Source organism: Lygodium microphyllum, chromosome 18 (genome assembly GCF_053477565.2).
Source record: "Lygodium microphyllum isolate KBCC chromosome 18, Lygodium_microphyllum_v1.1.10, whole genome shotgun sequence".
In the NCBI taxonomy this organism is placed as follows: Eukaryota; Viridiplantae; Streptophyta; class Polypodiopsida; order Schizaeales; family Lygodiaceae; genus Lygodium; species Lygodium microphyllum.
Window position 1 is genome coordinate 119,255,723 of NC_141152.1, and position 72,089 is coordinate 119,327,811.

Consider the following 72,089-nt stretch of genomic DNA (forward strand, 5'->3'; position numbering starts at 1 on the left):
CCAAAGCTTTACAAAAAGCTTGAAACTTCTCACAAGGTAAGGCCTTTGGAAATATATATATATATATATATATATATATATATATATATATATATATATATATATATATATATATATATATATATATATATATATATATATATATATATAAGATTTCCTTGTGTTGGTGCATAGGCCAAGCTAACCTCTCTTGACATACAAGAAAATACAACATTCTTGAGCTAACAAACACTATTCCTAGAGGTTGTTATATTTAGCCAATGCAAATATCAATACTATAAAGCAACAAGTTATCGGTAGAGGAATCCCCAATTTTAGAATAAATGCTCTTGAGAAATCATGTAGAGTTCTAGAATAGAATCCCAAAAGAAGACCATAATAAATTGATTGCATTGTTCCTCTTTGATCATGCAATGCTCTTGTAAATCCTTAGATTGTGGTGCTCACATTGATCATCAATGCATGCATGTTTTTCAAAATTGAGATTAGTTGATGCATGTTTCTAGATCCTGGTTGTTTGAGGATTCGAGGTAATGTGTGAGGCAAGGCTTGTTGAAATGTTAAAATGTTTCACATGAATTGGGTAGCCATGCAACACTACAACCATTGATCTTTGAGAGAGAGAGAGAGAGAGAGAGAGAGAGAGAGAGAGAGAGAGAGAGAGAGAGAGAGAGAGAGAGAGAGAGAGAGAGAGAGAGAGAGGCTATGAAAACAAGGACAAATATTGTAACATGCCACCCGAGCTATTCCTCGGCAGTACGCTCTTAGTAGCCCATCAAGAGATGTCCTAGGAAGCATCATTTGGGATTTTGATAAAACCCTCAGAGTTTGCTAACTCGGCTCACTTGAGTCTACTCCGCAGTGGAAGTTCACGCTGCTCCCACAAGGACTGACCTGAGTTTTTTCTGGTCAAATCTATTACTAGTGGCTAATTAGTATTAGTGGATTCTAAAGTGACGTAAGTCAGTCTTTTTGGTTTCTAATGATCCATCAAGTGCGATTTTTATTCCTTCTCAAGCTCTCGGCTTACTACTACCCAACCACCATAGGTCTAGATCCGCATCCTCCCGCTTCCCTCGAGAGAGTAGTTGTAGTTATTTAATTACCTACCACTTTAGGTTCAACATATAAAATCAGCTTCCTTGAATTATCTCCTAATATAAATTCATTATACGCCTTAAATTTATGACACAAAAATAGAGTAAAGCAATTCCTTTTTAATAGTTCCTTTCAGAAAAATGACTTTTACAATGTCTTTTGTTCGAAGTATTATTCTCTCCAAGTTCTGTTCCCCAACCAGTATTGGAACTTCCAAAATACAGTTGGGAAATCGAAGGGTAGTTAGCAGTTCGTAAGAGCCTAAGGAGTTTATGACCAGAGCCCTGTGGTATCCTCACCTCCTCCTGCCAACTAGAGTTCCCTATGACAAGACCTTTCGTGTCATGATTGGTCTAAAGTCACTGATGTGAAACAAAAAAAGAAAAACCCCTTGGAGTAGGTTTTATTCACGTTGGTCTTGGGGAGGTCTAGTGCCATCAAGTGATCTGTACTCAATCATCCATCTTTTAGCCAGATGATTTTAGGAAAGATCAGTACCTAGCTTACAATCACAAACATCTTATTTCGAATACATTATACATAAACTCTTAACAAGTTTATTTCCAAGACAAATCTTTTCTTTCCAAAAATAATAACATCGATGTAATTTAGCATAAGTGGCAAAATAACTTTGAGATAAATCAGTAAAAGTGGTAAAAAAACTTCGAGACAAATCAGCATAAGTGGCAAAATAACTTCGAGACAAATTAGCATAAGTGGCAATACCTTCCAATAGTATTCCTGGATTCCCTCTTCCTTGGGGATTAGTTTGGATTAAATTTAAGCAATAATTTCATACTTGAGGATAACTCCCTTCGAGTTTCATGGGTCTTTGTCCGCAATAAAAAAAAGTATTCATTAGTTTAATTACAAACATTATCATTTGGCAATTGCATCTCATGCATTTGTGATTCAAAGATTTCATTTGATCAACACAAAAATAAAAAATATTAAATCTTTTAGGGACATAGTACCTTCCTTGTACTCGCATAGGTTCATCTTGTACAAACCCAAGTTAACCCTTGAAATTTGCAATTAAAATTTCATTAAAGAAATTATATGCATGAATCGAATAAAATCTGATTTTTCGCATGCAGCTTCTATTGCTTATTCATGGGATAAAGGCATGCTAGCTGCTTTTATTTAAGAAAATTAGTTTCATGAAGATCCATGATGGGTGCTTGGTCAATGGTATTTGTGGCTTTGTTTGTAATCCCCATACTCGCCATTCCGTTTGTAGTAATTGTGTCTGCAAAGTTATTGGCAACTCCTGCCTCCGCGACCTTCATAGCTTTCTTCTTTGGGGCCATGGTTTTTAATCGCAAGACCACAAAAAAAAGGAGAAATTTGGTGAAGGAGCTTGGGGGTAATTAAATTGGCGGGAGGGAAAAGCAATCACTAAAGATTTTGAGAAATCGAGAAGAGTCTTGATTCCACAGGAAGGAATATGATAGAAGGGATGGAGAATTTGAATTTGAGAGCTCGCGGAGTATCCTCCTTGTCTTTTGACGAGAAATTATTGTGCTCGCGCTTCTCTTGCCTCACTCCCTCTTGTTCTATACTTTTGAGAAGGACCTCTCCCCTCTTGCTTGGACTACTCTCAATGGCTCCCCATGCCTATTTTTAATAGCTAAATTAGAGAGAAAGGGTTATGGCTAAGAAGAAGAGTTCTTTATGAAGGGGATCTTGGCAAAATCAGCAATTTGATGCTCAAACCACAAATCTGATGGTTCCATTGGCTCCAAAAGGGGAAGGGGGGGGGGGGGGGGGGGGAGGGTAAAACTTTATGACACTTGGTTAAAATTCTTATAGATCACTCCTTCTTCTTCTCCATGTTCGCAGTGATGTTTGCTACCTGTAAACTGTGATTGCGACGAACACCATTTTGCCAATCCTTCTTTTGCATTAAATCTCTAAAATTGGTTGAAAAAGCCACTTGCTTTTTTTATATGACACCCTGTTCAAGAAAATTCCATAGTTTTTTAGGATATTTACAATAGATAATATCCAAAATATAAAAAATATGCTAGTTTTGTCGAAAAATCTAGTATTTTTGGACCACTAATTACTAATATAACTCATAACTCTTGTTCATGCGGTAACTTCCGTGACGGGTAGCTACAGTCCTTATCAATCCAAAAAATGTCGGGATACGATCCTTAGGTCTTTTTGCTCAAGATCTTCTATATTTAATGATTTTAGAGTTCTTGAAGTCCATTTTGCGAGAAGTTGGGAAATTTTTAAATTAAAGTTGGGATATCACAAACATGTTGAGCTTTCATACGTAGAGATTACTTAAAGGTAGATTACACACAAGGGTTGTAGATGAGAGTTAGTCCCTCTTCACAGCACATGCAAGTCATCCTTGAATTCGTGCATTAGGGTGGAGATGAATGTGATTTGGCCAAGAGCTATGGTTGAGTACCTTGCTTTAGTTTCAATCTTCGATATTGGCTACTTCATTAGCATGGTTAATCCCTTATTGCTCTTCTTTGTGGGATTTTCCCTTTCTTGAAAACCCAATGTACGATTGCAATAAGGGTAGCCATGGATTCTTCAACCATTGCAAGAAGAGTTAGGATTTGAAAGAAATTTCAATTTCACCCCATTTATGATAATTGAATTATTCGAGTTCAAGGAGAAGCATCTAAGGGTTATAATGAAGGTGTCTATGAAGCCCTACAATAGCACATCAATCTACACAAAAGTTTTACGGTCTCATAAGCTCCATTTAGCTTCATTATAAGAGGTATTCTCAACAAATCCTTATTAATTTTTATAGATCCATTTGTTGAGCTTGATCCACTTACTGAAGGGAGATATGTTTCATGCCAATGGATCGTTAGAATCATTCTAATAATCATTTCACACACACACACACACACACACACACACACACACACACACACACACACACACACACACACACACACACACACACACACACACACACACACACACACACACACACACACACACACACACACACACACACACACACACACACACACACACACACACACACACACACACATATATATATATATATATAGAGAGAGAGAGAGAGAGAGAGAGAGAGAGAGAGAGAGAGAGAGAGAGAGAGAGAGAGAGAGAGAGAGAGAGAGAGAGAGAGAGAGAGGATGATGATGATGATGATGATGACAACAATGAAATGATGGTATATTAATGTCTACAAGAGGCCAAAATGACCTATGAGAGTATAAATTACAAACATATGTAGGATGATACAACTGTCTAGTATATCAAGGAGGAAGAGACCAAGGCATCACTAATTAGTAAAATATATTACTCTTAATAGTGGTCCAACCCTTTCTCTAAAGAGATAATGGAGTAGCCTTGAATCTCATAGTATGTTGGGTAATGGGTGGCAAATGTAGTGCTCTTTTGTCTTTGGCTCTAGCTGGCACATTTGGCATGTGTGTTCCTGTGGTGATATGTATCTACATTTGCTAATCTCAATCTTTAACTAATGTGAATAGGTGTGCAGTTGGCCAATAACACATTTAATCCCAATGAACAAATGGCATACTTAACAAAGGGCTAATGAGGATTTGTTTGACAAGACCAATTGACAATAGTGCCACACCTAAGTCACATAATAGACAATTCGCCTCCGAAGCCTAGGTCTCACAGCAACACGCTAGGCAATATCATGTTAGCCTTTGATAAGTAGGCCTCTCTCTCTCTCTCTCTCTCTCTCTCATGCACATGTAGGTTTGCACTAGACATGCCCCTCTCTCGAAAGGGGTAGTACTCTGAGTCAGCTTGACTTCCACATGGCAGTCAAGTTAATAGTCCTTAAAAAAAATAAGAGATGGGCCATGCTTAGGTCCATTTGAACTACACAAGTTGCTACAGTAAAGTCACAGGGAGTGTGGCCAAGTAACTTGACTTGTTTTCCTAAAAAAATGGGACCCAAAGAAGTAAAGCAAGCATCACCAAAAATAGAGGGACTAGCTCTACTTCAAGAAGTTTGTCACACTTGGCAGCATGCAACAATCTCTTTCTCTCTCTCTCTCTCTCTCTCTCTCTCCTCTTTTGAAATGCTTTTTTTAGTGGGCTAAGGTTCGATATCTTCAATAAAAGGCTTAAATATTTTTGTTTTGGCACGACCCCCTGAAGTTTGTTGACCTTGAGTGTGGCCACTCAAAGCCCTGCCACACTAAGTACATAAACTTAGGTGTGGTGGGGCTCTAATGGTGCTTCTATGACCACACACCAGTCTCGAAAAATTTGGGTCCTAGTCAAAGTGCTATTAGTTAACGAGAGGTGTGGGGCGGGTGCCACGTGGCAGCCCTCCACCTCTCCCACAAGAAAAAAAAGAGAACGCGAGGTGGGTGCTCCGCGTCTAGCACCCGCCCCCGTCCCCACCCCCGCCCCCGCCCGCAAAAATCGCACCCGCCGTGGCGCGAGTCTAAACGCAGAGCGCCTAGTTAACATTTAGCTTTGACGAAGGGCCAAGTTAAATATACCCGGGCGTTTCTAGAGGAAACTCATACTCAGGTGTCACTATACCTAGTTCGTTGCCCTCAAAAAGATGCAGGCGCGCTAACACGAAGTCCAAACCATCTCAACTCAAACGTGTCTACCCTTTGGTCTTATTTGGCATGTTCGTCAGAATGTTTGCGAGCAAGGCTCTCATGGCCATGCAGACTCTGAACCCCGTCTCTCAGCGCGCCGTTGTTCCGTTCACCCGCAGGTTTTCACCGTGGAGCAGAAGCATGTGCACCACCAGTGCCAGCGTCAGCCCGGACAGCAAACCTGACAACGGTGAGCTGCTTCTTCAATGACCTTGTGATCGGGCTCACACATGAAGCTTCATTGTTGAGTTGGCCTTGGTCCCGTTTGTCATTTTATGAAGGCCCTTCGTTTTCAAGCGTTTCCTCTCACATCACGATTTTCCTGCCTAGGCCCCAGGCTGTTTGTGTCCCATACCATCTACAAAGGCAAGGCGGCAATGAGCATTTCACCGAGAAGGCCGACTTTTAAAGTTACTGAGGTACAACAGGCACATTTCTCTTCACTGAACATGCAGTGTAAAGTATCAAGGCGCAAAATGCTCAACTATCTGCGTATTTTGAATGATCTTTTCTTTTAACTGGCTTCAATATGTTGAATGATCCGCTTAGAGTTCTGGCTTATGCAACTACAATGATGTCTTAGCATGCTGACCCTTACATTGCATAGCATCGAGGAGAATGGCTGTTCTGAACCATGTATTCTGTGCACTATATCGTGGTTGTACAACATTAAGGAGAATCGATTTGTTTGAACTCAAGCCCTGTAGTTCGGCCTGTCTATTCCAGAGCTTTAGCAGATGAGCTTATAAATAGATGAGTATATCATTGTTGTGCTGTTACTTTTCTTATTGCTCTGCAGATCAATTTGAGGGTTCTTGATCTTTGTGATCCTATGAAAACACCACTCCAATCACCTTATTAAGAATTTTCTCTCTTGCAGTGCAGTCTTCATTTCTGTTGGTTTCAAAGTTGTTGTGTTAGTTATTTTTTGGGGGGTAGTGCTTTAAAATTCCAAATGCATTCTGTCGTTGCAAGTTTAGTTAGGATTTTGGCAAGCATGGTTATTCATGTCGCAAACAGTGAATGTAAGTGGGGTCAGCTTTTGATACCAGGAATGCAAGTGTTTACAGTTGAAGTGTATTCTTTATGTACGGAGCACTTTGTCTTTTTTCATACACGTTCCATTTTATATATGTTGACTGATAACAATTACTTGTTTCTTTTTAACGAATGGATTTCAGGCCTAAGAATTTCTAATTTCTGGTGCAGAATGGGGATGTTGTCATTGATAGAGAGGGTTCTGTGTTCATGGAATTCGCACCTGCAACTGGTCTAAAGCAGTATGATTGGAACCGTAAACAGGTGCTTGTAAAGATTTCAGCTAGAAGAGACCTTAAGCCAATTGTGCAACTTTCATTTGCATAAATGTGACTTCATATTCTTGGCAGCAAATACAATTTCACATTCTTCTTGTATAGTTTTAAAGTTTGCTATTGTGGAACTTAAATTGCTTCAGCGTAAGTAGGATGTGAAATGATAAGGATAATTTTGATTTATTGCAGATAATCGCTCTTTCAGTCTCTGAATTGGGAACACTTATGGGGCTTCTGTCAACTGAGAGTTGTGAATTCTTTCACGATCCTTATGTAAATACCAGGTATATGGAGCTCAAAAGTCATGCTGCATTTATCTCATCTTCTAGTACACTGATTTTCTGTGGTGAGTCTAAGATGCTATTATCCCTCTTCTTTTTACCTGCCTTGTAGGTTAGTGCTTCCTGTATTTGTTCCCTTCTTTTCTGTCCTTGAACGTTTACATCATGGCTCTTTATTCACAGTTTGATTGTGATCAAAGAAAAAAGGGGTGTATATATTCTGCTATGAGTTGGCCTACATCTCCTCTTCCCTTCCCTCTTACTGGACACCCTGAATCAACCCTCAAATCAGCAACTGAGCAGGGTGAAGGAAGCTGCAAAGATAGCAAAAGGGCAAGGAAAAGAGGCACAGCTATTTGTTTCATGCTGAATAGGTCATTCTATGGGGTACTTGATTTTCTTGGGTTTAGTCAAAAAGAAGAGTAGTTCTCACCAACTCTTTTCTTGACTGACCTTGTAGGCCAATGCCTGCTGCCGGTTCCCTCTTCTGGAACTCTGAAGACCCTGGTTTTTTGGTCAGTCCAGTGAGTAAGGACAAAAGATATAGTAGCTTATTGTAGATTTGCTTCTTGACCTATTGGGTGTCGGTGCAGCAGTGGCTGCTCTGTAGTGAAACAGGGCAGGGACTGATGGTTTAGTACGTATCATGGGTTTTAGGCATTGTGTTTAGCCATTAGTTGGATGCTTGATACAGGTAGCTGGGGGGCCTCATGTAGGGATTCTCAGCTGTCTTTTGTCTAGTCCTGAGGCTTTTGTATAATACTCCATTCCACTCTCTCTCTTGTATTATTGCATCATCTTGCATCCCTGGTGAAAGGGAGACCGGAGGCACTAGTTGCTGATCATCATCATGCTAGTACCTTGCTGGTATTGTATTTCACATCTTATGCTTCATCCTATGGATGGCCATGCCTGTTTCGCATGGTATTAGATGACCAGCATTGTTGGTTTGCCGGTCTTGTGTGTTGTAATTCATAGTTTTTGGTTCTGAAATTCTGTGTTTTCTGCTGGAGCCTTCTTGTCTCGTGTTTCAACTTTCTACCTCCTCTCACCTTGGGGACCTGTTCTACTGCTGGGCAACCTGTTTTTGGTGCTGGGCAACCTGTTTTCTCTGCACCTGAAGTTATAAGCCTTGTGTTTGGGCTACTGTATGATGGTGAAGGCTTGATCTGCTGTTGCAAAGGCTGGTTTCTTTCTCGCCTACTATGCTGCACCCTTGTTCACCTAACAATAGAAAAGGTGGAGTGACTCTAAGATATTGAAGATGAATGAAGAATGAATATTACGATGCTCAATACAGTAAAAACACTATGTAGAGTGAATATAAAACCTCAAACTGCCGTGTCTTTGAAAGAATCGGGGTAGAGCTGAGCTGGAGAGTGTGTCGTACTCTGAATGGATCCCAAATTGCAGCAATCAGTGTCCAAACAATGACCAATTGCTGTAAGTGACTGAAAATAGCTATGCAAGCTAATTTGTCCCAAAAATGCAGTGCTGAAGATGTTGTTGATTGATTAGGTAGTGTATGCAGCAGCAAACCGACACTGGACAGCTCTTGGAGATACTGTGGATGCAGGGTGATAGCAGGAGGCTGAAAACATAGTAGTCTAAGATGATGACAATGGCTGGCTGATGATGCAGCAGCTCTACTGCAGCAGTTCGGCAATAAAACACAGGGTTTGCAGCAGTTGCCAGGCTGATGGCTATGCCAAGTTGGCTGCAGATTGGTCGCCAAGCGCAATGGCAGCAGTGGAGGAGGTTGGAAGTGGGTGCTTGCCTGGTAGACAACAGTGCGAACTGAAGTATCTGCTTGAAGAGGGGTGTAGACAGCAGTAGATGTTGAGCTAAATGATTGTTTTCAGCCTTCTCTTTGTTGCTATCAGCCAAGTGACTGTTGCTGATCACTCCACTGATGTCGTACAGCTTGCATGTCAGCCCTGCTGTTGTGTTTGCAAGTTCTAGTTGCTGCCCAGCCATCAGCGTCACTTTCCCAGCTATTGCCATTACTCGAGCTGCTTGCTTTTGCTGTCTTCACTCTCTTGATGACTGCGTTTGCTGCATACTCTCTCTTTTGCTTGTTTGGCATTAGATCTAAACGTCCCAATTGCGTTTGTTGATGTCTGACACCTTTAGAGATTGCTATTTGTGTTTTGGGATTTGTTCAAGAGTACGACACTCTTCAGCTCGGTATCTTTGCCTTGGTTTTTGAGACACAAGAGTTCGAGGTTTAGTATTCATTCCTTGCATGGTTTGTTTGATGCACGAGCATTGTATATTTAGTAGTCATTCACTTCTTTCATTCATTGTGTTCATTGTCTTTGAGCTACCCTAACTCTAACTGTGTTTTGTATTCAGTTTGCTTTGTTGTACGGTTTTCTTGTGTTTTCAATGTTCAAAGCATTTCTTTACAGTCTATAAGACACTAATAATTTGTAAGAAAAAGGATGAAGGTGGAGTGGTGGGTAGCCTTTTATTTGTAGATGTGAATTTTTGTAATATTCCCACCCGTGAATATTGACTTCCCGCACACGACGTAAACCTTGTGCAAAGGTTATCTCTCGTATTGAAATTATCGGCGGTGTAATGTGTGACCTGCACGCGAGAAATGGGGTCCTCCGCATTGGTAAATCAAACCCGAAAGTTCGAAACCGCAAGTCTCACATAAACACCCTCTTGGAAGGGGCAATTTGAATATTCAAGGCAAATTTTTTTATTTTTATCCCTTTTTCCCCAGCCGATGCACGACTGGAGAAAAGGGAGTGTGGGGGGATGGGACTTGAGAATTCGTGGACTGCATGGAGAAGGGAGGGGAAACCCATGCAAGGGGGCCACGTGTGGGGCTCTTCTTTTCCCCCCACCTATATACACTCCCTCTAGGGAGGAAGGAAAGGGGGGCATGCTGCTACGACGCCGTGTGGGTGAAGGGAGGGAGGCGAGGTCTGCTGCCATCACCGTAGGCCAGAGGCCGCGTGAGACTGCCTGTTGCCGTGCTGTTCAAGAGCGAGGTACAAAGGGAGAGAGGGAGGACGCCATACTGCAACCGCAGAGAATCACCGCCCTGCTGCGCCCAGTCCGCCAAGCCACTGCCATAGCGCCGCCGCCATTGTCCTAATCACCCCCCCCTCCCCTTTTCGTTGTCGAATCTTCTTCTCCAATCATTACCCTCTTTCCTTCCACGTCACGTTCTGTGGACAGAGTAAGAAGCTTCCCTAGAATCTTCTAAAAGATAAGGGCCTTGGGCCTTGTTCTTGCATGCCCTTCCTCGGGTTTAAAACCGGGTTCGGGAAACTCCTATTCCTACGCGAGGAGAAGGTATCGACCTCCTAGCCGTCTCGAAGAGCAAGAGTAAAGGCTAGAGGGAATCTGCGGAGTCCGTAATCACGTCTACAATGGCTCCCAAGAAGACGCAAGGCGCACCCACCGGAGGTTCTTCCCCGGACTTACACGTGGATATCACCGCGGATCCACAAATCCAGGTTCCGTAAATATATTTCCACATGAAGAGATGTTTTAAAATACGCTTAACTCCATAGGGAAATTCATTCTGCGTTGTCATTAATTCATCGGTAGTAATAATAGTACATTCGATAAATTATAGATAAAGGATCCGTGCATATCATGCATCTACAAAGTTATGAATGAAAAGCACTTATTCTCCTTGTGAACTTAGTTGCAAACTGTCTCGTTATGCATCTTCAAAGTGGAAGCCACATATGGCCTAGGATTATTGTTAAAGTGCATTGGTCATGTAGGGAAGGAGTATTTTGCATTTAGTCAATAACTCCCTTCGTTATGATTCGCGTGAGGGATTTATTAACTTCTGTTTCACGGCATAATAAAGAACCCCGATCTTATAAATGGCATGGAGGATGATGCTTGCAAATAGATTAAATCGACTTTTGCCTTAGCATTGCATGAACTTCACTCACGATGTTGTTGTATCTAAGGGTCGCACTTTTATCTTCGCAAACTTCGTTTCATCATGTAACATGTAGGAATGATTGCATGGCTTATAAAAGCATGAAATGCAAATACTTAGACACAAGGTTGTAGGTGTTATCCCTTGACCTAAATCCTAGTAAGCCCTATGTAGATTACTCTTCAAATTATCTTGCCTTTTGACTTTAACTAAAAGGAAGGGATAGGTCTATTGCGGATCTTATGGTATGTGAAAGTAATGAATTACAGGTTTACATGTATTGTAACATTTTGCAACTACTTTCTTACTTTAGATAAAGTATATCATCTCTAGCAAAGAATTGTCCTTGTCAAAGACAAGTAGGTCAATTTACCCACGTCATTTGTAGTATCACGACTGCTAGGGTTTCGTATAGGCATAGCTAGCCGATTCAATAAAAACCTCAAGTACTAGCTAGGGCTTGGCACGTTAGAAATGTGGCCAAGTAACGTAATTGGACACCAAGTCGAAGTCCTCAAACCCAAAGGTCCTATCCACCTTCCCGGAGAAATTGAGCCAATGGGACACGCACGCAAATAATGATCTAGGGTTTCTACCCTAAGGACCATTCGACCTAGTGCTAGAACTTGGTTTGAGTTGGAATCCCTAGGACCGAACGTTGTCGGTCTAGTGCAATTAGGATTGGGTGAGTGAGAAGACGCCCTAAAACCCTACTTCGAGTCTAATCATAATTCTTGACCAGAAAACACCATTCAAAAGTGAAATGATCTCTTGGAATGGAGGCGACACTTGTGCAACAAGTTGCAACGTCGCATAGCCTTGTAGGTTGATCACAAGAAAGTTTTGCCAATCCTTGGAATGAGGTTGGCAGGTTCTTCCGCAAGTTTAACTTGCAAGGGGATGGTTAGTCATTTACATCGCCCTCATTAGGGAAAATTTGCCAAGTTAAGGGAAGTTAAGTAATTGCTTGGACGCAAATGATTAATCAATAAATTAAAGCGACATGGCCGCCGGGATTTACTATTAATAAAACCTAAGGTATTGGTTAGGTTGGGTTAACAGGGTATGACCTTAACCCAAGGACGATAGGAATCTTGCCAAGTTGCAATTGAATCCGGATCGAATGCGGGATGCATTCGGAGAGAAGGAATCACTCCTTAACAGTTTGCCAACTAAACGACCACTAGAATTGATTGTGCTTGTAACAGTTTAGAAAGCACTGTTTGCATTGTTTGTTCAAGGAACTAAAGGATGAAAGATATATAAATGCTTCAGGTTGAAGGCCTGAAGGGAGTGGCAGCTCAGTTACCCCCGACTGCTTGCCTGACCCTAACCAAGGGGGTTGTTGACCGCGCCGGGAACGTGGACCGAACCCGCCGCGTGAGGTCTTTCCGTTGAGCTCTACTTGGAGCAGGAGGACGCTCGGGTGCCAGGGGGAGCTCTGGCCGTAAATCCCTCGCCTTCCGGGTCCTGCACAAGAGGCTAACGTGACTCGGGATTGGATCTCGAGGCCCGCATACTAGTCTACGGGCAGAAGCTTGGAATAGTGATCCCTAGCGGATCACTGATAGCCTTCGGGCGGATTATGAACAAGCCTACGGGCGGAACCCTCTGTATTTCAAAGATAAAATGATGATATGATAATAAAGAAGTTGTTTGATATTGTTTTTCTATGTCACGTGATAAGATTACGTGAAGGAACCAGTGCTTAACAGGGCTAATCAAAGAAGCTGTTTGTTATATGTCAAATTAATGTGTTAGGTAATTACATAACTAAAACAAACCGAGGAAAGTGCGGAGGATGGACCATGGGTCCGTCCTATGGATGGGTGGTCCCGGTTAGCCGGGAACTTTTCTCAAAATCACTCGACGAATAGCGGGATGATCATCATCATCAAAGCTAATAATGAGAACGATGACCTAGAGTTACATTCTACCCGATTTACGCTGTTTTAGGGGAACAGAATGGGACTATGCTTTATGGCAGAGAGGTTGAGCCTTGCATCCCTCTCGTTTCCCATTCTCCTTGAACCAAGTGCAGCGTGAATCCGCTTCGGACCTGGCATTTCTGCGTAAAGTAGTTCGCTCGGGTCTGACGCTAGTAGCTGTAGCTAATGACCAAACAGGAAAACCTTAATTCCGGTCGATCCTAAGTGGGAAACGGCCAGGACACTTCCGCTACGTGGCAGACGCGGGAAGACCTAGATTGCAAAGCCCGTAACATTCCGTGGGAGTGCCGGGCGGAGTTTTCTAGACAGCCTTTCCGATGGACTGCCAAGACGTGTCCTAGAGGATTCTAGTAGACACGTTACAGTTGGTATCAGAGCCGACCAACGACAGAATTGTTTTTATAAGATCTCAATAAAATGAAGGGAAAAAAAAATTTGTTGCTCATCGTCAATACTGTCTTGCAGAACTATGAAGCGTGGAACAAGTTTTTGGTGTTCCGGATCATGTTTATGACTGCAATGCATTCTCCGCATTATAGGCAGAGAATTGAAATGATGAACATCCTGGAGCAGATTTATAATCCATCACCTTTATATATAGAACGAAGATGGACTGGGTCTTCAGGAATCTACTACATAGCTGCCCACCGGTTCGCTTATCTACAAACCAACCTAAAGAGGATCAAGTGGTTGGAAGATTTGAAAGTCGTGAAGCTGTTCATTTTTGTGGAAGCTCACGTAAATTCGACTTTGCATATTCAGGGTCGGAGGGTTGAATTGAACTCATATGTATATGAGGAAGTAACCCGTGTAATCCCAGCTGACAGGATTAAGGTGTTGGGCCGCCATGGGAAGTATGGATTCCAGCGGAAAGGATATCCTGAACTTCCGATGAATTATCGATTCCTAAAGATTCATGACCCAAAACCCTACTATTACACAGTTCCTGTAGACAAATCCAATACAATGTTGTTCTCCCCAAACTAAATGTAATGATTGGATTATCATCACACGAGATGTTGTATAAGGCTACGCCCATGTAAATATAAATAAGGACTTCCTTTATCAATATCCGATTGTACATCAGGGTTGTTGCGAAAAGTTAAGTAGCTTCATGATTTACGAGATAGCTGAACTGAAGATAAGCTAATGTCAATTATCATACAATAATGTGAAGAAAACTTTTACCCAGGCACAACCCCAGGTACAGGTTCCAAATTCGCCCCCTACATCAAGTACTACTGTGATCCAGGAGAAGAAGTTCCTCCTCAAACAGATAAAGCCACCCGAGTTTGACGGGAGAGGCAGATTCGTCCAGTCTGATGCTGAGATTTGGATTGAATCTATGGAGGATTACTTCGAAGCAGCTGGTACTGCACCTACCAATCAGGCCATGCTCGCCAAATTAAAACTCACCGGTGAAGCCAGACTATGGTGGAAACAATGGTGCAGGGATCAAGGGACTTCAGAGGGGTCCGTTACCTGGGAGAAGTTAAAGCAAGCCGTGCAGGGGAGATATTTGCCACCTGCATATCGTACACAGAAAATGAATGAGTTCTATGAACTAAAACAGTTAGGACTCACCCTTGACGCATACTACTCTAAATTTGTCTCACTCTTAAAGTATGCGCCACAAATGGACACGACACAGCAGGTGTCCAAATTTTGCGCGGGCTTAAATCCACCTGTAAATACCCGTCTCGAATCTATGCGACCATCAGATCTTCAGGATGCACTCATTCGAGCGGCACCTATAATTCAGGAAGTGCAAGCTAGACCGAGGGGTAACAAAAATTGGTCTTATAGCGACCCGAACAGAGGGGCATTCAGACCCCAAGTTAAGAGAGTTCAAGGCCACAATCAGGGACAAAGGAAGAAAGCAAGGACAAATAACGTCAATAACTTTGTTTCTACTCACAGTAATGGCCGAAACCTCTGATGTTTCCACTGCAATGAACTCGGTCACTTCAAAAGGCAATGTCCCAAGCTCAGCGAGGGACACCGTCAAGGTGCAGGCCGCGGTCAGGGAGCCGCCACCCGTGGAAGAGGAAGAACTGCCTGCATTACCAATAGGCAAAGATGTGAAGCAGAAGAAGAGGAAGATCCGACTATGGAAGCGGAATTCGAAAGAGCGACAGTCCATGCCGCTTTACACAAGAAGGGGCCAAATCGCCAGTTCTCGATGATTCAAACACCGTCGGACTATCAAGGTAAAGGTTTCAAAACCTTGATTGATTGTGGCAGTACACATTCCTTTATCTCACCAGCGTGTGCTAAGAGATTAGGAATAGCCACATTAGAAGCACCTACCCTATTTGTGGAATTGGCAAACAGTCGTGAGGTAACTTGTACCAGGCAAACTGCTAAGGAGGAGTTCTATCTGGGAGGAAAGAAAACCTCAGTCAAATTCAGAGTCATGAATTTAGGAATCCATGAGTGTCTACTCGGGATGGATTGGCTTAAGCCTAATGACGCTCACATCCACTGTGGAAAGGGTCAAGTTTCCTTTCGGAACTCTGAAAAAGAGTTTGTTACGACTCAAGGTGAAGCGGGAGTGCCAAGAATCCAGTTAGCCAAAGTATCGCGGATCATAAAAGGGGCTAGAAAAGGATTACCTGTGTACCTGATCAAACTCAACAAATTAGATCAAAGCCAAAAGTCTCATGAGGGACCCTCTTGGCTAAAGGAATACGCTGACGTATTCCCTGAGGAATTAACTGAACTTCCACCTCCAAGGGAAGTTGATCATGAAATAAGGTTAATGCCTGGAGCTGCGCCAATTGCAAAGAGACCTTATAGAATGTCCATTCCGGAAGCTATTGAGTTGAAGGAACAACTCAAGCAACTGTTAGATCAGGGTTACATCCGGCCTAGCAACTCTCCATGGGGAGCTCCAGTACTATTCCAGAAAAAGAAAGATGGGACACTTCGACTATGTATTGATTACCGTGGGTTGAATCAATCAACAGTCAAGAACAAGTATCCTATTTCTAGAATAGATGAGCTTCTTGATCGCCTTCAAGGTGCAAAGATCTTCTCCAAAATTGATCTCAGGTCAGGTTACTATCAAATCAGGATCAAGGATGAAGATATTCCAAAAACGGCCTTCAATACAAGATATGGGCACTTTGAATTTTTGGTTATGTCATTCGGGCTTACAAATGCACCTGCCACCTTCAATAGATTAATGCAGGATATTTTTAGACCATATCTTGATGATTTCGTGCTTGTCTTCTTCGATGACACTTTAGTCTATTCTAAACAGGAAGAAGATCATGAACCTCAACTTCGGATTGTCCTTGAGACAATGAGGTCTCATAAGCTATATGAAAAAAATGAAGAAGTGTGCATTTTTCAAACGTCAGATTGAATATCTAGGATTCATAGTATCATCAGAAGGAATATCAGTAGATCCAGCCAAAGTCAGAGATGTGCTTGAATGGCCAATACCAGTATCCGTCAAAGAAATACGTAGTTTTCTTGGCTTAACAGGATGGTATAGGGTCTTTATCAAAAACTATGCTTTGATTGCAGCACCCCTTGCCGACTTACTAAAGAAGCAGACTTCTATTACATGGTCAACTCCCGAGCAAAATAGCTTCGATCAATTGAAGCAATGTTTGATATCAACACCTATTTTGAAACTTCCTGACCTCAATAAGGAGTTCGAGGTAGTAACTGATGCCAGCATTCTTGCCTTGGGGTGTGTACTTATGCAGGAAGGTCATCCAGTAGCATATTCTTCAAGGAAATTGAAGAGTCATGAAAAGAATTATGCCACGCATGATCTGGAGTTATTAGCTGTCATCCATGCTCTAAAGCTTTGGAGACACTACCTGTTGGGTAACAAGTTTACTCTAGTAACCGATCATAAGAGTCTCAAATGGATTTTTACCCAGAACGAGCTCAACATGAGGCAACGTCGATGGATTGAAGCATTGGAGGAGTATGACTTTGAAATCAGGTATCGACCGGGGAAAGAGAATGTAGTTGCGGATGCACTCAGTCGCAAGGCATTCCTAAATTCCCTAATCTTGCAGAATCCATCAACGGCCAGATCTCTGGCTACAAAGGTGTCTATGCCAAACAACCCTATACTCGAACTACCTAGAGAGGAAGCATGCCATGACTTGGCCTACCAAGCAATGATAAAAGAAATATCTACCAAGGATCAGAATCTGAAGTTACAGGTCAAGTATCATGAATTTTCCATTGATAATGGACTTATCTACTACAGAACAAGGCTATGTATACCAACAAGCCAGTCACTTAAGCAGAAGATATTATGGGAAGCTCATGATTTCCCTTTCGCAGGACATCCTGGCTATGCAAAAACTCTTAATGCAGTTAGGAAGAGCTACCATTGGGAGAGGCTCAAAGGTGACGTTCTCAAATATGTCACTGAATGTTTGTCTTGCCAACGTATCAAGGCTGAACATGTCATGATGCCAGGAAGATTGCAACCACTTGACATTCCCCAAATGAAATGGGAATTCATCAGTATGGACTTTGTGGTGGGCTTACCCCAAGTCCAAGGAGGATACAACTCCATTATGGTTGTAGTTGACATGCTTACCAAGGTTGCACACCTGATTCCAGTAAAGACAAACTATAAAGCCTCCGACATTGCAAGAGTGTTTATCAAAGAGATATTCAAGCTACATGGGTTACCTAGAAGGATCATTAGCGATCGAGACTCTCTCTTCACTTCACACTTCTGGAGAGCTATCTTTGAAGCTATTGGAACTCAACTCTGTTTTAGCACTGCCTACCATCCCCAAACGGATGGACAAACAGAGCGAGTAAATCAAATCATTGAGGATATGCTTAGGGCTTACTGCTGTCGAGAGCCGAAGAGGTGGATTCAGTACTTGCCGTTAGTAGAATTTGCCTACAATGCTTCTTACCAGCAGAGCATTCAAATGACCCCTTTCCAGGCATTGTATGGTCATGATTGTCGAAGTCCCCTAAATTTTTCTGATCCTACCCTAAGAGTGGAAGTTTCAAGACAAATGTTGGAGGACATGGATGACCAAATAAGGTCAATAAGACAAGACATACAAGCAGCCAAAGATAGACAAAAGGCATATGCGGATTTGAAACGCCAAGAGAGGGTCTTCGGAGAAGGAGACATGGTCTTCATTCGTGTACGCCCAAAAAGGAGTTCTCTATCTCTAGGACAATGCAAGAAGCTAAGTCCAAGGTATTGTGGGCCGTATAAAATCCTCAAATGCCTGGGACCCAATGCTTATAAATTGCAACTTTCGGAGAACCTAAAAGTTCACAATGTATTCCATATTAGTCTCTTAAAAAAATATGTACCCAACCCTAATCATGTACTTGATGACCAACAAATTGTAATGCCTAGTCAAGGAGTCCTTGAACTAAGACCGGATAAGATTTTAGATGTTAGAGAGAGACAGTTAAGATCTAGAACCTTGAAAGAATGCCTCGTCCAGTGGAAGGATTATCCCGAAGAGGATGCTACCTGGATGGATGAAAGCTCTCTCAACCTTCAATATCCCCAATTTATCTCGAGATGAGGACATCTCGATTCTTCTAAGGGGGAGAGAATGTAATATTCCCACCCGTGAATATTGACTTCCCGCACACGATGTAAACCTTGTGCAAAGGTTATCTCTCGTATTGAAATTATCGGCGGTGTAATGTGTGACCTGCACGCGAGAAATGGGGTCCTCCGCATTGGTAAATCAAACCCGAAAGTTCGAAACCGCAAGTCTCACATAAACACCCTCTTGGAAGGGGCAATTTGAATATTCAAGGCAAATTTTTTTATTTTTATCCCTTTTTCCCCAGCCGATGCACGACTGGAGAAAAGGGAGTGTGGGGGGATGGGACTTGAGAATTCGTGGACTGCATGGAGAAGGGAGGGGAAACCCATGCAAGGGGGCCACGTGTGGGGCTCTTCTTTTCCCCCCACCTATATACACTCCCTCTAGGGAGGAAGGAAATGGGGGCATGCTGCTACGACGCCGTGTGGGTGAAGGGAGGGAGGCGAGGTCTGCTGCCATCACCGTAGGCCAGAGGCCGCGTGAGACTGCCTGTTGCCGTGCTGTTCAAGAGCGAGGTACAAAGGGAGAGAGGGAGGACGCCATACTGCAGCCGCAGAGAATCACCGCCCTGCTGCGCCCAGTCCACCAAGCCACTGCCATAGCGCCGCCGCCATTGTCCTAATCACCCCCCCCCCCCCCCCTTTTCGTTGTCGAATCTTCTTCTCCAATCATTACCCTCTTTCCTTCCACGTCACGTTCTGTGGACAGAGTAAGAAGCTTCCCTAGAATCTTCTAAAAGATAAGGGCCTTGGGCCTTGTTCTTGCATGCCCTTCCTCGGGTTTAAAACCGGGTTCGGGAAACTCCTATTCCTACGCGAGGAGAAGGTATCGACCTCCTAGCCGTCTCGAAGAGCAAGAGTAAAGGCTAGAGGGAATCTGCGGAGTCCGTAATCACGTCTACAATGGCTCCCAAGAAGACGCAAGGCGCACCCACCGGAGGTTCTTCCCCGGACTTACATGTGGATATCACTGCGGATCCACAAATCCAGGTTCCGTAAATATATTTCCACATGAAGAGATGTTTTAAAATACGCTTAACTCCATAGGGAAATTCATTCTGCGTTGTCATTAATTCATCGGTAGTGATAATAGTACATTCGATAAATTATAGATAAAGGATCCGTGCATATCATGCATCTACAAAGTTATGAATGAAAAGCACTTATTCTCCTTGTGAACTTAGTTGCAAACTGTCTCGTTATGCATCTTCAAAGTGGAAGCCACATATGGCCTAGGATTATTGTTAAAGTGCATTGGTCATGTAGGGAAGGAGTATTTTGCATTTAGTCAATAACTCCCTTCGTTATGATTCGCGTGAGGGATTTATTAACTTCTGTTTCACGGCATAATAAAGAACCCCGATCTTATAAATGGCATGGAGGATGATGCTTGCAAATAGATTAAATCGACTTTTGCCTTAGCATTGCATGAACTTCACTCACGATGTTGTTGTATCTAAGGGTCGCACTTTTATCTTCGCAAACTTCGTTTCATCATGTAACATGTAGGAATGATTGCATGGCTTATAAAAGCATGAAATGCAAATACTTAGACACAAGGTTGTAGGTGTTATCCCTTGACCTAAATCCTAGTAAGCCCTATGTAGATTACTCTTCAAATTATCTTGCCTTTTGACTTTAACTAAAAGGAAGGGATAGGTCTATTGCGGATCTTATGGTATGTGAAAGTAATGAATTACAGGTTTACATGTATTGTAACATTTTGCAACTACTTTCTTACTTTAGATAAAGTATATCATCTCTAGGAAAGAATTGTCCTTGTCAAAGACAAGTAGGTCAATTTACCCACGTCATTTGTAGTATCACGACTGCTAGGGTTTCGTATAGGCATAGCTAGCCGATTCAATAAAAACCTCAAGTACTAGCTAGGGCTTGGCACGTTAGAAATGTGGCCAAGTAACGTAATTGGACACCAAGTCGAAGTCCTCAAACCCAAAGGTCCTATCCACCTTCCCGGAGAAATTGAGCCAATGGGACACGCACGCAAATAATGATCTAGGGTTTCTACCCTAAGGACCATTCGACCTAGTGCTAGAACTTGGTTTGAGTTGGAATCCCTAGGACCGAACGTTGTCGGTCTAGTGCAATTAGGATTGGGTGAGTGAGAAGACGCCCTAAAACCCTACTTCGAGTCTAATCATAATTCTTGACCAGAAAACACCATTCAAAAGTGAAATGATCTCTTGGAATGGAGGCGACACTTGTGCAACAAGTTGCAACGTCGCATAGCCTTGTAGGTTGATCACAAGAAAGTTTTGCCAATCCTTGGAATGAGGTTGGCAGGTTCTTGCGCAAGTTTAACTTGCAAGGGGATGGTTAGTCATCCTGTTACATCGTCCTCATTAGGGAAAATTTGCCAAGTTAAGGGAAGTTAAGTAATTGCTCGGACGCAAATGATTAATCAATAAATTAAAGCGACATGGCCGCCGGGATTTACTATTAATAAAACTTAAGGTATTGGTTAGGTTGGGTTAACAGGGTATGACCTTAACCCAAGGACGATAGGAATCTTGCCAAGTTGCAATTGAATCCGGATCGAATGCGGGATGCATTCGGAGAGAAGGAATCACTCCTTAACAGTTTGCCAACTAAACGACCACTAGAATTGATTGTGCTTGTAACAGTTTAGAAAGCACTGTTTGCATTGTTTGTTCAAGGAACTAAAGGATGAAAGATATATAAATGCTTCAGGTTGAAGGCCTGAAGGGAGTGGCAGCTCAGTTACCCCCGACTGCCTGCCTGACCCTAACCAAGGGGGTTGTTGACCGCGCCGGGAACGTGGACCGAACCCGCCGCGTGAGGTCTTTCCGTTGAGCTCTACTTGGAGCAAGAGGACGCTCGGGTGCCAGGGGGGGCTCTGGCCGTAAATCCCTCGCCTTCCGGGTCCTGCACAAGAGGCTAACGTGACTCGGGATTGGATCTCGAGGCCCGCATACTAGTCTACGGGCAGAAGCTTGGAATAGTGATCCCTAGCGGATCACTGATAGCCTTCGGGCGGATTATGAACAAGCCTACGGGCGGAACCCTCTGTATTTCAAAGATAAAATGATGATATGATAATAAAGAAGTTGTTTGATATTGTTTTTCTATGTCACGTGATAAGATTACGTGAAGGAACCAGTGCTTAACAGGGCTAATCAAAGAAGCTGTTTGTTATATGTCAAATTAATGTGCTAGGTAATTACATAACTAAAACAAACCGAGGAAAGTGCGGAGGATGGACCATGGGTCCGTCCTATGGATGGGTGGTCCCGGTTAGCCGGGAACTTTTCTCAAAATCACTCGACGAATAGCGGGATGATCATCATCATCAAAGCTAATAATGAGAACGATGACCTAGAGTTACATTCTACCCGATTTACGCTGTTTTAGGGGAACGGAATGGGACTATGCTTTATGGCAGAGAGGTTGAGCCTTGCATCCCTCTCGTTTCCCATTCTCCTTGAACCAAGTGCAGCGTGAATCCGCTTCGGACCTGGCATTTCTGCGTAAAGTAGTTCGCTCGGGTCTGACGCTAGTAGCTGTAGCTAATGACCAAACAGGAAAACCTTAATTCCGGTCGATCCTAAGTGGGAAACGGCCAGGACACTTCCGCTACGTGGCAGACGCGGGAAGACCTAGATTGCAAAGCCCGTAACATTCCGTGGGAGTGCCGGGCGGAGTTTTCTAGACAGCCTTTCCGATGGACTGCCAAGACGTGTCCTAGAGGATTCTAGTAGACACGTTACAATTTTCTCAAATTTAAGGTTTGGCTTATGGAACATAGACACTCTAGCTAAGTTGGGTATTTTAATGAAAGTTTGGTGATTGCATATTTTGGGGCTGTTTTCAAGAGTTAATTGAATGGTTTAAGTTTGTAATGCATTTCTTAGCTCAACACTATTCAATTGGTGACCTATTTTGGGCAATCCATGACCATCCCTCTACTTGCTTTCAAGAGAGAGAATGACCATTGGACGGTCTCTACTCCTTGAACTCCTTGAACTCCTTGAAAGATCTTGGCTTAGACCAATTTATTAACCGTAAGTGCTAATGGTGCTACTAGCAATGCGGCATTGGTTGTTAGAAGTGGATGCCGTGATGAAAGTGTATGGAAAACTACTGTAATAGTCTATTGTACACGAGACAAAGAAAAGAGAGAGACTACAAAAGAAAATAACAGTGCTCAAGGGACTCAGAAGCAAAGAGATACTCGGGAAATGGAATCCATATACCAAGATATTAGACAATATAGAAGCAACATGAGTCACTGGCTATGAAGGCATTGGCACTTGCTTTTCTCCCTTCAACAGAACCAGCTAGGTGATGAAAGATCATAATGATGAATATGGAGGAGAAGCTTGAATAAATAGGTAAAAATAATTCCATAAATCATGTCATGTCGGCTAGTAATAAATGTTAAATTGACCATCATAAAATGCCAACAAAAATGCCTAAACAATTAGGATAATATCTTGGTGTCCTAGCCCCACTGAATTACATGCTCAGACTCAGTCATGAACTGACATATTCGCTAACACTCTCTCTCAGATCATGGGTAATTTGATACAATACAATATACAATGATAATGTTTTATCATATTGCACACAACAACGACCACAAGAGTAGAACCATGGATATCCAAGTAATCGATGCACAAGTCACTACCAAGGTGTCTTGGAGAGAACTTGATATTGATGTCGATTTTATCAGCACCTGAAAATAGAGAAGAATCATAGTAGCTCTTAATATATGTCAACAATGTCTTGCAGTAGCATGTAAGACCATCTTGGCGAAAATGCCTTGGAACATATGTGACCATGGATTCCTTGCCTTTGGCCAAACTGCCAAAGTGTCCCCTCATGTGAGCTCAGACTAAGAGCCAAGCCTGCCCTCTGTCAAATAACCAACGCATCATGAACTTGGATATTAATCCTAGCTTCAAGATTTGAATTTATTAGACTTTGGTCGGTGCGTCAAGGAAATCTCTCTTTGGAACTTGTGCACCTATATACCTATATAGATGAGGTTCATATATTCCATCTCAACATCCTCTCATACTTCCTCTTTGGCACGTGAGAGTTGAGGGATGATCCATCACTTGTACTAGTAGCTTGGAAGGGAGACCTTTGTAGCCATTGTTAGGGCCACATAGATAGAGCCGAAACTTGAACCTAGAGAAGAGGAAGACTCGCCAAGAGTCATCACCTTGCGTCACCATCTGCACTTGCTCTTGTTGTGAAGTTGCGAATGTCTTGCAGTCCTTTTGGAGGTCTCTTATTGCCACAATAATAGCACTGAGATTTCTTTTTCTTTCACAATATGACCTCTCTTTGAAACTGGAAGATCTGAAGTACCAAGAGATAACAGCCTCACAGAAACTTGAAGTTGAACACAACAAGCTTACAACATAACACTTGTAGATGAGTAAAGAATATTTGCATGTTGACCATTAGGAGGAGACGTCAAAGGAGCCATCATGAGGGAGATACAAAGAAGATGAAGAAAGGTAAGGGGTCTTCAGGGAGAAAAGTATGCCAAAAATACAGACTCACAAGGATTGCACAAGTTTCAAGCATAGTTACTCGGAACAGGGAACGGGAACGGGAACGGGAACGGGATCCCCTGGAACGTGGGGAACGTCCAAGGTCGGGGAACGGGAACAGGGGGAACGGCACATGTCTTAAGTGCCCCAAATATGCCTTGCATGACCCAAATTGCCCCAAAGAATGTCCCTCTAATTGCCCTAATACCTGTCAATGAATGAAATTGACCCAAATGTCCCAAAATTGACTCGATTACCCCTATAGCTCCAAATTGCCTTGAATTGCTCCAATTATCCCAAATTTCCTTGAAATTAGACAATATAAATGGATGAATACCTTGGAATTGAGGACCAGTTGAAATTTGATTCTAATTTGCAAGAGTTTATAATGCATCAAATTTGAACTTTGCATGGACTCCTAATTAGCTTGTGGGTTGTTTTGACACTTTGAATCTTCAACGAGAGAGAGAGAGAGAGAGAGAGAGAGAGAGAGAGAGAGAGAGAGAGAGAGCTATATTAACGTCTTCTAAAGACCAAAACTGGCCTATGAGACAAACTGTGATACAACTGATGAGGTCCAGCTATCCAAAATAAAAGTGCTGAATGAAAAGCTAAAAACTGGAAATTGAAAATACGGTGCTGTGAGTGTGATAAGTGTCGTATATGTGTATGTGCGTATGTAGCTCTGGTACTCCAGATAATGGCTACAAAAGGGGAACAAATGTCGGCTGTGATAGGGGAACAACTGTCGGCTGTGATAAAGTGGTGCGATGTGTATATGTAACAGATGCAGGGAGATATACTATCCTGGGATGTAGTAGCAGTAGAGAGAGAGAGAGAGAGAGAGAGAGAGAGAGAGAGAGAGAGAGAGAGAGAGATTAGTGTGTGCACATTAGGCAATGGAGATGGGTGAATATGTGGTAGAAAGACTGTGACCTAAGCAAAAAAAAAGCGGGGAAAAACGTTAATTTTCAGTCAATAGGCTTGGAACGGCCATTCCAAACAGGGAACGGTAGGGAACGTTCCCTGGCCAAATGGATGCTCCTATATCTCAACGCACTAGAAGGGCTGCCAGAAATGCAACAAATGATACAGGGGGGACACATTTGATTGATTTTACGGAAGTAGATGATTGTGATGAGCATGTGTTTATGAGCTCACTATTGGATGATGATGAGCCTACTTCCTTGGATGAAGCTCAGTAAGATGTACCTTGGATACAGGCCATGCATGATGAGTTAGATTGTATTGCCACTAACTCTACATGGGATCTTGTGGATTTACCACTTGGCAAGAAGGCCATTGGTACAAAATGGATTTTTAAACTTAGACGCAAGGCTGATGGTACAGTTAATAGGTACAAGGCACGGTTGGTAGCAAAAGGTTATGCACAAAAGAAGGGCATAAATCATGAAGAAACTTTTGCTTCTACATTCTATATGAGTACGATGAGATTTGTGATTGCTATATGTACCTACATAGAAAAGTGCTGCAAACATTTTCACCGAGGCACTACCATGTGAGAAGTTTGAGGCTTTTCGAAATTCCTTAAACTTTGGTGATTGATCATCCTTGTACTTCATCACATTGGCACTGTAGGGAGATGTTAGAATTTGCCGATTCTATGGGTAGTGCCCAATGTAATTTGTGTGGTGTGGATACTTATTAAAGTGTCAATCTAAGGTGTGTACACCTAGTGTCTTAGAAACTTAAAGTAGTGACACTAGGCTCTAGAGTAAAATAAACCTAACTCTAGTTAGTTGTTGGAAGGTTGGTTAGGTCAACCCTTGATCTAAACATAAGTTGTACTTTCACTCTATCTTTTATTCTAGCAAGTACACTTTTCTCTCTCACTCTCTTGTTGTCATTGTTTCTTTTCTCTCTCCATAGCTAGCTGCCATTATTCAACAATAATTAAATTGGCTTGGCAACTTTCATTTTCGAGTGTCTCTGTGCCATCTTTGACCATTAGATTGGCGTTAAGTACTATTAACCGCTACTTCTTTAGTGTCACCAACTGGCATCACTTTTGCCTTTGACATCTTGTGATTTCCTCAGATCTTGAGCTCGTAAATTTACTCTAATTTCAGTTACATCTCATATGTGCAACATTCACTTAACCGTGTGATTAAAAATTAGTCCATATATTAAGTGAGGTTTCAAAAATACATATCCTCATGATAGCTAACATATCAACAATTAGTAGAATATACAAGAGAAGGTTTGATGCTTCTCTTGTGGAGAAAAAAGACACATGGTTGTTCTAATAAGGCAAAGAAGAAAAACCATCCTTAAAAGGTACCTCAAGCAAATGCTATATCTAAGGACTTCTTGCAATAGGATGAAACTTCGTGAAGGAAAATTAAGCTTTTTATGACTTGGGGTAAGATTCCGAATCAACATGTTCTTATTCATTTTGATACAAGGGCTACATATCATTATATCCATCCTTGGATTGTTGAAGCTCTACATCTATCAAAGGATAGGTTTAGAATACTAGAAATGTCAGGTGTTGCTCTTCAAGGTAGGGGGTTTGAAGTTACTCTGATTCTTGGGAGCCATTGATTGAAATAAAAATAAGTTTAGATTTTCTTTTAAGGGTAAAAATGTGTCTTTTGATGTGAGAGTGGAAGGAATCTTTATTTTCATATTATTTCATGTACAAATTTGTAAAGCAATGAAAAAGTCTATTTTCTCTTATTTGATTTTTGTCAAAGATTCTAATAAAGAGTCTAGAATTGAAGAGTTCATCTCAGATATGAATGAGAACCGAATGAGTTTCTTAAAGGAGTATGAAGATTGTTTTGTAGACACTTTACTCGAGGAGTTATCACCAGAGAGGCGAAAAGATCATCACATTGATCTCATTCCTTGAAGTTTATCTTCAAATAGGTCACTCTATTGTGTGAGTCCAATATAATAAGAGGAGATTATAAAGCAAGTGAATGAACTCTTGGAGAAGGGTCTAATAAGACCAAATTTCTCACCTTTTTACTCTTCGGTCCTCTTAGTGTAGAAGAAAGATGGATCTTGGTGCATGTGTGTCGACTATAAGGCCCTCAACAAAATATAATTCGGAATAGATTTTCCATTTCAAGAATTGATGACATCTTAAATAGATTGGATGGATCCAAAGTATTTAGCTGGATTAACTTGAAGAGTGGCTACCATTAGATAATGATCACTTCTCAAGATATTCATAAAATAGCAATTAGGGCAAGTTTTGGTTTGTATGAGTTTCTTGTGTTACTATTTGATCTTATTGGTGCTCTTGTAATCTTGAATAAAATGATGGGAAGAATCTTTAGAGCACATCGAAAGTTTATAGGTATTTTCTTTGATGATATTTTGGTTCATTTGAAAGATAAAGAAAAGCATAATGTCGCATTGTTCTTAGTGGTATCTAGTGCTAGCTGTTGATTTAGGTCACTTATTTGCCATAAGTATCGGTTGGTGACACTAGAAAAGTGACTTTTAATGGTGCTTAACGCCAAATCTGATGGTCAAAGATGACGCAGAGACACTTGGGAATGATTGCCTAACAATTTAATTATTGGCAAGCTAGATTAATTTTTCAAGGTATCGAAATAATTATTAGATTAATTTTTAGTATTTAAAGGCTGAAAATTAACATTTAATTACGGATAATGTTGGAAAAACCATTTGGAAAGGTTGTCACTTGTCAAAAATGCCCATTCAAGACTGAAAAACGTCTTTAGAGGTTGGAGAGAGGCATTTTTAGTGTATTCAACCTACAAGAGAGAGGGAGGAGATGCTATTGGTCTAATTCGCAGCCATTGGAGGATCTTCTGAGGCAGCAAGGGGCAAGAGAAGACCAATCAATAGCAGGTGACAGCATCTGTAGGTTGTTGAGATAGGGCAATAGCAGTAAATGATTGATTTTCTTCAGTTATTTGTAACTACAAGCTGTTGTGGCAGGGCAACAGCTGCATTTGATTGATTTTCAGTCGTTCTTCGTGACAAAACTTTGAATTTTCTCTTTACAACTTTCTCTCTCATCTCCCAGCCATTTCATAGCCTTGCTTCGAATATCTCAGCATTTGGACCCTTGGAGATTGAGAAATTAGAAATTTATCTGTTGTAAACCTTAATATACAACAGAAATTAGGGTTTAACAACAGCCTCGGGAAGCGTGCCAAAAATTGGAAGCTCCAAGACTTGGAATTTTTAGGGTTGAAGGTAAATTTCAGCAAAATTCAGGTGGAGGACTAGCCGACCATTGAATTTGGGGCATTTCCATCATCTATGAAGTGGGTGAATGCCAATTAAGTGCTCAAATCAAGGGGCAAAATAGATTGAAGACTTATTGGTCACTTTGGAGAGCAAGGGGTGTTTGGATTGCGAAGGGAATTGAGAGAATTTCATTGTAGATCAACTTACTCTTCAATAAAGCTAAAGAAATACTGAAAGGGGCGTCAATTTTGGGGCCAATCAGGTGTGTATTGTTCAAGATTAGTAGATAAATTTGTATTTTCAAATTAACATTTGTTGTCTGCTGTTGTAATTAAGTTGTAATTAGGAAATTACCACCCGTCCACGGAAGAAAGATTGGCTATACTGTCATTCAAGCTTTAAAAGATTGGAGACACTATCTTTTAGGTGTAGAGTTTCTCATCAAGACAAACCATGTTAGCTTGCGAACCAACCAAAGACTTCTGAAAAGCATATTTGATGGGTCTCTTATTTAGCTCGATTTAACTTTCAAATACTGTAAATTCTTGAAAAGCAAAACCAGGTAGTTGATGCCTTGTCAAGAAGATCTCAGATTCATACCATGTTTATGATTCATCATACAGATTTTACTAGTATGAGGGACATGTATGCTTTTGATGAAGATTTTAAAATCATTTGGAAGAGTTTACAACTTGGTAAAAGGGTAAACTCTTATATTATCAAAGATGGATTTCTTTTGATGGAGAATAAGTTATGCATTACTAAAGATTTCAAGCCTAAAGTAATGGGCTCGTTACATGGCTCATTGTGGTATTTTGGCAAAAAGTAAGGTATTTGAAATGTATTTCTTTTGGCTAAGTCTTCGACGAGACATTGAATAATTTATCAAAGAATGACTTGTGTGTCAAAAGATTAAGTTTGATCGCTAAAAGCTTGCAGGGCTTTTGCAACCATTACTAATTTTGAGTCAACCTTGGAAAATCATTGCTATGGATTTAATTCTTGGCTTGCCAAAATTAGTAAATAACAATGATGATATATTGACTATTATTGACATGTTTTTCAAATATGCTTATTTCATTTCAATCAAGAAAACTATCAAGTTTTAACATATGGCTAGAATATTTATTCAACAAATCTTTAAGTGTCATGGGCATAGTTGTCTTTGTACAAAGTATGATATTGTTTGTACTGTATGATCCATACGCTACTGTACGATACGTATTTATACGTTATTTTGGGCCACCTTTCTTGCACGACTCTTGTGCGGGCGTTTGTTTGCGTGGCACTTTTTGGGGGGGGGGGTGGGGAAGCCTTGGATACATCATCCCACTTCCTTTTCCAGCCATGCATTTCCTCCACTCACAAAGTCCTCTTTGGATTCTTTCTAGTTGGTAGCTCTCTCTTTGATTGTTTGAACTTTAACCCTTCTTTCATCTACAAAAGGTGCTCCTTTTCTCCATGCTTCCACACCAATTCAGCAAGCACTTACCATTCTTATCTTCCTCTCTCGGATCTTGATACTTTGAATGGACTTGTGATTTGTTATTATTGCATCTCATCCCCCTTCTCCTCTTTCCCGTACCCTATCAAAGCATTTGCCATTCTCAAATCTCATCTCTCATTCTCTCTAATCCCGCACCCTATCAAAGTATTTGCCATTTTGATCTTCCATTCTCTCTATCTCATTGTTGCTCTTGTAACTTTACCCCAACCCTTGAGTCTCTTCGGTCTCCTTGCCTTTCAACTTTCAAGACTCAAGTTTCAAGAGTCGAGACTCAAGTATCTCTCTCTCTCTCTCTCTCTCTCTCTCTCTCTCAGGCCTCTTTATCCGTCATCAACACCACGACTCGTGAGAAGCATGAGGCCTTCAATTTGCATGCGATCCATGTGGAGAGAGACACAAAGAAATCCAACTTCCACCATTGGACATGCAAGTATTGGGGGAAGTGCTATACAAGTGGTGCAACTTGGCTTCTCCAGTATCTTTTCAAGATGGGAGGGCAAGTTGCTCCATGCAAGGAGATCCCTCAAAACATTGCAGAGGAGATTCTCGCCAAGATGAGAGGGGAATTCACAAGAGAAGAAGGAAGTGGCTAATGAGAAAGCATCAAATGTGGGTGTATCTTCAACCGATGTGGGAGAGGCCTCTACCATTGGTGGTGGGGGCTCCACATCCGTATCTGGCTCCGGTAAAAGACAGAGTGGAGGCTCATACGGCGTCGGAGAGATAATTCTTTCTCTCTCAAGCTTCCGGTCATGTGCGTGGATTGATTGCCTTTCTTAGAGAAAGGCAATGACTTGCGGACATTGAAATTACATGCACGGTGATTGAGTGCAACCTTCATTCAATGTCCTAAAGTAAGAGCAAGGAAAGAGATTGTAAAAGCCATTGCCGATGTGGGTCCATGTGAAGAATGGACCGGTGTTAAATACAATGATATGAGGACGAAAAAATTGATAAAGAGAAGGAGAGGATTGATCCGTCTCTCTTTATTCTTGAATCTTAAAAGTTGAAAGTTGAAACTTGAAAGGCTCAACTCTCTCTCTCTCTCTCTCTCTAACCTCCAAGTATTATTAGTGTACTTGTAATTTGTAAATTGTGGTCGTAGGTGGACTCCTTAAATGTGGTTTTATTGACAAAGCATCGAATTGTCAGCACATGGGCCATTTGCTTGAGGCCGAGTTTTCCACAATTGCGTGGACTCCATGGGCAAGTCATTGTTTGGACTCGCTCATGGAGAACATTGGAAAGCTCAGGTGGGTGAAGAGGGTGGTCCGCAAAGCTACATTAATTGTTATATTTTTCATGGTAAAGGTAAAGGTACTTGCAATGTATTGTGAGCATAGGACACTGGAGTTGAAAAAACCTTCTTCAACTCGCTTTGTTTACATATGGTTATTGTTGGAGTGCCTTTATAAGGTATGGTCCGTGCTAGATAGTGGTGTCCACTCTATGGAATGAGTGGGATGAGCATGAGATAGAGAAGGCCAAAGCCATGCAACGCTTGTGCCTTAATGAGCAGTTTTGGGAAAAAATTCGTGCCGTTGTCATTATTGTGACTCTCTTTTATAGGGTATTACATATGAGTGATTGCGAGGGGTCCACCATGGGCCTTCTCGTTCACTTCTTTAGAGTGGCATTGGTGGAGGTACTTGCTTGTATAGTGATCACAGAGACACATCGTGCACATGTTTTAGAGATAGTATAGAGGAAATGGGCATGGATGCATAAGCCCATCCATGGTTTTACCGTTTTGGTATATCTGACCTACAAGACATGGGCGCATGGATGATAGGGAGTTCCATTCGGTCTAACTTGCTTATTTGACTCGTGTGGTCCCTGTAGATGATCGCAATGTAGTGATGGAGGAGCTAGGATGCTATGCAGATCAGAGAGGGCATATGGCTTTTGCTTCTTCCACTTGTTGGAGGAGAGAGTCAATTGTGAAATCTTTATTTTGATGCAAAACTTTGGATACGTATTGGAGATCTTTCAGCCCTTAGCCATAAGGATCCTTGCTTAGGATTGCTCTTTAGGTGCATGTGAGAGAAACTGGAGTGCCTATTCTCTCATTCACACAAAGATTCACAATTGGCTTAGCACACGATAATTAGAGCGGCTAGTCTATTACCACACTAACTTATGCATGATGAGGGCTATGATGAGCATGGATAGTCCGAAGCATGTAAAGTTTAAACACTTAATCATAATATTTGAACTTGGAAGTTTATACTTTACGATTTAGACTTCAACATTTACAATGATCAATCTTACGTGCATCACTACATTGTGTAGGTGAATGTTGATACATTCAAGTTGACGAGTGATACTCTTTCGAGTATACATCAAGAGATGGATGAGGAGAAGATGATTTTTTGCAGAGCTCTACAGAGAGCTTATTGCAACAGATACTCGTAACACTCCCAGTCAGCGTGCTCGTGGGCGAGGAGTTCAAGTAGGTGGTAGTAGGGGCATGGTCATTCGATGTCCTTCCTCATTGAGGAGGGGTGGTTCGAGTGGCTTGCAGACATATGTAAGGCGAGGCTCTAGTAACTCACATCTTGTGCCTCGTGATGACATCCCTCCCTTGCTTGCACAGCTATCACCTAGGGAGCCATCATTTGATGATGATGGTAATCTCATCAATGAGGATGTGTATGTGTGTCTCATCATTTGATGTCGAGGAGTCATCTTTAGACTCTCTTGATGAGTACTCAAATGGTTTTGATGATGATGATGATGATGATGATAGTGATGCCTCATTATAGATTCATAGGTCGTTCTCTTTTTTGTATTAAATATACTAGACTGTAGTTGTATGATTATTTTCACTTTAGTCATGTATTTTATAATCTATCATTTAACGATTTACGGTTTTTGTTATTAAAAAAGTCATTTGTTTTGGTACTAATATCGTACTGTATCTTATAAATTCATAAGGTATCATTTAGTACTGTATTTTATCGTATCGTATCGTATCGTGCCTTTCGTACTTGACAACTATGATCATGAGTTACCACAATCCATTGTGGTTGATAGAGATCTATGAACCACTAGTCTCTTTTGGTGAGCTCTTTTGAAAATTTAGATACCTTTTTTTCTTCTTATTATCCTAAAATAGACGGTCAAAGTGAGATAGACAATCTCACAATATTGGATATGTTGAAGTGCTATTATTATAAAGCGAACTAACAATGGAAAAAGTATTTGCTTTTGGTAGAATATGCCTATAACAAAACAATTCATACTTTTAGAGATAAAGCACCATTTGAGATCATATATGGAAAACCACTCTTATTATTTATTCTCAAAATCAAGGAGGAGATATTTCATGGCGATGAGTTCATGTGTGATATAGATATAACTTTTGCCTAAGTTAGATGAGCTATTCAAAGATCTCACAATATTGGATATGTTGAAGTGTTATTATTATAAAGCGAACCAACAATGGAAAAAGTATTTGCTTTTGGTAGAATATGCCTATAACAAAACAATTCATACTTTTAGAGGTAAAGCACCATTTGAGATCATATATGGAAAACTACTCTTATTATTTATTCTCAAAATCAAGGAGGAGATATTTCATGGCGATGAGTTCATGTGTGATATAGATATAACTTTTGCCCAAGTTAGATGAGCTATTCAAAGATCTCAAGAAAAACTAAAAAAAGTAGTAGATAAGCATCGAATGTAAATGAATTTACAAGGAGATTAGGTGTGGCTGAAATTTATAAAGCTTGTGTAAGTAACTCTAATAAGCCTTCGTCCCAAGCCATTAAGCTCGCAATAAAAAGTTATGGGCCATTTCAAGTCACTGAAAAGATGATGTTTGTTACAAGTTACAACTTCCAGAGCATTGGAGAATTCACAATACTTTTCATATCCATCTTTTGAAGCCTTATGAAGGACCACCATCATTGGAATGTGTAATAGAGAATCCATCTGAAGTAGATGAACAAGAGGAGATACTTAAACCAAAGTAAATAGTCTTTAATATGATCACAAAATAAGGAAGAAATATTTTTAGAATTTTTTTTTTGAAATTTAAAAATGACTCTCATTTAGATTCTAAATGGATGCTAGAATAATATTTTAAAGACTATCGAGAAATACTTACAACTTATGAAGAAACTGTAGGATCAGAAATACTTCAAGCAACATCTTGAGGACAAGACAGATTTCAAGAGGGAGGGATGTAACGAACCTTTTGTATATCAATTGTTACTAAGACATATTGGCTCAATGATTCCAAATTAATTTGATACTCATGTACTTTGAAAGGCGATTTTTATTATTTAGGTGTTTCAAAATACAAATAAATGTTCGTCTTTCTATTTAAGGGTGGCCGCCGATACTTGTTCTACCTCTCTACCAACATCATTCTCTAAGGGGCAAAGCTCAAGATTGAATGAGTAAAATGCCATGGAAAGAAGAACAAGTCTACTAGAAAGCATTAGAAGTAGCTCACTATTAAGATCTAATCTCCATCCCAACTTTGTGAATAGATGGGCTCTACACTATGCTCCTACCATGATAGGAGCTCTAAGATGCCTTTAAATTGAACTTCAAGGTATAAGCCTAGATATATCTAGAGAGATCATGGACAATCAAGATAAGGTATGACAGAGAGTGCATGGGGCTACACCAATATATATCATGGATAAGCTCAAGTTTAGACCGTATGTCTGCAAGTGGGCATTTCTTATTGAAGTCTTTATCACAGCAATGCTGCCTACTTGATCCTATGAAACCTAGACAAAGTGGTGATAACAAGCACACCCCAAAATGTCATCATGTCTAAACTAGATGGGTAAATGTGTCGCCCAGCCCACAAATACACATGCGCGGACTCACCCATGAATTGACTAAACTGCTAAGAAATTTGAACTTGATATGCTATTGCCCACCATAACATGTGGCCACTCATCGATGGCCAGCTCTATTGCACTATTCTACATATGTTTTAATTACACACACAACAAATTCACTAAGTAGTTAAATATGCAAGAATGCGAGTTCCTTTTCTGTTGTGTTGTGATTAAATATACAAACTCTAAGCCTTCACACTGTTGAGTTGCTAGTGGTTGAGAAGGTCACATTCCAGTGTAGAAACTTTCAAACTGCAAGGTGTTGCCACTTGAAGGGATCCTATATGTGATGCACAATGTTTTTCCAAATCGTGTATAAACGAGTTGAGAAGGCATCCTGGGATTAGAACTTCTTTTCAATGTCCAGTTTGTCTGTAGAACGGCATCAAACAATTATATGTCTGATCATTTAGTTTGTGCTTGTTTGGTTATCCACGGGATAATTCACTTATTGACAGTGTGAGTTTGCATGATTGCCTTATGTTGTAGATTGTCTCTATGTCAAGCTTGGGCATTTTCTTAGGGTCCATTGCATCTTTTATCTGGTTAAAACTGTGGTCTGATGCAAGCTGTGTATGCATTTTTACTTCACTAATATTTCATTCTTGGAAGTTTTCAACCTGAAGAGTTGTTAAATGTCTACTTACAGTTCGTTTCTTTGAGTTGTCAACCATCTACTTACAGCTAAATGGTTGTTGTAGCAATGCTGGAAAAATCAGGAAAGCCTTGAAAGTGGAAGCTATGTCAGACAAGACGGGATTTTTTTTCAACTTTTGTAAGCTCTCTATATTGACAATAATTCATATCAATCTAATTACATGATATCTATCTAACACATAAACAATCCCAATGCTTTTTTGGGATGCTTTGCTGTGTGGCTTGTGACAACACTGGTTTTGACCAATGTAGCTGTTATGAACAAATTGGAGAATGTGGATGAGCGTTACAGTGTGCCAGTGACAAAGGGAGAGTTTGCTCTCATGAGATCTGCATTTAATGTAATTTAAAGTTCAACAGTCTCATTTTTCGATTAAAATCCCAGTGTGATTATGCTAAATGGCTAAAGTTTTTTTTGCTGTAGCAGTTCATTATCCCATACTTGATTGGCTGGCATGCATACGTTACTCCCTTATCTAACCAGCTATTGAATGATGGGAAGCTAGCTGCTGCACTGAATAAAGTGAGTCCAGAGTTGGAGTGGTCAAAGTAGGTAATTGGGCAAGTTTTTGTACAAGCTTGAATCACTGCAACAGGTGGCACTAGTATCAATCTTACACAGACATGGAAGTAGAAAGTTGTATGAGCCATAACATGGCATTTTGTTAGTCTAGCCTTTGAGCTGACTTTGTTCTGCTGTGGCTGGTGTATGCCAGTAAATTTTGTCTACAATGGTGACCTTTGTACATAATACGAGCTTATGGATCTTGGAGCTCATGCTCTGATTGAAGAGAGCAGTGATCTTGTTAAATAGCAAATGTAAGGAACTGCAGTGATCTTGTTAAATAGCAAATCTAAGGGGCCGACCAATGACAGTCTTATTGGAGCTTGGAGCTTTTACCTGTTGTAAGACATATGTAATCATCTTTGACTTCATTTAATATTTTGAAACTCTCTCTCTCTCTCTGGTCTCGTGGTAGCGAGAAGATGAGATTCTCTTGTTTATATTCATAAGTTTCCATGTCTCTTGCCACATGAAAATATGAATTGGTTTTTAATTGCTTAGTAGTTTGGAGCTTAAAGATTGATTACTATGAGCATAAGTGTAAATTTAGATCCACTTTCTAGATTTTACTCAAGCATTAACTTTATGGAGACCCTTATGAACGAATGCTGTTAACTGGGCTGAAGCCTTGAGCTATTGCCAGATTTTAGTTGCCACTGGTTCCTTATTTAGCAATGTAGCCTTGAAATTCCTTGAAATGTTGTCTGATTTTAGTTGCAAATGGATTTCTAATTAGCAACTCAATGCTCTTGGTTTAGTGTCATCTCCTTTCTGATGGAACAGTGGTAAAAGAAAAGGCCAACTCGTCCTGCTTGATACATTATTCACGTTGTGAGCTTGGTGATTGTATAGCACGTGTGCTTGATACAGTTATGGTTTGTTTCTTTGGAGCATAAAATCTACATCATCTTAGTACTTTTCTGCTATTGCACCTGGTGAGACTGGGACTACTTGATGGTATGCCATCAACAGGCCTTAAAAAGTCTGATGAGAATGATGATATGAAGACTTTCAAGTGCTAAGAGTTGGAGTAAATTCACTCCTAAATCTACAACCTCTGCAGCTTGGCAAGTTTGCTTCTCTTTGAATTTCAGCTCGCACAACACATCTCTGTGAAAGACCATTGCAGCTGTGTGCCTTTGAGAAAAAGAAAGAGGGTGGGAGGGGGTTTCAGAAGCTGGAACCAGTACATATCTTGTACCCATCCTTTTAGTCAATGGTTTACTTCAGGAAAATGCTGTCCAGACTGCATCTTCAACTTCTCCACATCGCTTGTGTATGTCTTTCATTCTATCAACTGACTTGCATATGCCACTGCAAGTCCAGTCAAAGGATGCCGCACACACATTGCCTCCTTTTGCTTTCCATTCACAATCTGCATCCAATATGCACATTCGCAAATGAAATCTGATGCCTTTTCCTTTCTTACGAGCCCAGTTAGGAATTTTGATAAAACCAAAAACTGAACCTTAACCTGGAGGAGTCCCACAACACATGCTACGAGCATCCACATGCTCAACTTCTAATCCGATAAGCCATGATCCTAAAGAAACGTCTTCATTTGCAAATTTATGGAGTATAGGCCTGCCAATGATTGTTCGTTGTCAAGAAAAGTCACTGTAGAGGGATTGTGATAACAAAAAAGTAAACTTTTACTCAATGGGATACAGCTTTGTACGATTGATACTGCGGTGAAAGAAGAAACAGAAACAAGCTGCCTGCAAAGTGGGAAAGTTCTTACGAATTATCAGATATATATGCAGCCAGATCCTTTGAAATCGCATATATCTGACCAGTTGCATGCCTGAAGTACTTATTGCCCTCTTCCCCAAACTTCCAATACTCAGGTTCTTGGTATTTGACTCCTCTAGTGAATGTGGTCACAATCATCCTTAGTGTATTGTAATATTGAAAAGTCATCTTTTAGTCTTAAAAACAAATAAGAGTTTGAATGAGCAAATAATATCTTACTTCTGAGAGAGAACTGGGCCTGATTTCATGCAGCCAATGTAAACACGTGCCTTGGTCCTGTGTGCAGCTAGAATTGATGTTAATACACCTGCATTTTTAAGCAAATTCTCATGTCAAATTTTTAGAATAGTGATAGGATCTGTGAGTGGAGAAACTGTAACATTGGACTCAGAATTCAGTTTGTTGCAATTCTCTTGTCAATTACTGAGGCTGTAACCATGGGACTCAGAATTCAGTTTGTTGCTATTCTCTTGTCAAACTCTGAGGCTGTAACCATGGGACTCAGAGACTTTATGCAGATGATTCTGTGAATTGTATCATTTACTCACCATATTATCTTAATTACATGTTGGGTACAGAAAGATGAGAAGCAAAGGTCTACCAAGATTAACATGGACATCGTCATCGACTTTGACATAAAAATCTGCGTCCCACTTGGCCAAGGCAGTTGCAAAATATATCTTAGTCTTTGCTGATAGTTCATGATAGCCCTCGACATGCTCCTGCAGAAAACTTAGACAAGTGTATGAAGGAAATGGTTCATGATAGCCATCAACATGCGCCAACACATATAAAGGCAATGTTCAACTATTTCAGACTGAAAAATCGGGAAATTTAAAGCAATGTTCAACTATTTCAAAGAAGCAAAATCTGAAACAGGTATGAATTTATCAATCTCTATGGCATGCCATGCTTTTCCGGCTTTATGCTCGTGAATATAACATAGTCTGCATAGCATTAGGTTTTTACCAGTGTTAGAAAATCTGCATGTTGCATGTGTTCTGATTCAATTGCGCGGTCCAGAATTCCACCAGATATAGTGCTAATCACAAAAAGGAAGTGCACAAACTGATTATAATTGTCTTAATGGCAACATAAAAACAGATGGCTGCAAAAGGCTTGAATGTTGTGCAGAAGAAAATAAGCTGTGGTAGGTACTGGTTGTCCACCAGGTTTAGAAAAAACCGGTATGCTGAGACTTACCTGCTGCCAATGACGAATCTGATAACAATGCCCTTCTCTTGCTCCAACTGTTTGCGCCTTTCACCTGCAGAAATCCAAAAGGTTTACACTGCCCATGTACTGGCATATGTCTATTGTTGATGGAATTCGGCAAACAATTACCTTGAGGCATCCAAGTCTCACGTATAGATTCTCGTCGCTGCCGACTGCTAAATGCTGTGTTGATTCCAATTACAACAAATGCTTTCTGCCGTGGCTCCATTGCATCTCCATGGTGAAGCTCGATTGCAGGTAAACCATTTGCGTTGCTACTACTGCTACTACTACTGCTGCTGCTGCTGCTGCTGCTGCTACTGCTGCTGCTGCTACTGCTGCTACCGCTGCTCTCTACAGATTTTGTCATTGCCAACTCTGTCTCCAAATTTGAGATTGTCTTGTCAAGAGCCCTGTCAAGCTCAATATACTCCATGATTAGAAGACATAATAATAAACAAGAATTTGATGCAAGGCCATCAGTGGCTAAGTACATTTTTTCTCCAGAAACTATAATAAGTTCATACATCACACCGCTGACTACACTTACTGTATGGATTCGTGTGTTCTCAAAATTTCACCCAAAACATCTTTGTCTCCGTCAACAGCAGTTTTCTGTGGGGGCAGGTTGGATAATAAAAAAGTTAGCTGGAAGTTTGAGGTAGATTGAAAAGAAAAAAGACAGTCTTTGATAGAACAGAGTCATTACTAAGTTGTTACAATCCTCCGGGCTCAACTGGTGCTGTCTACCTTCTAAGGAATGCTCTCCTCTAGCTTCAAGGACTTCTTTTGGTTCAGGTGCAGTCCACATCCTGCATACAATCGTTTAGTGACCACTGCCAGTTAGCACCTATCCCATCTTGCTTGCCTTCGGAAAAGTGCTTTACTGAGGTCTACTGCCTGACATTTTACTTGCTATCATTGATGGGCTAGGTTGAACTTGTACATGTGCAATGTTCAAACGACTGACTGGAGGATTTTTAAAAAAAAGTAAACGAGTGGGCAATGGAGGTGTGAGATGGTATTGCAAACAGCCAGTAACCAATCAAAAATCTGCAGAGATTCGGCTTCAGCTCAGTAGACACATGGATGGTTTACATTAACAACATTTTTAAGCACTGCAAAAGGACAGTTCTTTGACTGGAGAGGGTTTACATTAATAACATTTTTAAAGCCTTTACACTGCTGGGAGCTTTGCCTCTTCATTGGCATTTTCTGGGTTAATTTTGGGTTAAGTTTTGTGCCTTTGTCCCTTGATCTTGGTATCTTGTTTACTTCATCTTTATTGAAAGTTGTGTGTTGCTCATAGTACTTAGATGATTCCTTGGTGCAAGACTTGCAAACAGCCGGTAACCAATCAAAAATCTGCAGAGATTCAGCTTCAGCTCAGTAGACACATGGATGGTTTACATTAACAACATTTTTAAAGCGCTGCAAAAGGACAGTTCTTTGACTGGAGAGGGTCTACATTAAGAACATTTTTAAAGCCTTTACACTGCTGGGAGCTTTGCCTCTTCATTGTCATTTTCTGGGTTAATTTTAGGTTAAGTTTTGTGCCTTTGTCCCTTGTTCTTGGTATCTTATTTGCTTCATCTTTATTGAAAGTTGTGTGTTGCTCATAGTACTTAGATGATTGCTTGGTGCAAGACTGGTCTCTGTCCCTTTGTTAATAAGGAGCAATGGGTAGTACGTCTCTTCCAAGCTGTGTCAATCTGCCAAAATGCATGATGCTAAGGGTGTCTTACCAATTCAAGCTGTCTTCAAATGCATGATTATAACACAGTCTTTACATAATTCATACCGTGTTGGCTTGTCTAAATGCATGATAACAAGTTAAAAATTGTCATCAGTAGTCCAGCTATGATGATATGGTAGTCTTACTATAATTTAAGGTAGTGCCTAATCCCATGCAACAAAGGATGTAAGCTCAAATGCAAACCCATGATTGTATCTCGGTAAAAGGTAAGGCTCTCTCTCATTATGAATTTCAATTTCTGAATACGGATTTGGATAACAGCTACAGCCATGATTGTACAATTACCCAACAGATACATTTGTCATTATACCTGTTGGTGAAGAGCATGCCGATGCAGAAGCTCGCCACACACAAGAGGAGGACGAGTGTTGAAGAGACACCACCAGATTTTGATCGCATGATTCTATAGCCTAGGTCAGTTTCCGAGAACGCCTTAGGTATCCCTCTGGCCTTGTGAGTCTCCAGGTGCGCTGGATTATTGCAAGGTGCAAAACATGTGCAGTTAGATGCCACCAGCCTGCAGTCATTGGCGAGCCTGATGGTAAAATGGATATGGAACAAACTTGTGCTTCTAACCTGGGGTCTTGAGCAATTTGATCACATTTAAAGGTGCAAATAATTTAGCAATGCTGTGACAATCAAAGTTTACCTACTTCCTGCAAAGAGACAAGCAGGATTTGAGATTCATAGTTAAGGTTTTGTGCATCTCCTTCCTCTTCTTCTTGTTCTGTATTGAAGGAAGCTTCATGATGGAAAAGATGAGAAGCCACATAATATGCTGAATACCCTCAAATTCAAAGTGGAAATGACAATTAGTTAGACGACACAGAAGTAGCACACTCCTACCATACCCACTTGTAACAGATGATGTGCAAAGACAACCGGTGGTATTTATCTTCTTGCAAATGGTAACACTATCTTCTCCTTAACATCGCCAAGGCACATGACAACAGGGCTGAGCAGCCCAAACCGATTTCAGTGTATGCTCCAATGTTTCATGTTGAACGTGAAACTAGCTATTGAGTTGACAGCAATCAGTATGTGACATGTATAGTTAGTGAACTTAAGAGCAATTAATGAAGCCGGTTGCAACAGCTACTTCTTAATGGTGAGATAGGTGCCTTCGAAAGAGAGCGTGTCTATGTTTGGAGGGACTCGGTCACTTAAACAAGGCAAAGTCCTGTGTTTTCTTCGGCCTACGAATGTGCGGGTGGGATGCTGTTGTAAAAGCAGGGTTTAGAGGGGAAAGAGAGTTCGGAGCATGTCATGAAAATGGGGTGGCTTCAAATGCGGTGTGCGTGAGGTTGTGTACTGGAGAACAGGGTACCGGATGCGTGGGCCTTGCAACAAGCTCTCACCTACAACACCCGGTCGGGCGCGCTCGTTTTGATACTCTCGTTTTGAAGAGAGAGAGAGAGAGTTGTTAGAACACGTATTTTGATCATGCTTTACGGTATACCTGGCTTTTGAGAGGTGAAAATTTACCTAGTGTTGGTCTTGAATTTTTCAAATAGAAAGCTTCGAGAGAGAGAGAGAGAGAGAGAGAGAGAGAGAGAGAGAGAGGGAGTGTGTGTGTGTGTGTGTTTTGGACCAAAATGAGGTGTAACCTAGAATGCATGGTAACCATATGGTCTTGAGTTCAATTCCCATATTTGCACAGTTACTTAGTAACAAAGAGACATGCATTAAAATTTTAGTTACAATCCATTTTTGGGTACCATTGGCACAAAAAGAAAGCTACATTAGGGTGCTATTACTAAAGCTATTGAAATTATAAATACATCATGACCAAAAAGTAACTTAGAGCTTAGGTTTTTTTAAAGCTCCTCTATGATGGCCTTAGCCACCTTGATAAATTGCCCACTTACCATCCTTTCTAAGTCTTTATCTTGACAATTTCACAAGGTCATGCTTTGAGCTATGTTGATGTAAGCTCATGTGTGATCTACTCTTTGCTTTCTTTCAAACATTTCAAATGCTTAATACATTGTCTTGATCTTCTATGTTTTCAAACTCTAAAGTTGCTTGATTCTTTGCTTCCTTAACGATTTTCCAATGTATCATCTACTAAGCCCTTCTTTTTTCTAGAATTGGCCTTAGTTTGGTCTCTAGCTTATATGTTTTTGAATATTCTTGGTGCTCTTTATCAACTAGTTCTTTTGCTTCTTTATGCCATCTCTTAGGGGAACCTCCTAATATGCATGGAATACAATTTTCTTTTGCAATGTAACTTCAATAATTGTTGAAAAGATAGTGTTTGTTATACCTTGTTTATTTGCCTTTTTCCTTGTTTTAATTTTCTTTTGTACTACCTTTTGCACTTTGGTCATTCTTTCATTGACTTGATATTAAATCTTTTTATGGGCAGTAGTCGCTTTGTTGCCAATTGTTTCTCTAGTTTTGTCAAGTAGGTAAGCACTTTGGCAATTGACCATTTTAAAATCACATTTTTTGCTTCCAAGGTGCATACTTATCAATGCAAATATTCCTTCAATGGGCTTGGCTCTTGATTTGGCTTGGGTGGTGATGCCAAGATTATTGAAAAAGTATTTGAGTACATCTTACTATTAAGCCAAACTCAGATCTACCCCTCATCCATAGGTGCTTAGAGCAGTAAAGAAAAAGTTACATTTTTTGTAAGCAAGTAGAAATTGGTAAATGTTGTTTAGATAAAGAAGGTTGATAATATAATAAGGATGAGAATTATATACGTTAATGGTAGTATCTTTATACTTACATATCCATTATATGCACTAGAGATGAAGAAGAATATCATGAGTTTTTGCACTTGCCAAGCCTTGACTTGATTATCAAGTTTGTTGATCTCTCATGTGATGATATAACTATCATATCTAATTCACTTTGCTACGAGGTATACAAGCCCAATAATTATGGTGAATGTGTTGAAGACTTGGTGTATATAATTATAGATTTGTGGATAGTTTTAGATGTAAAATTTTTGAATGTATTTCGGTTGTTTGAATTATGCTAGTTTGTTGAGCATGTAAAACTTTGCTATATGATGTCTCCACTGCTTACTTTTGAGGTTCATGCAAAATATATTTGTGAGAGTTGCATATTGGATAAATTGTAGTGCACTTTCTTTTCAAAAGATGGTTTAGTTGGAGCTATTTGCAAATTGTAGCTTGTACACAATGGTGTTTGTGGTCCAATGTAAACATCTTCTTTTGGCAACTACTTGTACTTTGTGACTTTCATTTGTTTAAGGAGTATAGTATATATTTGGTTGAATGTGGGATAAAGTATCAATGTATAATGTCACATATATCATAATAATATTGTGTAGCTTAGAAAAAGAATAAATCTCTCATGGAGATGGCACGATGCATGATTAAAAGGCAATGTTATATATATAGCTTATATACTTGACATGTGTTTCACTAAGACATTATAATCTATCACTTTGTATGAGGCTTGGCATGGCAAAAAGCAATGTGTTGCTTACTTCCATGTTTTTGATTAGTTGACTTATACTTTATTATCAATGCAATAATACAAGAAATTAGATGATAAGACTTTGAAATGCATTTATGTAAGTTACAATACTTAAAAAAAAGATTTTAATTTATATAATCCATAAATTAAATGCATTTTGATTAGTCATGATGTTATCTTTGTGAAATATGCTATTTAATCTTTAATTTCATGTACCAAAGAGATAGATGTACCTAGGATACTTTATTGCATGGCTTATACTTTAGTATCAGTGCAATAATATAAGAAATTAGATGATAAGGCTTTGAAATACATCTATGTTGGTTATAATATAAAAAGCAAAGATTATAAGCCATATCATCCACAATTTAAGAGCATTTTGGTTAGTCATGATGTTTCCTTTGTGAAAGATGCTATTGAAGCTTTATTTTCATGTACCAAAGAGATAGATATACTATCACAAGATATCATTGACACTTTGTTCTCTCTTTTTGGTAGTGTGGGTAGTCACATGTAGTATCAAACGAGACAATTTCTTAGTATATATAGATTTTTAATGAATCTATAGATTAACTTATTTTTGATGCATATGTAAAGGATGCAGTTCTTGATGTGAGAGTAGAGATTGAATAATTAAAATCATGTCAAAATAGCTAGTGTAAAGATTGGACGATAATCAATTGGATATACCTTTATTTAGTTATACTTGTTTTGGCTCTCATAGTGCCTTTTATGCAAATTGGATTATTATGTGTTGGTTGTTTCTAGTCAGTGTGATGAGAATGAGCTTGTATCTTTTGAAGAGCCACAAGATCCAAAAATTGGATGGGTGCTATGCATTGTAAGTTTGATGCTATTGTCAAAAATGGTACTTGGATTTTATGTGACTTGCCTCCAAGCAAAAAGACTATTGGTACTAAGTGGGTTTGTAAGTTAAAGTGCAAGCTAGATGGTAGTATTAATGGTTATAAGGTTAGACTTGTTGTAAATGGTTATTCTTGACATAAGGACATGGACTTTGGTAAAACATTTTTTTTCCACTTGCCATATATTAACAACTTGGTACTTGTGTATTAACATCTTATAATAATTAGAATATCCATTAGTTGGAGATCAAAACTATATTTTTGAATGGTGACTTACATGTGGAAATACATGGTTTTCAGTCTCATGGTTTTATTTAAAGAAGTAAGAAAACAAAGTATATAGATTGAAAAAGGCATTGTATGGTTTAAATTAAGCATCTCAAACTTGGTATGAGAAGATTCATACATTCTTGACTACACGTATGGCTTTCAAAATAGTCGAATTGAGATAATCTTATATACTAGACATGAGGGTGATGTGCCTTTAATCATTGTGGTTTATGTATGTTGCTCATTGGTCCTAATGAGATATATATTCTTGATTTTAAGGCTGAGTTGAATTCAACTTTAAACATGTTAGATATGAGTCTATTGCATCATTACTTCAGCATTCAATTTAAGCAGTGTTATGAAGGCATTACTTTGTCCCAAACAAAGTATGTTGGGGCACTATTACAAAGATTTGGTCCTTTTGATTGTAAGCCTATCAATATCCCTATGGAGATAGGTTTGAAGTTAAGACTTCATGATGCTAAAGAGGAGTTTAACTTTAAATTGAGCATGGTAAGAGTGAGCAAAGGTAAAAACCAAGAAATTGTTATTTAGTTCAATGTCATGGAAAACTAGTTTATAGGATTTAAATGCAATATTAGAACAAGTTCACAAAGATAAAGAATAGGTGGGTTGCCAAGTATTATCTGTTGCAAAGATTATTACATATCCAATTCTTTTTGTAATGTAGCATGACACGATATACCTTTCTTTCAAAGTGCACTCATGAAAGGAAGCCTCCTTGCTCTCATCATCTATATACTTTTGGCCTAGCTTGTGCTAACTTCTACATGCCTATTGGACTATGTTATAGCATGCATCAATGCTCATCATGGTCGCAACTATCTTAGCATAGCATGGCAATAACTATGTGAATATTGGCAGAGTTTCCAAGTTAAACCTGATGTAGAGTTGTAAGAAAATTGATTGTTCCAAAAATAACAAGCTTCGATTTGAATGGGGTGCATGCCTCTCAATCCATGAAGAAAAAGTTCCAAAGGTACACAACATAGAAGACCAAAGGTGATTAGAATTAAAAATCAAGGCAATCTTCTTAATCCACTTGAAAACCCAACTGAGATAGATGCAAGACAAGCAACCTTTCTAGATTCTACCAAAATCCTTGTTTCTTATGGAAGATGTGAAATTTCTTCCCATGGTTATATAATCACTGATTACAAAAAAGTAGAGAGAAATATCACAATCATGATCCACATGTGTTAGAGAGCTTGATAGGGGATATATGGTGGTACATATGAGGATGTACAGATTGGTGCTCTTTCTACAAAAGTAAAAGAGAATAGGTTAATCCAAAAGATCAATTTATGACCTTTCACTTGAGTAAATCAAAAGGAAACTTGAGAAGCATACCTTTATCAATACTCTTACATGAAGGAGACTCCATTGAGGGATCAATGAAATCATCATGCACCCTAGCTACGAATTGAAAATGCAACCACAAAGTGATAACCTTGAATCACTATCTAGGGTTGACTCACCTTGCACTGCACATTGGTTGTATACTATTTTGTTGCTCAAATAATTCAAGTACCATTTTCTTATTCTTGATTGTTTCTTTGCTTATTTCTTGTATTTTCATGGTTTTGAGGCATGTTCTCTTATGAGCTTGATAATATAGATGTTTGTGTCATGTTTGATTAGGGAAATATAGATGTAAATTATCATCTTGCAATGTAGAAATGGAAAATTGCCCATATTTTTTGATGTTTCTTAGCCACTTGTATATTTATTAAAGTATAGACTTTGTGCCATCCTTTGTGATCTTATCATGTTGTAGTTTACTTTTTAGCTATTCAATAAAATTGGACTAAAACATAAATTAATCCTAGCTTTAAGTATGTGTGTGTATGTGTATGTGCATACATGCATATGTGCATGCATGCATGTGTATGCATTTATTGAGTGCTCACATATTTGTGATATATGCATGTATGCATGTGTATGCATTTATTGAGTGCTCACATATTTGTGATATAACTACGGATGTGTATATAAATTTACAAAGTGCTTAGCATACACAATATTAGTGTGTTTATGTGTGTGTGTACTTGTGTTGCTCATTGTACATGTGTATACACTTATATATATAGACAATCCACATGACATATATTAATACATATAGCTATGTATATATATAACATCTAATGTATATCATGTTTACAAAGTGCTTAGCATACACAATATTAGTGTGTTTATGTGTGTGTGTACTTGTGTTGCTCATTGTACATGTGTATACACTTATATATATAGACAATCCACATGACATATATTAATACATATAGCTATGTATATATATAACATCTAATGTATATCATGTTCAAGCCATGGAGGATAAGAAAGAAGAAGAGATAGAGTTATATCCATTAATATTGAAAAAATCACAGAAACCCTAAGGGAGCTTCAAATTAGAGTCTATTCCTACAAAAGCAACTTGGACAAATGTAGTCTATTGTTAGAGTCATCAATACTCATCAACTCACACAAACCCTATGGGAGGTTCAAATGGAGTCTACTCCTAAAAGGGAACAACTCATACAAAGTCTATCAATAGATTTTACTCCATTTTACTTTCCGTTTGTAAAGGTCTAGTTGACTCAACACCAACCAAACCTCATCCTCAAAAGATATCCAAGATGGGCAAGCTTATCTAAGATGTTGAAGAAAAGAGCCATGCTACGACTTGCAACATGCCCTTGACAATGAGATCTAGATTTCATCACAACTCAATTAAGAGAATGTGACCCTAACTCATGTAAAGGAGTAGCTAGAATTGTCCACTTCATGAATATATAAGACTCTCAATATTAATAAGAGAAAACTATGAAGCTCTAAGAATCAAACTATCCAAACTCCCTCTTCCTTTTCAAATAGAATGTTATGATCTCTAAGCTATACACAAAAGATTTGGGTAATCACAATCCCATGGCAACATACTATTACATTCTATTTTGTTATCCCTAATTGATAATGTGCCATGGAATATGCATCCCCATTTATGCCAAGTGTTGACTCTTTTGAAAATAGAGAAATAGGAGGCTACTAGCATGGAGGCATGCAATGAAGGTACATTGAAATGGACGGAGTATGTTCCTCTTGCAAAGCATTGGTGCTTTCTGTAGATAAGGGCATAAACTCATCAATCTAAATTGCAACTATGCGGTAGTATACAACATGTGCCATGGAATGTGAAGTGTTGGTGCTTCATAGCATTAAGTACATGTTAATTAATATGAGAGGAACAAACTCTACACAACCTCCAAACTCCATGTTGGGACTTGCCTTATCATGGAGTGTGTTCATTGTGCAATTAAGTATGCCGAGCATTGGTGCTTTTTGTAGATGAGAGCACAAAATCATCAACGACCACAATTGCAACTACGCAATACTATGTAGCACTTTGTATGTGACATGAAATGCAAAGCATTGGTGCTTCACAACAAGGAGCGTGTGCCAATTAACACAAGAGAAACAAACTCCATACAACCTCCAAAATCCATCATGGGACTTGCTTTATCTTGCAAAAGAAGGTTGCTAAGGAAGGACACTATAAGCAGAAGGTGCTTGGCTAGTATGTGGTTGAGAATGCATGCTAGGGTACAATGCACATAAGGTACGATGCACATAAGGTATAGCCCTAGAGATTTTTCCAATGTATTGATGCCAATTTTCCTACCCAAACATGTCAAGCACTAATGCATAATCACAGTCATGCTGAGAGCTAGCGCACCACTACAAACCATTGGCCTAGACATTCCCAAACAATACAAAGTAGTGTGTTTATTGGTGGTTTTAAATCCATTGAAAAATGCCAAGCATTGATGCACCATCATATGGGTCCATCCTCAAATACATAGAGATAGTGGCACACATCAACATGGCTTGGACATGCCCCTTACATGCTCAACATAGTAACTTGATCAACATGCCCTCAAAATGCCAAGTGCTATTGCTTGGATACCATTGTAGACCTGAATATACATGACATAAAAAAGATCAACATGCCTTGAGAATGCCAAGTGTTAGTGCTTGAATACCATTGTAGACTTAAATACATATGATAAAATAAAGGTCAATGTGCGCTAAAATGCCAAGCATTGGCGCATGGACAACATTGTGGAGTTGAACACGCCAAGGATTCGCCAAGCCATTGGTGCTTGGATCCAAGCTCATTCTCTTCATTCAATTACACAAAAGCACTTGATTGCTTGTTGTCAACTCGAGGTCTCTTGATCACACTTGAGGAAGAATCAAGGCAGACTGTGCCATTCCTTTGTGAGTGGTACCAATTGCCCACTCATCAAACCTTGCTCTTGAGTGGCTCCTCAATTTGACCAACCCCCTTTGACTCAACCAACCTTAATTGCACTCAACTTGTCCTACCCATGACTCGACAATCACGGAATCGACACTCTCCACAACTATGGACTTACAAACTTTGGTATATCAACTGTATCATCATGCCCCTCACCACACGACTCGACCTATAAATCCACCATCAATAGGGAGCTAACTTGGTGAACATTACTAACTTGAACATGCTAAGGAACTACCAAGCGTTGGCGCTTGTATATATTTGTTGAGACTATTAAGGAAGGATAGAAGAGTTGGGGACTTGAACATGCCCCAAAACTGCCAAGTGCCAATGCTTGTGCAAGGGACTAGCACAAGTAATGGATGGCACAGAGGTGTGGAGATTATTAAGGAAGCATCGAAGAGTTGGGAACTTGTATATGCCCCAATACGTATTATATCCTTCCTTTTATCCGATCTTGCAAAAGATGGCCCACTGTCGGAAATAAGGTGGAAATCTAGATAGCTTTCATACCTTACTTTCTGTGTGGCGCATTACGTATATTGTAATGCTTGCATTATCAACCATGGTTCATGTCAATCAAGGCATGTATAGCAGATACAAGTTCAGGCACAAACGTGAATAATACAGACCATTGACGAGCTTAAAAAGCAGTAGCTTGGCCTTTTTGCATGTCATATTATTCACGCCGTAATGTTTGAAGCATCGGCCATGCTACGTATCGATCTAACAATAGCATGTAATGCTAAAGCTTAAACCACAAATTTGTTCAATATGGACTGTCCAGCTGAAAAGCTCGGTTTGACAAGGAGCTAGTAAAAGTTTTCTAAAACCACAAAACTGTAGGACTACATTGGCTAGCTTTGTACATGAATTGAAGTAGAATGGAGGAGCTGTCTTTGCAGAATAAAAGAAGTAGAGCAAGGGATGAAAACAAATAAGAGGGAAGAGAGGTGAAGCACCCAAGAGCGCACACACATCAAAAGCAATGGAGACTTGGGAACACAAAGATATAGGGTTGAAATCTTCTTCTTCTTCTTCTTTTTCCACATAAAAGAACTAAGTTTACAACATGTTAAAAGACTCATATGAAAGTACCATAACATATGTACACGTGGTCACTAAAGCGTGAACCTACTAGGAAAGAAGAGGTGGCACAATAAATGTGCCATAACCAAGGATGGACTATGTGGGTGTAGTCGAGCTATAGAATGACTGGCATATCCTCATGTCGATCACCTAACATGCCAGTGAATAATATCGTGTCATATCACCAAGGTACGTAGTGGATGTATCTCATATAGAGCTCGACATCTCCACAAGGGAGTCCGCTTCTTTGGCAACCCAAATGCCACTCTCGAAGTCCTCTTCTTTGGCAACCTAGATGTCTACTCTCGAATCTCGATATTTCCTCCTTTCTTTACCATGTTGTAGTCTTGCCAAAAAACTTCTAGCTTGATCACACCTCCTTTGTCTTATCTCTATCATCTCCATGTTGGTTTGCGATACCCCTATCTCATTCCACCAATCACTCTTGGAGCTAATGAAGTCAAACATACCATGGCATAGTGATTGCTTAACTTGATCAACATGGCCCAAAATGCCAAGTCTTGGCACTTCACTCCATTGTTGCAAATGATCAAGTGATTTACACAATGATCAAATGGCCTGCAAATGCCAAGCACTAGCATTTCACTCCACTATTGTGAATGAGTAAGCAAATTACATAGTGATCAACACCTCTTGGACATGCCAAGTGTTAGCTCTTCCCTTGTTTGCTACTTATGCAGCTTTATGCTTTTTTGGAAAATTGTATGGTTACACATGGTTATGCTTAGGAACATGCAAGAGTTACATCTTCTAGAAGGACATGGCACTCTACCAACACGAGTAATGTGGCATTGCAAGTTACCTCTTCTAAAATAACAAGAACTAGGGTTTATATGACCAGTAGCACTCCAAAAGCAATGATAAAAGAGCTCTTCACATTGCTAAGCATTAGTGCATCCAATCTTAGAATCCCCTTCATTGATGAGCTACTCCTCTACTATTATAAGAATGAAGATTGAACATGTGTCACCTTACTATAAGTAGTCGAAATTTTGCCTAAAATTTGACACTTAATGACAAGATTCTTGAAATGCAAAGCATTATAATTAAGGCATTTGAGCATCAAAGTTTTGAGTTTAGAATAGCCATAGAATCCTTGTCCATCATCATAGTTGGCCCATGTAGAGGAGTGATATATTTTCAACATGTCTACTACTACTAATCTTGGAAGTGAAGTAGATTTGGATATTTGAATTGATTCCGAGAGGCCTACTGGAGTGGTAGTTTGTGCATTTTGATCTTGTTGACTATACTTGTGGGTGGACCACCATGATTGCTCATATTTATCATCTTTATATTAGAGAGTTGCTTGCTAATGTTGTTGCTGAATTCAAGGTTGAAAACTCTAATTCTCAAGTACTTTTTTGGACTTTATTGAATGAATAGATGGTTGAGTGTAGTTTTCCAAGAGCCTGTTTGCCATGTTCATGGGATTGATGAGGCCCAAGAAAATATGTTGGCACTGCATAGGATTTTCAACAAGGAAAAGAGGAATATGATGCACTACAAGGGTGAGGTCATGCTCCTTTCAGTGGGAGGAGAGTATGCCGGAGCATGCAAAACAATGTTCAAAACCACCACGATTCCAAAAGGAATACAAGGGTGATGTTGTCAATGGAGGGATGTGTGCAAGCATTGTATTAGACAATGATAGTCATAGGTCCAACTATGAGAATATCACTATTCAGCATACAAGGCCTAGGGGGGAGGGCCAACATATTGTTTTGTGTTTCATCTATACACTACTAGTGTGTGGATGTGAATTTTGGATTAGTAGGCTAGGATAGTGTCTTCCCAATTTTGGCAAGGATAGTGTCCTCCTATCGTTGCCCAAATATAGCTTGGTGAGTTTGGTTTTGGCATGTGAAAATGCTATTCTTAAGAAAAGCGTAACATGAAAATAGTCAATATTGCATCAAGTCTCATTTATATATACTTATTGGATGTGAATTCTAGCTTTGTAGGCCAAGATAGTCTCTTCCTAATTTGGGCTAGGATAGTGTCCTCCTAATTGTGGCATGAGTTTCCTTTAGTTAGTTTAGGTTAGTATGTTCAGTTTTGGCAGGTATAGGAGACTAAATGCTCTCTTCTTAAAAAAACTATAGTACGAAAGTAGTATATCTTGCATAAACTTATGCACATGCTTGATCCATTCATGCTCGGTTATTCGCATTGCTCACTCTAGATTTGCTGGGTTTATAGCAATCCTCTCGGAGAGTACTTTGATGTCTTTCTCTAGTAGCAGGATGTTGGATGCTTAATTTATCAATGCATTATGAGGCTCAATGTTTAGTTTGTAGTCTCAGAGATAAGCATGTCTGTGCATAGCACATGAACTAAGCATGTTGGTAGCAAAGTGTGTCTTTCGCTACTTGAGTGTTACTTGGTACATTGCATTGTTTTGTCCCAAGAAGGGATCGTTATTGTCATATACACATGCATTTTCAAATTTTGAATGGGCTATTTGTTACGACACTTGTGTATCCATGTGTTTTTTACCTCATACTTAGTAGCTCATGCACATCATGGTTGAGTAAGAAGGATCTCATTGGCCACTTCTAGATTTGAAGCTAAGTATAGGGCATCTTTCACAAATAGAGTTGAGTGTATTTGGCTCAGATGCCTTTTGGTTGTTTTAAGTATGATATGATTAATTGCCATCACTATCTTCATTGATAGTCAGACCGCATTGGGAGTTGCATAGAAAAGTTATGTACACTTAAAATGTTGGTATACATATACACGAGCACATACATGTGTCCAATCAATGGAGAAATTCATGAAGTTGTTCAATATGTGCTTGCCATTTTATGGTTGTATTATCTAAACCTATTGTTCTTCAAAAGATGATGGCTTGTTTTTTGTGGTTTTAGACTATACATGCTTTTGGTGGGTTTGATGAAGCTCTGGTTCTTTGGAGTGCTTTATGCTCTTGGATTATTGTCTATAAAGTGCTAAATTGAGGTTGTTTTTTGGCTCTTTTGACAATGAGTTTAGGTACTTTTAGTTGTTCTTGGGGTGCTTTTGGGATTGTATTTAAAAGGTGCTAATTGAGCAAGACTTTTAAGTGCTAATTAGGTATTACATTTATGTATTTGATGTGCATGACCAATGCAATATGTGTGTGTAACAAATTATCAAATATCACTACACACACACACACACACACACACACACACACACACACACACACACACACACACACACACACACACACACACACACACACACACACACACACACACACACACACACACACACACACACACACACACACACACACACACACACACACACACACACACACACACACACACACACACACACACACACACACACACACACACACACACACACACACACACACACACACACACACACACACACACACACACACACACACACACACACACACACACACACACACACACACACACGCGCGCGCACGCACGCACGCACGCACACAATTCAAAATACACTAAAATGGACTAGATGTAAAAATAGAAAAAGAGTTGAGTATCATGTTTCCATGCATAGAAAGGGAGCTCTATGCATATATTTGAATGCATTAGAACTTGTCTCTTCCCAATGGAGTTCTTTTTATATAGGCAACTCCTGTAAAATGATTTATGTAAATTTTTGAATTCTCTTGAAATTTATTCAATACCTCACTTGTAAAAATACAAATAATCATAAGAGTCCTGCTAGTAGTGTTGTTGCCATATCAAGAAGCCATTGAGGAAGCCCAGTATCTAGAGAGTAATGTCCTAGTTGAGATCTCATGGGATAAGGAAAAAGGGTACATATGTGGTGTCGGGGAAGGGTTGGTGGGTAGTTAAGGATGGGGTCTATTTGGGTTGTAGGGTCTTCCGCCACTTGGCCAAGGGGCTTAATCTCCTGTTGGGGTTCGTCTTCCCACGGGCGCTTTTGGCCTTTTGACTTCAAGAGGGCGAGTTTGGAGGAGAGGCTAGTGGGTTGAGGTGGACTTCTTATGTGAGGAGGTGTTTGGGGTTTCTTGGTGGGAACATGCTTGGGCAGCGGCCTGCTTATCATAGTTGCTTTCTGAGCGGTCCTCCATTTTGAGGACTTGTTCTTTGATGGCAGTTAGGACCTCATCTTTGAGTCATTGTCCTTCCTCACCTTCCATGAGCTCCTAGACTAGGTTGTAGACGGGCTCTGTAGTGGTTGCCATCTCTTGATGAGACAGGGGGGTGTTAGTCATTGCTGGGGAGGCAAGGAGGTGGGTAGGTTCAACTAGAGTAGGCAAGAAAAAAAAAGAGTGAAGTGTTGCCCACACATCACCTTCATGGCCTTGATGGTGGATGCCCAGTAAGCAACACGTTTGACCTCAACAAAGAGGCACTCTCTCGAAGAATATGGGCCCAAAGAAGAAGGGAAAAATAACAAAGAGGCTTCCTTGATATGCTAAAGGCCTTTGCCTACAGGTGGAGTGCCTTGACCAAGAACTTGAGGGTCTCCTACTTTGACTTGTGCAGCATGAAGATATTTCTAAGATAATACTCTTTATTGGTAATGGGGCCGAAGACATCCTCCATCTCATGTGTGGAGAGAGTCATTGGATTGGTCATGTTTTGGTAGGGCTAGATTCTCCTACACAGCGATGGTACTTGTGGCCTTAGATGTGGATGGTGTGGCTTTTGTTGAGCTATTCCAAGATGGGCCGAGTGTCAAGGTGGATTGGGATGATGGCCCATGAAAGGGTGATGAACTGGGTTAGCTATAGTGTATCCAACTAAGGGTAGCAGATGCTACTGATAGCCTTTGTAGTAAGGGGGTACACTTCCTTAGTGTAAAGCTAGAAGTCTACCATAGCCATACACATAGCGATGTTAGATATGCTCAATGTCCTACCCTCATAAGGTGCCACCAATGATCCATGGTGCTCTAAGTTGTAAGGCCCTCATTATGAGGAGAATCCATGTTTGAGCACAAACATTGGGTGGGTCCTAACTTGTATGTCAGATAAGGTCTATGTGATCGGATGGCAAAAGGTGACCTTTGTGGATCTAGCCTTTGGGTTCGATAGATTAGTTATGCTAGTAGCAAATCAAGGTATAATGCATCAGAGTTGCAGGGTGTGGGAGTTATCAACAAGGGCCCCTATTTTGGGATCTGGGGCCACAAAAGTGGCCCCTGTGACTGAGGGGTCTCAAGGGGGCCAATGACCCCCTTTTGTCAGGGATCTATGGATAGTGCCCCCAACCTACTAATGATAAAGAGAATGTTCCATAGAATATTCCTTAGATGACTAGGGAAGGTTCATAATATGGTTGGGTATGCCAATCAGGATTTAAAAGGCACAGTGAAAGCAAATGAAATCGTAGAGACATGCGATACTGTGGGTATAAGTCGAAAAGGTTACCGTGCTATCTCTGGATTATGGTTTAAAAATCTTAAACGCAATAGGGTAACTATATTTCGATTGCCCCGAGCCCTTGCCGTTTCCACTGCAAGAATTTCCATGAATTGCAAGATTCCACATGTTTTTGGAGATTACTTTCACATCGAAAGGTCTATGTCCTATGAAAAACAAAAAAAACAGGCAATTTTTGATTACAATGAGTTTAACAATATATGGGTTGATCTAAAAAAGGTGCAAATTGCAATGGTTCACATGTATAAAATCACAGTAGAAGAAAGTTATGGTGTTCTAAAGTTTGCCTTGAAGTTGGATGAAGCACAGATTCAAAAGGGACAGAAGATGGAAAGAATTAGCATTTGCCTCATGAACATGGCATTGGACCATGGCAATGGCGAGGGCAAAGCTCCATTGCATAAGATCCAATCCGAGATGGAGATTTGGTGGATTGGTGCAACCCAGGTACCAATTGAAAATCATCAAACGTTGAAATGGTTGTTCAACCATACAGGTATTCCAAATATCATTAAGTCTCAAAGTGAAGGCGAAATGTTGGTAGTTGATGGGGTTGGTAAATTTAATGTGGAATGGCATATGAGTGCTGATTTGAAAACTATCAAATGTATGCTTGGAATATGTAATGGTGCAAATGCAAAATATCCTTGCATTTATTGCATGGAAAGTATTGGATCCAAAGATTGGAGTAGTTTGCGACCAGTAAGAAGAGCCCCAAATAGAGACTCTATAGATTTGAGTAAATTTAAAAACATAGAAGACATCTGGGATCCCATTCTTTCCATCTCTCTTAAGAATGTTCATATTTGTACTTTGCATGCAGAGATTAGAATAATCGATAAGCTTCTCAGGTTGCATCTCGACTACGCATATTCCATTAAGCCATTATCTTTATCAGATGAGTGTATTGATAAATGCGAGGCATTGCTATCGAAAATGGGATTTCATGGGGGCCAAGTTCACTTGAGAAAGGATCCAATACTTTCAGGAAAAACAAGAGATATCTTGGCCGATGTCTCTATGGGAGGCTCAAAAGCTAGACGATTCTTAGGAAATCATTCAGGAAAGCAGGTGAATGCGGCTTGGGAGTGTTGGAGAGAGCTATGTGAGATCACAACAAATGTTGCAAGCACGCCGAGGCTTGCGTTTCTTAGAATGGAGGTCTGGATACACCTTGATGTTTTTCTGAAACTCCTCAGGCAACATAAGACAACATATACATATGCGGAAGAGTTCAAAAGATCAATCACAAAGCTTGTTCAGGCGATAAAAGAGGCATGGGGAGAAAAAGATATCACTTTTTATCTGGTAAAGTAATAATTATTTAATATCGGCTTATTTTGACACCAAGCACGCACAAGTTATTTTCGAAGCACAAGGCATGGGGGAGGAGTTACAAAAAGCAATGCTTTGGAGGAGCTATTCAACTGGTTTTTTCGACGACAACTTCAAAGAATGCAAATAAAAGACGGCAATGACACATGAGCAATCGCACTTTTATATATAAGAAAGAATATATACAAAGCTAGTTTTCCAAAACTCTCACATTCTCTTCCTCCTCAGGAATCTTTCCTCTATAACGTAGAAATTTTTTTCTCTTGTAGCCAGCTATAGATTTTACATCAGTTCTGTCTGCAGCTAAGGCGTAGGATGAAAACGCCAAAAAGTATCATGCTCTAGAAGCAGAGTAACCTGGACCGTAGCCAAAAATCCTAATTGCTGCAGTCTTTTCCAAAAACATTATTTTGTGGGCATTATATTGTAATCCTGAGAAACCTAGAAGCCTTGTAAGAGCTTTAATACAAAGTATCGGCCATGCTGCGTCCTCTGAGAAACTACTATGAAGTACAAAAAAGGATTCAGGGTCAATCCTAGCCAAGTAGTGGCCGAGTGCAATGTCTTTGGTGGTGTTACAAGCAGCTCTCGATCCTTTGCCACGCCCCAAGAAGTTATCTGTATCGGCAATCTCCAACTGCAAATAAAAGCCATACTGAATGAGCATGAAATGTAAACCTACCAATGTGTAAAAGCAAATTCAAAATTATCTTACCACTTGATTTTCATCGTACTCCAATTTAAACGGATTCCATAAATTAATTGATGATGCTGTCTCATTGGTGTTAGTCAATTCTTTAACATATTCAGACTCCTCTCTTCCAAAATTGGAAATGCCAAGCTCGCTTTGAATGCGATCGAAGTCCTCATCAGTAATACTCAACTCCTTTTCAGCTTCTTTGGCCTTTTCAAAACAAAGAGAGAATGCCTCACCAGCATCAATAAACTTATCATCTAGAGTTTCTTTATCAAGTTTCAGAATCTCTTCCTTTGATTCATTTTCTGTGTCAATTATCCCATTAGCAGCATCAGATGCCTCTGCAATAATTGCAAGACAATAATCTTCCCTGAGATTAAAAAGTTTTTGAATATCTGATAGTAAAATGTACTCCTTGTCCTTGAAAGGTATACATGGCAGGGAAGGAACAATATGGTGAGAACTCTCATCAGGTTGAGGGTTTGTATCTCCTTGGCTCTCCTCAATGATAGTCTCAGCTTTGAAGTGAGCAACATCCAAATTCTCAGCAATGGAAGCCTCAAAATCTGTATCTACAACCTCCTCTGTTTCCCTTTCATCTGCCAGATCATCCAACATGCAAAAGCTGGCACTCTTTGCTCCTTCCAACTGTTGCTCCTCAGCTTTCATAGGGTATTTGACAAGGATGAATATAATAAAAGCAGCAGATTTTCTCATCATCTTGCAGTTTTTGGAATGAGTGCAACAAAATATGTCTGTTGAATGAAACCTCTCCATAGAGTGGGCCCTGGACTTCCTAGTAAATACTGCCTTTTCATTTCCTGTTGACCCAATGGGAATATGGACATATTCAATTGTGCCAACTTCAACAGAAGGACCTGCAAGAGTTTCAAACTCCAAAAAGTCCTCCACAATATATTTTTCACAAGATTTCAGAACTTTGTCAAGTTCCCAATCAGGATTAAAAATATTTTTCACAACTCCATAGAATGAGAGATCCATTCCATTCTGAAGCATAAAATCAAGTAGCCTCTCTGATGGAGTGATATCAATGAGCTCTGATACTCCTTGACCTCTCACTACTGGCGTTCGCTTCCCTGGAGATGTACTTGGCTTTCTCACACTGGTGGCAGAGGATGGAGAGGAAAAAGAATGCACAGGCTGATCAGCTATTGATGCACTTGAGCCTTTTGAAAGCCTTCTTCTTTTACCAGTTCCTGAAGAAACCTTGGATTGTATGGGTTCAGACATGTTTCCAACTTCTGACGATACGGCGCGATAAGAGAGAAACGATTCAGACGGAAAGGCCCCCTCGCGCCGTATCGGTGATCCCAGTAAGAAGCGCAAGAGCCACAACAAAGGTGGTCACACGAGCTTCAGGAACGCTGAAAAAAGACTAGATCTACAGAACCTCCAAAACGAAGCGAAGAGAGGAAAGCGAAGAAAACCAACAGTCGCCCTCGCGCCGTATCAGTAATAGAAACAAAGGTCAGAAACCGAAAAAAGCCGTACAGATAAGAAACACACCCTTATGTAGGCGCGGATTATGCCACCTGGCAGTATCCGTTAGTCTCATACACGTGGCAGTAGCCGTTGGGCAACACGTGGCCGAAAACCACGTGGCGAACAAGTGGACCGGTCATTACTTGACACGTAGCATACGGACCATAAATGCAGATACATGGCACAATCAGTATCGGACATGTGTCTAACACGTGTCATGATTTACCTGGGTATATAAGTGGTCATTTGTCTGACGTGTACACTTTTCAATTCTCGAGCTCTTCGCTAGCAAAAAGAGGTGTGCCGATACGGAGCGAGGGCGTCCAAACGGTGAGCTCGTTTTCTCCTAATCGTGCCGTATCATCTTCTCATCTCCGATACGGAGCGAGGTCGTCCAAACGGTGTGGTCGTTTTCTCCTAATCGCGCCGTATCGTCTTCTCATCTCCAATACGGAGCGAGGGCGTGCAAACGTTGTGGTCGTTTTCTCCTAATCGCGCCGTATCGGCTTCTCATCTCCAATACGGAGCGAGGGCGTCCAAACGGTGTGGCCGTTTTCTCCTTATCGCGCCGTATCGGCTTCTCATCTCCAATACGGAGCGAGGGCGTCCAAACCGTGTGCTCGTTTTCTCTCTATCGCGCCGTATCGGCTTCTGATCTCCAATACGGAGCGAGGGCGTTGTTCCATTCTGCTCGCTTTGTTCATATCGCGCCGTATCGGAATTGCTCATTTCGTCACTTTCCTCGCCAGTTTGTCTTTCAGTTATTGTCCTTCTGGTTGTTATTTTACCTTTTCTGGATGGCAAGAATAAAGCAAACTGCAAGAAGAGTGTATATAGATGGGAAGGACAGTGGGGGTAGAAGAAAGTTAAAATTTGATGAATCTAAGGGGGTAGAAGAAGTTGGTCCATCACAGGCTCCAGAGCATTTTACAACAGAAATCCCTCCTACACCAGGTGTTGTCCTTACATCTTCCATAAATGTTTCTTCACCTGAAGTTGAGGAAGCAAAGGATGAGGCTAACCCTATGAAAGATTCATTCCCTACAATGGTACCTGAGCCCACATCTGCTGAAGCCACTGAACACCCCAAGCCACAAAAGAGAAAGAGGAAGTCCAGGTTCTTCTATATGCAAAGATGTTTCAGTGAGATCAGGAAAGCCCAGAGAGCTACACAGCATGTCATTCCAAAAGCTGCTTTTATAAGGGTGGTTAAAGAGATCTCTGATAGATTGTCTCAAGTGGCAACTGTCTCTGGTCTAAATAAGAAGTGGCAACTCTCAGCCATTCTTGCCCTGCAAGAGGCCGCAGAAGATTTTGTTATTGATTTCATGAATGACGCTTACATTGCTGCCGCCCATGCTCATAGGATCACCCTTATGAATAAAGATTTCAGCATCATTAGCAGAGTGAGGTATAGGTTTGACAAAGTCCTGAGGCCCTTGCCTTCCAATGATCAAAAAGCCTTTGAAATCCTTAACGTTCCCCCAAAATTGTCCAGGAAAGAGAAAAAGCTAAATGTTGAAGATGTTAGTGACCTTTACCCTACAAGGGGTGCCACCCAGTAGGAGGCTTTCTTGAGTGAAAAAAATCAGGAGGTGTTTGAAACTGAAGACGATGTTTACAAGAGGAAAGCCACATCACTTGCTCCCGTCAACAGCGAGAGGATGGGCAAAGTGTATGGGCAGATTCTTGTGAATGCTGCTGGGGAATCTGAGGAGGAATATCTTAGTATATCTCCCGAGGACAAGCCCATGTTGGAAAAAAGGGATCTCCAACTATCTGACTCCGTGGTATTTTGTTGCATAAGGTAAGGTTTTTTGTTGCATAAGTTAAGTCTTTTTAATTATATTTTGGATGAAATTGGTATTGAATAGCTTTTGCTATTATCTGCAGGGCATTGGTGTCCTCTCTCACTCTCGATATCCGAAGAACCATATATATTGTTGATCCACTTCTCTCTGTGGGACTTTTTGCAAAATCTGGTTCTAATATTTCACCATTTTTTCGTAGCTTCGATAGTGTGAGAAATTACCACATCTTTTTCCCTTATGTAGAAAGGTATTTTTCTTTTACTGTAGAGGAGAATTTATGTTCATTTGCTTTCACCCTTCTACTCACCTCTTTTATGAATTTGCAGAGGGCATTGGAGTCTCATCTACATTAATTGTCTTTCAAGGGAAATTATCTTTATGAATTCTCTCAGCGGTGTTCACGGTCAAGCACGAATGTATGTTGGAAGAAAATTACTTACTTTGATTTCTTTTATAAATAATATTTTGAACTTACAAAGCTTCCTTTTGCAGTGCTGGTAGACTCGTTTCTACATTTTTGGATACAACATACGAGGATCTTGCTGATCCTCAAAGGCCGTATACTTTTCTTCTACAAGAAGTTCCATTGCAAAGCGATGCGCATTCTTGTGGATGGAGAGTTATCTCAAACATTTGCAGAACAGTGGATTCAAAGCTGTTACAAATAGAAGGAGTGAATGTAAGTTTATTTCATTTGATGTTTGTGTAACCCTTATCATGATGTCTTTTCACTAACTTATAACATTTATTCTTACAGTGTAGAGACTATCCTGAATCATATGTTTGGTGGATAAGGGAGAGATGCATCGAGCTGATTCTAGACAAAGCAATCACACCGTATGATCCTGACTCCCCTCTTCCTCCCAAAACTTCAATGGCAAAGGGCACAAGCAAGGGAAAGGTCAAGGGAAAGGGTAATGACAATGGCAATGGTAAAGACAAGGGCAAGGGAAAAGGCAATGGGACCACTGCTGCAGAGTCTAAGAAAAAAGGAATGCCAGTGCTCTCTCCTCTTAAATTTGATCCATCCCCTCTTAAGCCCCAAGAAAGGAGACTACCTGTAAAGGTCAAATTTTTTCAACAATCAAAGAAAGGCCCTGTGAGGAAAAATATCTTTGAAGAAATCGATAAAGAATGAAAATAGCAAACATAAGCATACACGAGCCATTTTATTTTGGGTTTGTACATTTTTATGCAATTTTTGTACCTCATTGTGTAATGAAAATTTTCACTTGTAAATCGAATGTAATGTACATTTTATACACGAGCCTTATTATTTTGGCCTTGTACATTTTTATGCAATTTTTGTACCTCATTGTGTAATGAAAATTTTCACTTGTAAATCGGATGCAATGTATATTTTATTTATACACATTCGAAAGGCGACTTGCTTCACGATAGCTTATGAAGTTCCCATTAAAAAATATCTTAAGGACAGTCTGTTAAGATAAATTCCTGCCAAGTTTTCATTCTTAAGGCCCCAAACTCACAATTGTGGGAGACAAACAACTCGTACAAAAGAAAGAGCGCTCGGCTCTTTTACCAATTGTTACACCATTCACTTTGAACTTATATCTAGGGGATGTATTGTCTAGCAATTCCAAGGTATCCCTCACATCTTTCAGACTCCAATTGGAAGTAACACTCACCTTCTTTACTTCTTCATGCGGAAAAACGTGCACCACAAGTTTATATGTTGTGTTCTCTGTATCAGAATCCAAGGGAACCCAAATACCCAATCTTCGTTTGTATCGCCTGTAATCAAAGGCCAAAGCAAGATTTTGGCGTGGGATACTGTAAGCCAAAGCCAAGGATTGAGGGCATGCACTGCACCTCAAGATATCACCTTTATGATCGCACTCTCTAGATTTCCAATGCGTCCCTATAGTGTTGTCCAAATCCTCTTCCGAAAAGTTTCTACTTAACCAGGATACCTTCGTTCTTTGTAAATTTGCTGTTTTGAAGCAAGCCACGAAGATATGGAGGGGTACAAACCATGATAAACGTATTCTTCTTGAGATCCTTCCAGCTGTCATGGACTTTTTAATATCCTGAGATATTTTGAATTTGAAACTCTGCACTGTTACCTTGTCAGGAATCTCCCAATTTAGAGATGAAAGACTTGGCAATGGCAAATCTTCGATATTCCCATACCTATCCGCTTTAGAGGGAACCACATACTGTGCATAATATATAAAAACCTTGCATTCACTATAAAAAGACACAGTTTGATCGGCATAAATAATGTCTGCCAATACCTTATGAATGGCATGGAAAGTCCCACTTAGGCTTTCCACAGGTTGCCATTCAATACTTGTTGATGGAAAGATATCTACAATGACGAACCGTTTGTTAGAACTTGCATAAATGGAAAAGAATTATATACGTTATTCAACTTATAACTTACAATGTGTTTGTTGGGGAACACGTTCGTTTGGAGGCAAGTGCATATCCTTGGCCATGTAAACATGTTGCACCTTGACAAACCAGCCTTTGGGCATAATTTTGAAGGCAATGATACGCCCCTTCCAGTGATGTTTTATATCTTCTCGTTTTCTATGGGAGCCCTTGCAAGATGGCAGCATGGTAACCCAATCATTTACAGCAAAGGTTTTGGGCTCAAAATTTCCATCTACTCCCTGGCTATAGACTGTGCAAGAGTGTATTAAACGAGAAGGGCGCCTGGAGGAAGCCATGAAAAGAATGAAAGCGCAGAGAAAGAAGCTCAAAGAGGGGTGAATGAACTAAAAAGTAGCGCCAAGAACCCAAATGAGTATGTATTGGGCGCCAAAAACAATATTGAAAGATCTCCCGACTTTCAAAAAACTCATTATTAATTTCATCACATCTCTGTCATGTATTTTGTCAGATTTGTAAGTAAATAACGTCTTTGGGACTCCAAAACATGTCAGACTTTAGGGGTTTTGGCTAAAAAAGAAGAGAGAATCACGAAATGGACTCCACTATCTCTAAAAAAGAGGAGACAAGAATACCATATTCTTGCACACGTGGCGAACTCTCTTTGGCCCTTTCCTTAATCCCGTGATTAACAAAAGTGCATTTTTTGAAGCATTTTTGGCCCTAATGCCCAGCAATCCAAACACTGAGAATTCATCCACCAACCTTCATCAAAGGCAAGCTAGATAGTACAAATTGTACTTTGTGGAATTTTAAAATCACTAATATCCTTAATTTCTTATGAGCTTCTAGAGACAGTACTAGGGACTAACCCAGAACCACAACCCATCCTCGACCCATCAAATTAGAGTGTAATGATTCCTTCAAATGCAGATCTTATAAGCTTGGAAATTGTAATATTCCGTTGCCAAAATTCCGCCATCACCGATTTCCATCCACCGTCGCAAAGATTCTCCCCCCTTTTATTTTTGAAATAAAAACAACATTTTTAAATTACCTTTTCTCCCCCCTGTCAACACCATCAGTTGATGAAGGGAAGGGGAGTTGAACCACAAGATGGAGGGGGAGTTGAACCGCAAGATGGAGGGGGAGTTGAACCATGAGATGGAGGGGGAGTTGAACTACGAGATGGAGGGGAGAGTTGAACTAAGTGTTGACATGGTGAAGAAGATGATGACGGAAGGGGGGGCTGCAACAACCAAAAGATGGCCGTGATGACAGCACGTGGATGTGACAAGGGGAGGGAGCTGAACATATAGTTGAGTAGGAGAAGAGGATGACGAGGATTGAAGAGCTATAGTGAGCATCGACAACAAGATAGGTGAAAAAGACGACGATTATGATGGGGGAGGGGCACACGTGTGCCACCTCCAAACCCCCACTATCACTCCCTCTCCTCTAAAAACTGTCGATTGCATGGTAGAAAGGCCGTTCTGGCTGCCTAAATGGAGGAAAAGGAAGGGGGCCTCATGTCACACCCCCTCCCCATAATACCCTTCTCCCCCTCCCTATAAAAATCCCTCCCCCCTCCTTAAGGAAGGGAATCAACATGCCCATCTTTCCCCCCCCTTGCTGCTAAGATTAAGAGCGAAAGAGAGGGAGAGAGAAAGAGAGGGAGAGGGAAGGGGGATCCTAGAGTAAGAGAGGAAGAGAGAGAGAGAGAGAGAGAGGGAAGAAACCCAAGGACAATAGAATCAAGTACCCTCTCTCCCAATCGTGAATCCCAAATCTCTCTACTATCGAATGCCTCTAGTTGACAAGGAGATCGCAGAAGTCAAGACAAGGCGTAGGGAACTCCGATGCCTAGAAGTCCTTCGAGAGAAGTGAAGGTTGCATTCTAGTTCCGAAATGGCCCCAAAGCGTAAACTCTCCCAAGTAATTGGAAATTGGAAAAGCCGTGACTACGGGAGAAGGATCGGGCAAAGATGCCACCATCAACACGAACGGGTTATCAGGCATGAACACTAACTCGACACTCCAAAACCAGGTGTTGCTACCGTGTCTAGAAATCGGTAGCACTCAGAATTGGAATATGGATCTAAGTGCATGCAAGGGGGGGAAGACTGGTCTTTGGTCCAAAAGATGGGTAGGAGGCCCAAGGGTATTGGGAAAACCCTAACTCTACTTTTTTGGATAAAAAGATTGAAAAATAATGGAAAAAACTAGTCTTGTGTGTACCAACTTTTAGTTCTTGCCTTCTTGGTTTTTCACTGCAAGAGAGAGAGGCGAGTTTGAGAACAAGAGAGTGAGAGTGAGGGTGAGGGACCAAGAAGGTGAAGCCTCCATCTCTTCTCACACTCTCTCATGCCTTACCATGCTCTCTTTTAACATGATGAAGGCCATAGAGGGTTTGACAATCTAGGAAGTGCATCTTGGATCATAGAGGGTGCTACAAGCATTCTTCATCATTGAGGGTATACTTTGCACATTCACTACAAATGAATTGCATGTTCGTGTATGAGAGGCTTCATGAGAGATAGCCGTTGACTAAATGGTTGAAGCTCCTAAAATAATAGGAGTGTGTCCAAATGTCCCAAATACCTTGAGTGCGTGTCCAACACTATTCCATAAAGCTGTAAGGGCCTTCCCTAGTATGATACTTGTCCAATTGCTTGGCCACTAATGGGATTTCTCTATGCTCTTAGTTCTCCAATGTGTTTTCCATTTCACTTAAGAGCGTTTGAGCAATGTGCATGGATACTTGCAACACATCCATGTGGTTAAATAAGTGTCATTGCACAAGATCCAATAATGAATCTTGTGAGGATTCTATGGCTCTAGTATTCAACAGTATCTTTGGATGCTATCTATATTTGCTTGAATGGCCACAAGCTATTGTTTTGTACTTTTATTGAACAACAACTGATTGAATATTTTTATTCATTGTCCCTGTAGTTCTAAATTTTTTTACCCCATGGTCATAGGGGTCATGTTTATGGTGAAAATTGTGGAAATATTGAAGTTAGTAACTTTGCTAAAAACTATCTATATTGGTGACTTGGAAGTCATCTGAGGCTCCTTCCAAATCTTCCATCATATTAAGTACATTCGTAGTGGTTTCTAGGTTGACTAGTTGGATGAGCTAATTGACAAGGACATGAATAGGGTTGTTATCGATATTGATAGATCGACTAGGGCTAGTATCTTAGTAGTGGGAGTTGGAATCTCACATCCACTATGCAAGCATATGCACTTACTCTATTGATTCAAGTCCTAGGTTTACTCTATTTGGATCAAAATTCCCATGATCTCGTTATTTCTAGTATAATTGGTTTTGTCACCTTATCCTATTCCTTAAACATTTGTCTTTATGGTTTTTTAGTTGTCCCAATAAGCAAAGATGAATTTTTCTTGTGTTCAAGTATGTTTGTGTGCACTATGTGCAAATAGGCATTTTCTTTCCAATTAATGTGTGTGTGATGTCAGCACCTTAACTCACAATACCTTAAAGATAATTAACCAATAATTAAAGTATTTTTAGGTCCTAGTGTCAATGGTTTGAGTGGGTTTTTACTTGGGATATCTTGATTTGTTTATTTTCCCTCTTTTGAGTTTGTTTGTCTGATTATTTTCCCTTCTCATTTTTGTGTTTGATTGGTTCATTTGTTTTTCTTGGTTGTGTGAGGTTCTGGATGCACATGGTGGTGTGCTGCTTCCTATGCCCTAATTTGTGTGGATTGCATGCTTGGTGAATACACTAGAATGTTAATGGGTGCATGTGCACATGTTCACAAGTATATACATATTGCCTAAGTGCAATGGATGTGAGCCCATAGAGGTTGTGTGCATGGGTTAGCATTACAATGCAGGAACATGCTCTAAATTGAGTGTGCAAGGGTTCTCAAGCATTGGGGTAGTATAGTCGGGTTGTGTACTAGTGGCTAGTACACTAGTTTAGTGCACATGCACTAGGATGTGATGGTGTGGTGATTAGGTACACTAGTGCATGACAAGTGTGCACTAGGGTAATGTGTAGAAGGGGTATGGAAAGGAAGTTGTGGTTGTGTGGGGGACTAATGTGCTATGTTACGTGCATTGTGCAAATGTGCACTACGTGGTAGTGTGCGTGCACTATGCATTCTGTGCTAGTGTGTGGGTGCTAATGCACTGAGGCACGCAATGTGCACTAGGGTGAATTAGGTGGCTATGTACAATGAACTACATGAGGGTTATGTGAGGGTGAATGCCCCCTGAAGATTCCATAAAGTAGAGAATGGGCCACTTATTGCAATTGAAAGAAGACTACATAATCTCTTATTATATGTCAAGAGTAGTTCAATGGACAAGGCAAGCATAGATAATAGGTAGATTAAGAAAATCTTAAAATAGAGTGAGTATGTGGTGGTTTGCAATTATATGCTTGAAAAACACCTTGTTAAGTTGATGAAGCCCCATTATGTAGGTCCTTATAGATTACTAAAGATGTTGGCCAATGTACATTCTTACTAAAGGAACTTTCAAGAAGGCCCTTGTAAAGTGCTATTAACTAGTTTTGCATGAAGAAAGTGCCACTAATAGCCTTTAGCGTCAATTTGGTTTTAGTTCATGGTTCGAGATCTAGTACACTCAAATCAAGGGAAATATTCCATAAAGGACCATTGCATGATGGCTCATGGAATCAACCTTTTCACAAATGAAACAAAAGACTCTTTCACACATCCTCATTATTCTTTTCCACCTCTTGCTAGGTTAAACAATCTACGTGATCTTGTTGTCACCATTATGATAAGCCTCAAATCTATTTAACTGAAATGTTCCCAAATTCTCATGTGTCACTGGTTATTGAGACACTACCACTTGAACATTTTAAGGTTCAACTTCTATATGTTAATGAATATGCTTCAACTCGACTCCTACTTTCAAGGAGTACTAGATATTAACATAGCCAATAAAGTTAGGGGCCAAAATATCTATATCCCATATCCCATGGTCATGACAGGGAATGTACTAGGCAGAATGGGAAAAATCCAAGGGCTTTATGCTGCAATGCCACAAAATCAACCCCTAGATGTTGAAGGAAGTGAAGAATGCTTTTCTATCTGAGGGGGATGAGACCTTAACTATTAGGGCTAGTAGTAAAGCACTGTGTGGGAGAGCTAATAGAGAGAGGCCAAGCAACATCCCAACCTTAGCAGAAGCCACTAAGATGGATCTCAAAAGCATCAAGAATTGAAGAGAATCACAATAAATAGATGAGAAAATGTAAGGAGAAGATCAACCTAGTACAACATATCTTCATTGTGTACATGAATATGTGTGCTTTTGAAACCCTATCATTCCTTGTCCATATTGTCTATTGGTGGCTATAAGAATGTCATTGGAGCTCTTCTAGCTTCATGGAGGATATTATCTTCCATTGATCAGATATAGAAGAAGAAAAAGCCAGAACATAGAATGTTAAATGGATTAAAAGAAAATGCCATCACAAAGTGGAGGAAAAACTATCCAATATTTTTGGTATTTGGTTGAGGTTTAGATGCTAGTAAAAGAAAATAGACTTGCAAATCAGTCTCTTAAATTTTATCAAGATATATTAAACATAGCTAGTACAAGTTTTCCACCCATCCAACTTGAACAATTGAGTTCTAAGATGTTGAGATGGTAAGCTTAACACCACTAACATTGATGATAGGCCACCTGGTTAAATAGGTCCACATATCTACACTTAACACATCAATAGTAATTATAATCCTCACATCACCATTGACTTACCACTTATCATATTTAGTTAGTTGTGTCACCTACCTATAGGTGACATAATTATAGCACCAACTTTACCAATTTGTTTTAGGTGAAGAAAAGGAACTAGAGTTAAGTGATCCTATGACTGTAGAAGAATTAAAGGTGTGTAAAAAATGGAATGCAAAAGAGAAAAAAGTAATGTATTAATTGGTCACAATCATTGATAACAATATAATATGGCATATCAAAAATTCAAAAATTCATATGGAGTTTGCATAACCTTTGAATTCAAGCAATAGTGGAATAGTTTGAAGAAAGAAAAGATGTCTATAAATGAGTATGTTTTGAAGTTGAGAAGTATTATAGATGCCTTAGGAGCTCTATCAATACAATGCATGATGATGATGATTTTTTTTCATCTACTATGCATAGAGAAGGCCTAGAAAACTTTTGTTAATTGTATATGTATGGAAGTCATTTCCAAACTTTGATGAGTTGGTCTCTTTCATGATCATTGAAAAGATTAACTTGCAAGGTGAATCATCCAAAAAAAGTAGTGAACAAGTCCAAGTATTTTACTCAAGTTCAGAAAGAGGATATGGCAAATCCTCTTAACAAGTTAAATCAATAGTTTGATGACTTGTAGATCTCAAGAGACCATGGTGCGATTGGGGAGTACTGCAACCATAGAATGGAGTGTAGTCATAATCAGAGCCAACACAAGTAGACACCAACATCCTACTCTGTATACAAAGCTGACATAGTCATAACAATGAAATCAAATACCAAAGGATACTCAATAGAAAAAACCCAAATGTATATTGGTCCTTTTTTTTGAGGACTTGGTCTTCAATACGCTGCTCCATGGGGTCCTTAGAGAGGTAGGGATGGGCTTTGGGGTGGTTCTTGTCTCAAGGTGAGACTAGGCAATGTTCATTGTAGGTGAGGAAATTTAGTGGGGAGGAGGGTTAAGAAGGGCGAGTGGGGGGAAGAGCAGGGTGAAGTGCTATCCACACATCACCTTCATGGCTTTGATGGAGGGTGGGTGGTAGCTGGGATAGGTGCCTCGTCTCAACAAAGAGGCACGCCCAAAGTACATGGGCCCAGGCAATGGTGGTATCAAAAGGAGAGAAGAAAAGAGAGGCTACCCTCTTGGAGACACTAAACACGTTGGCTTGTAGATAGAGGGCCTTGACCAAGAACGTGATGGCATCAAGCTTGGGTTTGTGGACATTGACAAGGTTGATCAACCAATACTCATTGTTGAGGATGGGGCTAAAGATATCCTCAATGGCTGTGGTGGTGGAGAGTGTTGGTGGGTCAACTTCACCAGGATTGGGCAAGCATAGCTTCTCTTGCACTCTCTTTGTAGAGAGGGTATATTTGTGGCCTTGAATGTGGATGGTGGATCTTGTAAGGAGCTACTCTAGGATGATTTAGGTGTGGAGGCAGATGGGCAAGAAATAAGGGTGTTGAAAAGGAGAATATTTCTTAAATGACCATGTGGTTAATGTGAAAGAACTGTGGCCAATGCATGTGCATCACATCAACAAAACAAGCCATAATAAGAAATGATTAGAATGGGTTTTTCAAGATATCATGGCACTGTTGGGAGTATGAGCTAACAAGTGGGATTCATAAATGAATGCCACGTTAGCAAGAGTAGCGACTTCTAGCAGTTAATTGATCTGTAGAGGGGTGGGCAACCAATGGGAAATGAAATCCAAAATTTGATTACAAAGGAGTGGTAAGGGAATCCAATTTGGTAGGGAATGGACACTATAAGCCTTCATCATGATATTTGACATAGCTAAATCCATTAACATGCTTTGACAGTAGCTTCTTTCCCTGTAATCGATCAAATGGAAGGAGTTAGTGTTGGAATCATAAAAGATCTAGACAAGACTTCTCCATCGAAATTTGAGCTTTCTTGGAAGCTTGCCCACTGGAGTCTTAAAGATCAAGACGAGTTGGCCCTTCTAGAAAGGTGGTTTCTTAGATAGTTTGTCCACTTGGTGCTTTTATCGAACTTGAAATTTGAATAAAATGTATGTGTTGCTAATCTAGTCTTCTTCTAGGTGGGCAATGGCTTCCATCCGAAATGGAAGTGATTCCTTTGAGATGAGCCAATCTTTTATCGCAAGTCAAAAACTGGGTACTATATATTCCAAGGGTGTAATGGCTTTTAGACCGAATGCTAATTTTTATAGTCATATCGGCAACCTTGAAGGAAGTTTGGAAAGCCCATAGTGTTGCAGGGAGCTTGGTATCCCAATCATTTATGTTTTGATTTTCCAACTTGGTTAAAATCTTACACAATACCTTATTGGTGGACTTTGCTAATCCAATAGCTTATGGATAATAAGGAGATGAATTTTTATGCACAATGAGAAAAAATGAGGTAAGCTCTTTGATGAGTTTAT

At 40.1% G+C, this 72,089-nt stretch overlaps 2 protein-coding genes across 13 annotated transcripts; one reads left to right on the forward strand and one right to left on the reverse strand.

The window, feature by feature from the left end:
- Nucleotides 1-5,610: 5,610 nt before the first annotated feature.
- On the forward strand, nucleotides 5,611-36,464 carry LOC148021305 (single-stranded DNA-binding protein WHY1, chloroplastic-like). The gene is made up of 7 exons (XM_087699184.1): nucleotides 5,611-5,889; nucleotides 6,030-6,118; nucleotides 6,909-7,001; nucleotides 7,202-7,296; nucleotides 35,547-35,620; nucleotides 35,755-35,843; nucleotides 35,930-36,464. The coding sequence occupies exons 1-7, from the start codon at nucleotides 5,727-5,729 to the stop codon at nucleotides 36,053-36,055; spliced, it is 729 nt and encodes a 242-aa protein (XP_087555310.1). The 5' UTR covers nucleotides 5,611-5,726; the 3' UTR covers nucleotides 36,056-36,464.
- Nucleotides 36,465-36,830: 366 nt separating this feature from the next.
- Nucleotides 36,831-42,024, reverse strand: LOC148021306 (beta-1,6-galactosyltransferase GALT31A-like). 12 transcript variants are annotated; one of them, XM_087699177.1, is made up of 13 exons: nucleotides 41,646-42,024; nucleotides 41,367-41,446; nucleotides 41,101-41,260; nucleotides 39,744-39,846; nucleotides 39,585-39,649; nucleotides 39,164-39,447; nucleotides 39,023-39,086; nucleotides 38,789-38,861; nucleotides 38,421-38,541; nucleotides 38,039-38,126; nucleotides 37,809-37,934; nucleotides 37,542-37,651; nucleotides 36,831-37,442 (listed from the first exon to the last, which is right to left on the reverse strand). In XM_087699177.1, exons 3-13 carry the CDS (start codon nucleotides 41,187-41,189, stop codon nucleotides 37,294-37,296), a joined length of 1,272 nt encoding a protein of 423 aa, XP_087555303.1. In that variant the 5' UTR covers nucleotides 41,190-41,260; nucleotides 41,367-41,446; nucleotides 41,646-42,024; the 3' UTR covers nucleotides 36,831-37,293. The 12 variants fall into 12 exon arrangements, with proteins under 12 accessions (XP_087555303.1, XP_087555307.1, XP_087555299.1 ...); XM_087699181.1 differs by having other exon boundaries at nucleotides 41,444-41,517; XM_087699173.1 differs by having other exon boundaries at nucleotides 41,101-41,307; nucleotides 41,444-41,517.
- Nucleotides 42,025-72,089: the final 30,065 nt, after the last annotated feature.

Coding starts and splice junctions, on each gene's coding strand:
- LOC148021305 (XM_087699184.1), top strand. CDS start 5,727: ATGTTCGTCAGAATGTTTGCGAGCAAGGCTCTCATGGCCATGCAGACT. Junction 7,297..35,546: donor GATCCTTATGTAAATACCAG/GTATATGGAGCT, acceptor TGGTTGTTGTAG/CAATGCTGGAAAAATCAGGA. Junction 35,844..35,929: donor TCATGAGATCTGCATTTAAT/GTAATTTAAAGT, acceptor TTGCTGTAGCAG/TTCATTATCCCATACTTGAT.
- LOC148021306 (XM_087699172.1), bottom strand. CDS start 41,562: ATGTGGCTTCTCATCTTTTCCATCATGAAGCTTCCTTCAATACAGAAC. Junction 39,847..41,100: donor GGCATGCTCTTCACCAACAG/GTATAATGACAA, acceptor GATTGTATGCAG/GATGTGGACTGCACCTGAAC. Junction 37,652..37,808: donor GCATATATATCTGATAATTC/GTAAGAACTTTC, acceptor AATCATTGGCAG/GCCTATACTCCATAAATTTG.